The following is a 70,983-nucleotide window of genomic DNA, read 5'->3' on the forward strand; positions in this document are numbered from 1 at the left end:
CGGGCACATCCCCAGTAGGGGGTGTGCAAGAGGCATCTGATCGATGATTTTCTTTCATCGATGTTTCTAACTCTCTATCCCTCTCTTCCTCTCTGTAAAAAAATCAATAAAAATATATATATTTTAAAAAGAATAAAAGCATCCTAACTGGAATTTTAAACAGTATTTGATTCACCAAGAAAAGGAACTAGAAAAAAAAAGTCTTTAAATATCTATTACAATAGCAGCAAGTACCATTTATGACAGATTAGGCACTGGGCATAGTAATAGGTGCTTGGTGTACATTATGTCGGATGTGCCCGCAACCAACGTACATGCCCTTGACCAGAATCGAACCTGGGACCTTTCAGTCCACAAACCGATGCTCTATCCACTGAGCCAAACCGGTTTCGGCGTGTTTTTTTTTTGTTTGTTTGTTTTTAAATGATAAAGCTATCTTGGGTAGATTGCTTTATTTTGTGGAGTCGTATTTTAAAAAATAAAGAAAACCTCTGATTTTACTTTTTTAACTTTTATTATGCATTACATAACACACTGCATAACCTTCTAGCAGGGGTAGATGAGCAAAACTGAGTTATTTTTCATTAATCAGGAAGTGCTTCCTTAATCAATATTCTCCAAACCCTGAAAAATAAATTAAAAAGGAAAATGTGAGAATTCTGTTCCCATCAAAGATGTACCATGTACTCTTATTTCTAGTGTCACCAAATGGCATTCTCTGTTAGTAAAGTACTTTTACACCCCACATTTCTTTCACTGCGACAATAACTTAGACTGAATTTTATAGTCACTAAAGTAAGAAAGAATAACTTATAATGACTTCTACCTTTCATTTTCTTTAAAATGTTTTTATTGATTTTTTTAGAGAGAGGAAAGGAGAAGGAGAAAGAGGGAGGGCGGGAGAGGGAGAGGGAGGGGGAGGGGGAGGGGGAGGGGGAGGGGGAGGGGGGGAGGGGGAGGGGGGAGGGGGAGGGGGAGAGAGAGAATCATCCATGAGAGAAACATCAACATCTATAGGCTGCCTTCTGCACAACCCCTACTGGGTATTGAACCCAAAACCCAGGCATGTGCCCTGTCCAGGAATCAAACCCAAGATCTCCTGGTGGATAGGTCCACGCTCAGCCACTGAGCCACACAAGCTGGGCTAGTTTTCATTTTCTGACAGCAGCAAACATATCATTTTATATGAAAAGACCCCCCCCCCCCCAACAATCAGAACTAAAGTCAAACAACTATTTAGAGAAGGATCCAGATAGTAATATCTGGATCCTTCTCTAAATCATTCTCAGAGAGTCAGAGAATACTAAGGTATAAAATAATATATAAAATTTTAAAATTTTATAAAATAATTTTATATAAAATAATAGTCAACGTATTTTTGTATAAAATAGTTAACGTGAAGAAAATATTATTAGCCTCATTTCACTTATTTTTACAGATGAAAAAAGGAGTGGAGAGGTTAAAAGTCGTTTAAGTCAGTAAGGAAGTAGCAGAGCCAGATTAAAGTTCAAGGCCCACCAACTCCAGAACTCTTGCCCTATGTAAGCATAACATGACACTAGTTATTCAGAAGACCCACTCTATCTAAATCAGTTCACAACCAAATACTAGTACTTCAGAAATGATAGAGTAAAAGATTAGTGATTAGCATTTGTGGATTATAATGAACAACATAAACTGATGAACAAAAACAGATCCAGAGACAGAGAAGCATAGATCAGACCATCAAACCTCTGAGGGAAGGTAGGGGAGGGTGGGGGTAAGGAGGAGAGATCAACCAAAGGACTTGTATGCATGCATATAAGCATAACCCATGGACACAGACAACAGGGGGGTGAGGGCATGAACTGGAGTGGGAGGGGTGGGGTGGGGTAATGGGAGGATAAGGACACATATGTAATACCTTAATCAATAAAGAAAAAAATAAGATTAGTGATTAGTGATGACATTTCGTTTAGGTATTAAAATAACACAGTCCAGGTATTTTGATAACTACTGCAGGAAGAATCACCTTAAGGTAAGTTAAATTTACGTAGTCCTAGAAGCCACGTTATAGAAATACTAATTTGTCTGGTCAGGCCAGAAGTCTAGGAGTCTGCATTGTATCTTGTATGCCAAATTATGATGGTTATTCTTGGACCACACTGAGAAATACTGTTCTATGTGAGAAGATAGCTTTTATCGTGTTTAGACTAGATTCTCAAATAGCACTACTCTGAGAGACAGATCATTTAATTTGAGTCCTCATAGTGTTATTTAACCAGTGACCCTGTGTTCTCTCATCTATGAAATGGGATTAATATTTAATATTTAATTAAGTTTGCTGTGAGGAATAAATGAGCAAAGGGAAAATATAAAAATGTAACTAAATTTTTTAAAAGAGTAATGAATATGAACTCCTACAACATATTAGAACATACTATTAGGTTGAACCATATAAAGATGCTACTACTTGGTTATTGTTTTTGTATTTCTGCTTTATTTTTTAATTTAAAAAAATTTCAACTACAGTTTACATTCAATATTACTTTGTACTAGTTTCACAGTTATGTACTTTACAAAGTATTCCCTCCTCATATTTCCAGGACCTACATTGCACCAAAGATAGTTATTACATTATTGACTATATCCCCTGTGCTTCTACTTGGTCATTTTTGAACCACAAAAATAGCAATTTCATATTACTTATTCAAAGAGAAAATAATAGTGAATCTTTACATTTGTATGATATTAGTGCAGGAATTTGCAAACCAATGGTGTATAGAAGAGCACATTTGTGAAACAGGCCCAAGTGTATATGGAAATTTAGTTTACCAGAGTGGTATTTCAAATAAAAAATGAATTGATCTATAAATAGATCATTGTGATAACTGCCTATCTCTTGGAAAAAAAGGAGAGTTAAATCCTGCCTCCACATTATACCCCAAAATTACCAGTATATGGGTCAAAGCTCTAAATGTAAAAAAAAAAAAAAAAAAAAAAGGAAACTGTAACAGTATTTGGAGAAATTGGAGGAATATATTCTTATAATCTTAAATAGGAAGCTCATTTGTAAATAAGACTTAAAATCCAACATTAAAAATAATAAAATACAAACTGAACATCAAAATTTTAAAAATTACTATCAGCCCCAGCCAGTTTGGCTCAATGGATAGAGTGTCAGCCCTCAGAATGAAGGGTCCCAAGTTGTATTCTAGACAAGGGCACATACCTTGGCTGCAGGCTCCATCCCGGCCCAGGTCAGTGAGCATGCAAGAGGCAACCAATCGATGTTTCTCTCTGTCTCTCTCTTTCCCTTCCACTCTCTCTAAAAATCAATGAAAAAATATCCTAGGGTATGCCCCGCTGACGTGGCTCAGTAGTTGAAAATCGACCTATGAACTAGGGCAGTGGTCAGGAAACTCATTAGTCAACAGAGCCAAATACCAACAGTACAACGATTGAAATTTCTTTTGAGAGCCAAATTTTTTAAACTTAAACTTCTTCTAACGCCACTTCTTCAAAATAGACTCACCCAGGCCGTGGTATTTTGTGGAAGAGCCACACTCAAGGGGCCAAAGAGCCACATGTGGCTTGCGAGCCACAGTTTGCAGACCACGGAACTAGGGGGTCACAGTTCAATTCCCAGTCAGAGCACATGCCAGGGTTGCAGGCTCCATCCCCAGTGTGGGGTGTGTAGGAGGGAGCCGATCAATGATTCTCTCTCATCATTGATGTTTCTATCTCTCTCTCCTTCTCCTTTCCTTTCTGAAATAAAAAATTTTTTTTTTCAATAAATAAAAATATACTTAAAAAAGAAATATATTCTTGGGTGAGGATTAACAACAAAAAACTATTATAAAGACAAGCAGGAGACTGGCAAAAATATTTGTATATATAAAAAAAGACAAGCTTAACATCCATAACACATAAAGCAACCCAATAAATAAAAAAAAGAGAGAACAGAGCAAGTAAAGTATATAAGCAAATAATTCATAGAACAAGAAATACAATCATTAAATGTGTGAAAGGCTGCTCAATCTTACTAGCAGGCAAGAAAATGCAAATTCAATTAGAACTGTAAGACCTTTGGCAAAACATTACTAGAGCCCACCTCCACCCTGGCAGATGCCTAGTAGCATCAGAGCCATCTTACCTTTGACTTATAGTAACGATTAACTCCAGAGACACGCTTATCTCTTTCCATCAAAGACCAGTGATATGAATAATAGGCAACCCTTTTTTCCTGTAATTCAAAGAAATAATTATTACAACTTTAAGATGAGTGACCCAATAGAGGAATATTAGAACTTTGGTGACATTCTAGAATAATGGAATCATTACTGAAACAAAAAACAAGTTAACAGTATAAGACTAAAATCTTAAATAAAATCGGACCACTGTCCTGGTCAGTGGAGGTAAGAAGTTCCAGTGTGGGCCAGAGCTCCAAAAAGTCCCATCCATGTTCAATTCCCCGGCAAGGGCACAGTCAAGGGCATGTACCTGGGTTGCAGGTTCCATTCCCCACCCAATCTGGGCGCAAGTGGGAGGCAACCAATGGATGTGTCTCAGTTGAATTGATATCTCTCTCTCTCTCTCTCTCTCTCTCTCTCTCTCTCTCTCTCTCCCTCCCTCCCTCCCTCCCTCCCTCCCTCCCTCTTTCCCCCCTCCTTCTCTATCTACTCCTCCGTTTTTAAAAAAAATTGGACCACCCAACTTTAGAATTAACATGGTAATTTACACTTTCTATTTTAACCAGGATCGTATTTTTTTCTTTCCTCCCCGCCCCCACGCCCTCTTAACGACAAGCTACTTGTTTCTTTTGGGGACCTAATGGAAAGAAAACAGCGGTTTTGTGAAAGACAAAACCAAAAAGCAAATACATTTATACTCTGTACTCTAGAGATTATCTAAAGGACTACGAAGAGGGGGTAATTACAATATGAAAGAAAACCAGGATCTTGAGGTGCATTCTTAAAGGCTTGCAAGAGAAAATGGGGGATAAAAAAAATGTCAAGGTAAAAAACCTAATTAAGGTTGGGGAAGCAGAAAGAGACGTTACTAAGATGTGACTCCGAGGAATTAAAATCAAAATGATGAAAGATTAGGCATGGGAAGGAGTGGAGGCAAACCTAAGTGACACCTCCCTCCTCTGGGGAGGAGTTTGGACCTAACATCCACGCGCCGGTCTCCATTCAGCCCTCTGGCCCGCTCTTCTCCACCCAACAACTGGCTGGGTTTTGCTAGAGCAGAATGTTGTTTACGTCGGGCTCCGTTCCGCAAACCTCCGCTTTTAGGCAAAACGGAAAAAAGGGGGGTGTGGAGCGACCTTGGTATCCCCCACCCCACCTTCCCCGACAGAGGTTCCGGATGCTAACAAGCTCCCTAACCCCCATTACGTAACGCGGGCGGCGGGGTCTCACCTTGCCGCCGTTGCTGAAGCGGTGGATGTGCGCGGTGGCGATGCCGGGGATGAGCAGGCACACGCCCATGACCGCGAGCCCGGGCAGAATCTCGAACCACATCGCGGCAAGGTTGGCAAGGCCAGAAAAATGCCTCCAGGACCTTAAAAGTGACCCACTCCGATCCTTTCCCACTGCGCCCCGCGGCTGGGCGGAGTCACGTACGCGGAGGGAACGACGGTGGCCCGCAGGGTTCTAAAGGGGCGGATTCGCGTACCCGAGCCCTCCAGCTGCCCGCGCGCACTTCGCTCCGGGTGCTCGCGAAGCATCTATTTCGGAGCTCGGGGGCTGCACGATGGCAGATCAAATCTCCCCTGAGAAGGCGAAGGGCAAGGTGTGCACCTTCCTGTTCAAAAAGCCTGCACGAAAGGGGCCTGTAGGCCGCAGGAAGCGCCCGATCGGCGAGCCAGAGCCCGGAGACAGCAGCAGCAGCAGCAGCGACGAAGGCAGCACCGTGGTTCGCCGCGAAAAGAAGCGGGCGACCCACAATCCAATGATACAGAAGACCCGCGGCAGTGGCAAGCAGAAGGTGGTTTACTGTGAATTGAGTAGCGAGGAGGAGGGAGATGGGAAGGGGAATGAGGCTGAGACTCTCCGTGTGGTCTACAAGTCCACCCGCTCGGCGAAACCCGTGGGGCCAGAGGATATGGGGGCGACTGCTGTCTACGAGCTGGACACAGAAAAGGAGCGTGACGCACAAGCCATCTTTGAGCGCAGCCAGAAGATCCAGGAGGAGCTGAGGGGCAAGGAAGATGACAAGATCTATCGGGGAATCAATAACTATCAGAAATTCATGAAACCCAAGGATACGTCCATGGGCAATGCTTCCTCCGGAATGGTGCGGAAGGGCCCCATCCGAGCTCCCGAGCATCTACGTGCCACCGTGCGCTGGGATTACCAGCCCGACATCTGTAAGGACTATAAGGAGACTGGCTTTTGCGGCTTCGGAGACAGCTGCAAATTCCTCCATGACCGATCAGATTACAAGCACGGGTGGCAGATCGAACGTGAGCTTGATGAGGGTCGCTATGGTGTCTATGAAGATGAAAATTATGAAGTGGGAAGCGATGGTGAGGAAATACCATTCAAATGTTTCATCTGTCGCCAGTCCTTCAAAAACCCAGTCGTCACCAAGTGCAGGCATTATTTCTGCGAGAGCTGTGCACTGCAGCATTTCCGCACGACCCCGCGCTGCTACGTCTGTGACCAGCAGACCAATGGCGTCTTCAATCCAGCGAAAGAATTAATTGCTAAACTGGAAAAGCATCAGGATGCAGAAGAGGATGGTACTTATGACTTTCCAGAAAACCCCGATTCGGGTCCAATTCCCATTGCTTAGTTTTCCCCTTATTTTCCAATTTAAAAATAAATATGTTGGAAATATTAATTCGTGTCCTTTCTTTGTAGGGAAAATGACAGAGGAAAAGGCAGGTGATGAAGAAGATTCCTGGACAGATGGCTTGTGAAAGCATCAAGGTAGGTATAATGTGTATTTTTACCTAGTATAAACGCTGCCTGTGTGTAACTTTTCAAAACTCTTTGGCATAAATTACAAGGATGGGAGAAATTCGAGGAAAGAGCTAGAATTTGCTTGAAATGACCCAAACTGTGGTGAAAGGAAGAACTGAATCTATTTATTATATCACATTTCTGTATCACTTAATGGTTTGCAAAAGTACTTTCATGCATTATTTCTATTGGGAGCCTGTGCCATACGTAATACTCCCCAGCCAGGGTATGGGGGTGGGGGAGGTGAGTGGGAGAATTGGGTTGAGGGACTGACAAGTGGCTAGCACCACAGAATGCATGTATGGGAAATGGCCCTTGCTCTCTTTGAAGCATCTACACCAACCACCCCTTCCATGGATAATTGAAATGATCTATACTGTGCTGTCCAATATAGCTGCTGGCTTCTGAGGCTGTTAAGCACTTAAAATGTGGCTGGTGGCCACCATAGTGGACATTGCAGTTGTAGACTGAACTTGGGCACCTGCAGAGGACAAAAATCTAGTATTTTATAATGTATTGTCTGAAACTGTATAGTCACAGACCCTGTAATATCACCCCTATTAAAGTTAATCTAGATGCCTGTCTTCCCAACTAATTTGTGAACTCCTGTAACTAGCCCAGTGCTTGACATATAATAAGCCCTTAATAAGGAAACCCAGAGAGGTTTCAAGAGGGAAATTGGGGCCAAATCCTTGAATCCAAGTTGAGAAGCTTGACTATATATTCTGTTGGTAATGGGGAGATAGAGTTTTGGGGAAGGGAACAAAATCAGACTTTTAAAAAAAAAATTGTTACAGACTATCAGATAGATGGCAGGGAGATGGATGACAAGAGGTAGGGAAGCCAGTTAGGCCAAATGATTAGTAAATTTTTATTGATCTGGCTAGAATTTGAGCTGATCCCAGGAAAGAAATGCAAGAATAAATTGTGGTTAGGATTTTTAAATTCACATCATTAATCCATTTAAAGATATTCTTTGAGCAGTTATTCTGTGTCAGGGTAAGGGATCTTAGCAAATAATGGACAGAGCCCCAGTATTCACAGAGCCAGACATCAGTGGCAGGTGTGATGAGTACAAGAAAAAAAGTGCACTGGGTTACTCTCTCAGGATAAACCCAATCCCAGCTTTGGAGGAGTTCAGAAACATAAACTCACAATGTGAAACTTTATTTTTGTTTATTTTCATTCCTGTAAAAAAAATTAAATTCATCATGTCAACTACTGCAAAAACATGCTGGAATTTTTATTGGGATTGCATTGAAATAAAAAGTTGGAGTAAACAGATCTCTTGTACACACATAACTGCATTCTGTTAGTAAAATTGCAGCATTGACATTGGTACAATGCTGTTAAGTAATTTACAGACCTTATTCAAATTTCATCAATTGCTTTACTAATGTCCTCGTTCTGGACCACAATGCCATCCAGGGTCACACATTGCAGTTCCTTGTGATGTCTCTCTTATTCTGGAAGAACTCTCAGTCTTTCTTTTGTCATTCATGACCTTGACACATCTGAAGAGTACTGGCCAGTTATTTTGTAGCTACCTCCAAATTTTGGTTTGTCTGCTGTTTCCTTAGAAAAACCATAGGAGAGATGCTATACGCTTCTCAGTGTATTAATGTGAAACATTGTATAACAGTATATAAAATATAGTGAAGATGCCTTAGATCAGGGGTCCTCAAACTTTTTAAAGTGGGGGCCAGATCACGGTCCCTCAGAGAGCTGGAGGGCCGGACTATATGAACTACTAATTCCTACTGTAACACCTCGGCTGCGCTCACTGCCCAAAAAACCTGGCGGGCCGGATCAGACTCCTCTGCGGGCCGCATGTGGCCCGTGGGCCGTAGTTTGAAGACCCCTGCCTTAGATACTTGAGAAGCCTACTAGGAAAAGGGCTTAAGAAAGCATCACACACTGCTGGGACTGGTTTGGCTCAGTGGATAGAGCGTCGGCCTGCAGACTGAAAGGTCCCGGGTTTGATTCCGGTCAAGGGCATGTACCTTGGTTGCGAGCACATCCCCAGTAGGGGGTGTGCAAGAGGCAGCTGATCGATGATTCTCTCTCATCGATGTTTATAACTCTCTATCCCTCTCTCTTCCTCTCTGTGAAAAATCAATAAAATATATTTTTTTTTTTAAAAGAAAGAAACAAAGCATCACACAGGCCCTAGCTTGTTTTGCTCAGTGGATAGAACGTAAGCCTGCGGACTGAAGGGTCTGGATTTGATTCTGGTCAAGGGTACATGTCCGGGTTTTGGGCTCGATCCCCAGTAGGGGGCGTGCAGTAGGCAGCCGATCACTGATTCTCATCATTGATCTCTCTCTGTCTCTCTCTCTCTCTCTCTGTCTCTCTCTCTCTGTCTCTCTCTCTGTCTCTCTCTCTGTCTCTCTCTCTCTCTCTCTCTCTCTCTCTCTCTCTCTCTCTCCCCCTCTCTTTCTCTCTCTCTCACTTCCTCTCTGAAGTCAATGATTTTTTTTTAAATAAAGAAAGCTTCACACAGAAATAGCATTTAAGGGATGAGAGAAAGAGACTGAGCCAAATAGGAAACAGGAAAGAAGACCTTTTAGAGGCAAATGGAGAAACAGAGTGTTTTTAAACGGCCTGGCCGGTTTGGCTTACTGCAGCGTTTCCCAAACTTTTGACATATGTGTACTCCTTCTATAATTTTCGTAGCGCTGAGTACCCCTCGTACTCATGAGAACGTAGAATTAGGCGCAGCTAAGCACAGTGCAGTGCATATCCCCACCAAACTCCGGTGCAACGCGTACCCCCACCAAACTCTTCCTGTACCCCTGGGGGTACCCGTACCACACTTTGGGAAACACTGGTAGTGGATACAGCATTGGCCTGTGGACTGAAGGATCCCGGGTTAGAATCTGATCGAGGACACATACCTTGATTGCAGGCTCCATCCCTGGCCCTGGTCAGTGGGCGTACAGGAGAAAACCAATTGATGTGTCTCTCTCACATGATGTTTCTCTCTCAAAATCAATGGAAAACTATCCTTGGGTAAGGATTAACAAAAGTATCGTGGAGGGGTGGGAGAGGTAGAAGAGGGTAAAGGGGATAAATGGTGATGGAAGTAGACTTGACTTGGGGTGATAAACACACAATACAATCTACAGAAGATGTATTATAGAATTGTATAACCGAAAGCTGCGGGGGCCTGATGTGGCGGGGATCTCCCTTTTCCATGTCCCACACAGAAAGAGAGATGAACGAACCGGTACTAAATGGAGGTGGCCAGGGATTGAGAAAGACACAGAGATAGATTTTAAGCTGGGAGCTGGGAGGGCCGCAGATCCCCCTGAGCCACGCAGCACACTTATTCTCCAATCCACAAAGGGGTTTCACAGGAAAACAAGGAGCCTGGGATGGCCCAGGTCCCACCCACTCCTTCCTCCTGGACAAACAAGCCAGGAACTAAGAACATCTCTGCACTCTCAGGGAGGGAGTGCAACTGACATGACTCCGCCAATATCCCGGGCCCAGTCAGCAACAATCTAAAGAATGTCCAGGTGTCTTCCCAGGTGGCCCTCTACAGAAAGCTATATAATTTTATTAACCAATGTCACCCCAATAAATTCTATTAAAAAAAAGGTATCATGGTAAAAAATACGGTAATGATTAACAAAATAATCCTTAAAATGGTTAATTTTAAATAAATATTCCTGAGAATTTATGCTAAAAAAGTTATTCAAGAGTAGAATAAAGCTTATAGAAAAAGATATACAGTGACTTAAAAAAAATGTATAAAGTAATAGTCATCAAATGGGAACATTGCTTAATTTTAGTGGTGAGAGTCTAGGGATTTGGTTACTCACCTCTTTGGACTTTTCTGAAATTCTTAAAATTTTTTTAGATTTTTACACTATGGTTAAATAGTAAAGTTATGTTTCTGAGGGGAAAAATAAAAGGATATACATTAGCCGAAACTGGTTTGGCTCAGTGCATAGAGCGTCAGTCTGCGGACTGAAGGGTCCAGAGTTCGATTCCGGTCAAAGGCATGTACCTTGGTTGCAGGCACATCCCCGGTAGGGGGCGTGCAAGAGACAGCTGATCAATAACTCTCTCTCTCATCGATGTTTCTAACTATCTCTCTCCCTTCCTCTCTGTAAAAAATCAATAAAATATATATTTTTAAAAGATATACATTAAATTGTTATATGTTACATAAGCTGAGAGAAAGAGTCCAGGAGAAAACAAGAAGAAAGGGAAAGAATGCTGCTGCTGACTTAAGTTCTAGGAGGTAGCTAGAACTGAGAAGGGATGGAATTAAAAGCACATATTGAAAATTGGTCTTTTTCTTTCAAATTATGAGAACATTTAACTAGAAAGTTATAAAGATAATAAAAGTAAACTATAGAAACAAAAGAAGGGCTCTTGAATAATGCTCTCCAGGTCTCTCCATACTGTCTCAAAGGATAAGAGATCCTTTTTTACAGCTGTATAGTATTCCATTGTATAGATCAGTGTTTCCCAAACTTTTGACATATGTGTACCCTTCTATAATTTTCGTAGCGCTGAGTACCCCTCGTACTCATGAGAACATAGAATTAGGCGCAGCTAAGCACAGTGCAGTGCATATCCCCACCAAACTCTTCCCGTACTCCTGGGGGTACGTGTACCACACTTTGGGAAACACTGGTGTAGATGTATCACCGTTTTTTAATCCACTCATCTGTTGATGGGCACTTAGGCTGTTTCTAGATCTTAGCTATTGTAAATTGTGCTGCTATGAACATAGGGGTGCATATAATCTTTCTGATTGGAGTTTCAGGTTTCTTAGGATATGTTCCTAGAAGTGGGACCACTGGGTCAAATAGCAGTTCCATTTTTATTTTTATTTTTTTAAAATATATTTTATTGATATTTTACAGAGAGGAAGGGAGAGAGATAGAGAGCTAGGAACGTCGATGAGAGAAGCATCGACCAGCTGCCTCTTGCACACCCCCTACTGGGGATATGCCCGCAACCAAGGTACATGCCCTTGACCGGAATCGAACCCGGGACCTTTCAGTCCCCAAGCCGACGCTCTATCCATTGAGCCAAACCAGTTTCGGCAGCAGTTCCATTTTTAATTTTTTGAGGAAACTCCATACTGTTTTTCCATCATGGCTGCACCCTTTTAGACAGCATGGAGGGACCTGGAGAACGTTATGCTAAGCAAAATAAGCAGTCAGAGAAAGGCAGGTATCATGTGATCTCACTCACATGTGGAATCTAATGAACCAAAATAACTGATGAACAAAATAGAGCTAGAGACATAAGCATAGAACAGACTGATGGATCTCAGAGGGAAGGTAGGGATAGAGGGTGGGTGGAAAGAGCTTACCCAGGCAACTTATATGCATATATGCACAGCCCAGGGACACAGACAATAGTGTGAGGAAGGCCTGAGCAGGGCAGGGAGAGCCTGGAGGGGGCCAATGGGAGCAAAAGGGGGACATTGGTAATACTTTCAACAATAAAGATAAATTAAAAAAATAAAAAGAAGGGCCTGACTGGTGTGGCTCAGTGGTTGAACATCAACCTATGAACCAGAAGGTCGTGGTTTCATTTCCAGGTCAGGGCACATGCCTAGATTGCAGGCTCAATTTCCAGTGGGGAGCGTGCAGGAAGCAGCTAATCAGTGATTCCCTCTCATCATTGATGTTTCTATCTCTAGCTCCCTCTCCCTTCCTCTGTGAAATCAATAAAAATATTTTTTAAATAATAATAATAAAAAGAAAGGCCCTTGGCACTTAGGAGAGGGAAAGGCAAAGGTAAACTAATTGCCTGGGGGGAGGGGGGGTGGAGAAAAGGGGAACAGAAAAGGTCCTGCTCCCCAGAGCAAGAGCATACAAGAAGTTAAAGAGATGAGAGAAGCCAAAACCGGTTTGGCTCAGTGGATAGAGCGTCAGCCTGCAGACTGAAAGGTCCCGGGTTCGATTCCGGTCAAGGGCATGTACCTTGGTTGCGGGCACATCCCCAGTAAGGAGTGTGCAAGAGGCAGCTGATCAATGATTCTCTCTCATCGATGTTTCTAACTCTCTATCTCTCTCTCTTCCTCTATGTAAAAAATCATTATATTTTTTTAAAAAGAGCTGAGAGAAGAGGAGAAAGATAACATTTGTCTACTATTTCACATGTTTTTTTTAATACCTGTCTGTGAATCTTAAGAGAATATTCAAAATATATGCAAATAAACATTATTCTTAGAATCCATAGCATTCATCAGACTTTTTTTTAAAAGTATAGTTTTTTATAAAAAAATATTTTAACCTTAGCTGGTTTGGCTCAGCCGATAGACCGTCAGCCTGTAGAATAAAGGGTCCCAGGTTGCAGGCTTGATCCCCAGTAGGGGTCATACAGGAGGCAGCAAATCAATCATTCTCTCTCATCATTGATGTTTCTATCTCTTCCCTCTCCCTTCCTCTCTGAAATCAATAAAATTGTATTTAAAAATAATTGATCAGCTGCCTCCTGCATGCCCACAGGGTATCAAGCATGTGCCCTGAAGTGGAATCAAACCATGACCTCCTGGTTCATAAATCAGCAGTGAACCACTGAGCCACACTGGCCAGGCAGCAGATCCTTAAAGGGATAATAACACTACGAAAGTACATAAATCAATGGTGTACTCAAGATATTTTTCATGCTTACAAAAAAAAAAGGTGTGCCAGCAGAGATGAGATTGCAGCTGGGCTCTGAAAGAGCTAACCTAGTCTGAAGTCAGAGGAGTCTGCCATAGGAAATGACTCGGTGGGAAAGAGAATATCCCAGGCAGAGAGTTAAGTATATCCCAGCAACCTGAAGTACGAGACTGGTTTCAGCTCATAACTCAAAACAATCCAGGGTGGTTAAAGGAAAAAGGCAAAGTGGCCAGGTAGTCAGGGCCAAAGAACAGACACCTTGCAAGTCATGTTAAGGACTAAGGGCAAAAGGGTGCCTTCAAAGGGTTTTAAGAAAGAAAGTGGAATTGATCAGATTTGAATTGTATAAAGATAATTTTTTGGTGTGGGAAATGAATTGAAGGAACCAGACGTGAAACAGGGAGATGGGTTAGGTTGGTGCACTAGTCCAGGTGACATGATGATAAACAAACTAGAATCTGTGGATACTAATTTAATAGTTTTGAGCAACCACTGTATGGGCAGGTACTAATTGATTTAAACACTGGAGATAGAGCCATAACAAAAGCCCTCAAGTTCCTCCTCTCATAGAAGTTACATGAGAGACAATAACAGATTTATACATACACATACATAATATTAAATTGACATAAATACTATGAAAAATAATAAAGCAATGAAGGGAGATAAGAGTGCAGTGGTGTGGAGAATGTTATTTTATTTAGAACTAGAGGCCCGGTGCATGAAATTTATGCAGGGGGGGGGTGTCCCTCATCCCAGCCTGCACCCTCTCCAATCTGGAATCCCTCTCACAATCCAGGACTGCTGGCTCCCAACTGCTCGCCTGTCTGCCAGCCTGATTGATGTCTAACTGCTCCCGTGCCAGCCTGTTTGCCCTCAACTTCCCTCCTCTGCCGACCTGGTCACCCCTAACTGCCCTCCCCTACTGGGTTTATTGCCCCCAGCTGCCCTCCCTTGCAAGTCTGGTCTCTCTCCACTGCCCTCCCTTGCAGGCCTGGTGACTCACAACTGCCCTCCCCTGCTTGCTTGATTGCACACAACTGCCCTCACTTGCAGGTCTGGTCCCTCCCAGCTGCCCTCCCCTACTGGCCATCTTGTGGTGGCCATCTTGTGTCCACATGGGGCAGGATCTTTGACCACATGGGGGCAGCCATCTTGTGTATTGGAGTGATGGTCAATCTGCATATTACTCTTTTTTAGCTATGATAGAGGCCTGGTGGATGGGTGGGGGCCAGCTGGTTTGCCTGGAATGATGTCCCAGATCAGGGTGGGGATTCCCTTGGGGTGTGGAGTGGCCTGGGTAAAGAACCTGTGGTGGTTTACAGGCTAGCCATGCCCCCCAGTGACCCAAGCGGAGGCCCTGGTATCTGAGGTTTATTTATCTTCTACAATTGAAACTTTATAGCCTGGAGTGGAGCCAAGCCTTCTGCTTGCTCTGTGGCGGCAGCCATTTCTGTTGGAATTTATGTATCTTCTATAATTGAAACTTTGTAGCCTGGAGTGAAGGCCTGAGCCGGCCAGGGTGTGTGGAAAGCTTGGCTTCCTCCATTGCCGAGGACAACCCTAGCCTCCTGGTCTTCCAGCTCAGTGGCTGCTGCCATTTCTGTTGGAATTTATTTACCTTCTATAATTGAAACTTTGTACCCTTGAGTGGAGGCCTGGGCCCACCAGGGCCAGGGTGTGTGAAAAGCTTGGCTTCCTCCATTGCCAAGGAAACCCAAGCCTCCCTCCTGCTCTCTGTTGCCACAACCATCTTGGTTGGGGTTAATTTGCATACTCACTCTTGTTGGCTGGTGGGCGTGGCTTGTGGGTATAGAGGAGTGGTGGTTAATTTGCATATTACTATTTTATTAGATAGGATTGTGGGGGAGGGCCTCTTCTGATAGGTAACATTTGAGCAGAGACCTAAACAGAGCAGGTATATAGCAGAAGAGCATTCCAGAAAAGAGCCGTAAAATCATGTGCAAAGGCCCTGAGGCAGGAATGTACCAGATATATGTTCTAAGAACAGTGAGGAAGCAATATAATTGTAGTGGACTCAAGGAAGAGGAAAGGAACTCAAGATTAGATAACAAATAATGGGGGAGGGGCAGCGCAGACTGTTTACAGCCTTATCTCAGTAAGATGGAGAGCCAGCTGGGAGCTTTTGTGCAGAGGAATGACATGATCTGATACTTGCTTTGAAAAGGATCCTTCTGGGGGCCCCAGGCCTCCCAACCGGGAACTCTGCTGCTGTGCCAGCCTGGCCACTGCCTGCTCTCCCAGCACAGCTGTGGTCCCAGCTATGGCACACTGTCTGGGTGTCTGGGCGATCCATGGGCAGCAGTGAGGGCAACAATGACAAAGGAACTGGAGGCTCTGGAGTTCATCTACCCCGACTCCTTTATAGTATTATCAGAAAATCCTTCTAGCTTCACCATTACTGTGATATCTGAGGCTAGAGAAAATGATGAAACTGTCCAGACTACCCTCAAGTTTACATATGGTGAGAAATATCCAGATGAAGTCCCCCTTTATGAAATACTAGAGACCCTGTGCATGAAAATTCGTGCACGGGGGTTGGGAGGGTCCCTCAGCCTAGCCTGCACCCTCTCCAATCCAGGACCCCTCAGGGGCAATTAGACATCCCTCTCGCAATCCGGGACTGCTGGCTGTAACCACTCACCTGCCTGCTTGCCTGATGGCCCCTAACCGCCTCTGCCTGCCTGCCTGATGGCCCCTAACCACCTCTACCTGCCTGCCTGATCCCCCTAACTGCTCTCCCCTGTCAGTCTGTTGCCCCTACTGCTCTCCCCTGCCAGCCTGGTCCCCCTAACTGCTCTCCCCTGCTAGCCTGATTGCCCCTAACTGCTTCTGCCTTGGCCCCCGCCACCATGACTTTGTCCAGAAGGACATCCAGATGGGTGTCCGGTCTAATTAGCATACTACCCTTTTATTAGTATAGATTCTCCCAGAAAAATAAATCGATGATTCTCTCCCATCGATGTTTCTAACTCTCCCTCTCTCTTCCTCTCCGTAAAAAATCAATAAAATATATTTAAAAAAAGAAAAAGAAAAGAAACACCAACTGGGTGGCTAGAATATTCACTATTAAAATAAATAAATAAATAAAATAAAGAGGACACTCCCATTAGGCATTTGGACTCTGAAGAAATGCTAAGAGGAGTATATGAGTTGGAAAGGCTTAGAGAAGAAATAAGAAGAGTAAAAAGTTTGTGATGATGCATTGAAAGCAAAGACATTCTCACAGATGACCTTATCCTGTGTACTTTATGCCTTGAATTATTTTCTTTTTATCTGATTGTAAAATCTGGCCCCTGCTTTCTGTTAGCATATTCTAATGTATCTTTTTTCTTCATCTTGCTTTTTTTTTTTTTTTAAGTCTGAATGTTTTTTTGTGTTTGTTTGTTTTTTTTAAATATATTTTATTGATTTTTTACAAAGAGGAAGGGAGAGGGGCAGAGTTAGAAACACTGATGAGAGAAGAATCATCGATCAGCTGCCTCCTGCACACCCCCCACTGGGGATGTACCTGCAACCAAGGTACATGCCCTTGACCAGTATCGAACCTGGGACCTTTCAGTCCGAAGGACGACGTTCTATCCACTGAACCAAACCGGTTTTGGCTCTTCATTTTATTTTTAATCATCTGGTGGAATTTTGTTTTAGATAGTTTCCTTGTTAACCAGCATCTTACTGGATTTTGTATTTTGACCCATTCTCCAGTCTATTTTTCAACTAGGAAGTTTTACACAAATGCATGAAAATATGTTCATTCCATATTGTAAACATAAGTTACAAAGTATGTTTAGTGTCAGCTCACATATGTACATTAAAAACCCCAAATTGTGTGTTTGCGTGCATGTGTGTATACATATATACATAAAAAACTCAACTGCTTTTATTTCTGTGTGGTGTGAGTTTTCTTTTTGCTTATATGTATTTTTTTTTTAAAAAAATTTTTACTGATTTTTTACAGAGAGGAAGGAAGAGGGATAGAGAGTTAGAAACATCGATCAGCTGCCTGTTGCACGTCTCCCACTTGGGGATCAAGCCCACAACCAAGGCACATGCCCTTGACTGGAATCAAACCCGGGGCCTTTCAGTCCATAGCCCGACACTCTATCCATTAAGCCAAACCGGTCAGAGCACTTATATGTATTTTTAATGAACTTGTGTCACAGGACAGAATTAAAATTCTTTAATAAGTAAGAATCAAATAATTGCCCTAACCAGCTTGGCTCAGTGGATAGAGCATCATCCTGTGGATTCAAAGGTCCCATGTTCGATTCTGGTCAAGGGCATGTGCCTTGGTTGCAGGTATATGCCCAGTGGGGAGTGTGCTGGAGGCAGCTGGACGACAATGTTTCTCTTTAATCGACGTTTCTCTCTATCCCTCTCTCTTCCTCTCTGTAAAAAATCAATAAAATATATATTTTTAAAAAGAATCAAATAATTTGCAACGTTTATAAGGGCAATGGGGGCCCCTAAACTCTTGGTGAAATAACTATTAAAATATAACTCTGGCTGGTTTGGCTCAGTAGATAGAACATCGATCGGCCTTTGGACTGAAGGGTCCCAGGTTCGATTCTGGTCAAGGGCACATACCTGGGTCGTGGGCTCGATCCACAGTAGGGAGTGTGCAGGAGGCAGCCGATCAATGATTCTCTCTCATCATTGATGTTTCTATCTCTCTCCCTCTCCCTTCCACTCTTAAACCAATAAAAAAATATTTTTTAAAAAATGTAAGCCTCATATCACCTCTGGATCTCTTAGTCAGATAAATAAAAGTGGCAATTATTACAGAAAAAAGTTGGAGTAACAATATTTATGTCAGACAAAATAGACTATAAAACAAAGTCTATAACAAGAGACAAAAATATGAAAGCAACCTAAGTGTCCATTGATAGATGGTCAACTATGCAATGAAATGTTACTGTTCATAAAAAAGAATAAAGTCATACAATTTGCAATAAGATAAATAGACCTAAAACATATTATGCTAAGTGAAATAATTCAGAGAAAGACAAATACCATATGGTTTCACTTATATGTGGATCTGAAAAGCAATGAATAATCAAAACAGAAACAAACTCATAGATGCAGGAAAAAATATATATATATTATTGATTTCAGGGAGAGAGAGAGAAAAAAACATCAATGATGAGCAGAGAATATTTTGATGATTGCCAGATGAGAGGGGCTTTAAGGAACCAGGTGAAAAGATAAAGGAATTAAGAAATACAAATTAGCATTTACAAAATAGTCACGGGGATATAAGTGTAGCATCGGGAGTGTAGTCAATAATATTGTAATAACTATGTATGGTGTGGGAGTGGGTACTAGATTTACCAGGGTGATCACTTTGTAAGTTTAATAAATGTCTAACCACTATGCTGCATACGGGAAACTAATATAATATTGACTATCAACTATTAAAGACAAAAAACAAACACATAGTACTGAGGTAAGGACCAAAAGCTATATATCAAACCCTGGTCCTATTTTGCTTTTTAGCATAGTATAAAAAAAAAAATCACAAACAGGGCCCATTACATGTTAACCTACTAAAATTCTTCTTTCCCAATTAGACTAAGAGTTTATGAATTTTGAATTAAAGTTCCAATACAAATTAGGTATGACTATTGGGAAGGAAGCAGAGAAAGAGGATTATTTATGGATTTGCTTAGAGATACAAAGTTGTACTTAAACTTGATAAAACAGCCTTAAAAGTCTTTATTGGGTAGTATTTATTTATTTTTTCTGATTACAATTATGCAGTATGATTCCATTTGAGATTTCAAGTGAAACTGAAGTGCTGTATTCCCTAAAGACCAAATGGTGTTTAAAGAGGATAAAGGGAATGTGTTAATTCTTTTTTCTTCTTTTTTTATTGTTTAAAGTATTACAAATAGTAGTACCTATATCTCCTTTTTCCCCCATTAACCTTTTTCCAACCTCCCCTACCCCCGGCACATGCCCTCACCCCACCCACCCAGGGTCTTGCGTCCATTGGTTATGCTTATATGCATGCATACAAGTCCTTCGGTTGATTTCTTACCTCCCCTCCTCCCTAGCCTAGCTGCTGTAATTTGACAGTCCGTTTGATGCTTTACTGCATCTGTATCTATCTTTTTGTTCATCAGGTTATAATGTTCTTTATTATCCATAAATGAGAGAGATCATGTGGTATTTTTCTTTCGTTGCCTGGCTTATTTCACTTAGCATAACGCTCTCCAGTTCCATCCATGCTGCTGCAAATGGTAAGAATTCCTTCTTTTGTATAGCAGCGTAGTATTCCATTGTGCAGATGTACCACAGTTTTCTAATCCACTCATCTGCTGATGGGTACTTAGGGTGTTTCCAAATCTTAGCTAGGGTGAATTGTGCTGCTATGAACATAGGGGTGCATATATCCTTTCTGATTGGTGTTTCTATTTTCTTAGGATATATTCCTAGAAGTGGGATCACTGGGTCAAATGGGAGTTCCATTTTCTAAATTTTGAGAAAACGCCATACTGTTCTCCACAGTGGTTGCACCAGTCTGCATTCCCACCAGGAGTGCACAAGGGTTCCTTTTTTCTGCATCCTCGCCAACACTTATCGTTTGTTGATTTGTTAATGATAACCAAGGAATGTGATAATTCTGATCAAAAGTTCTCTTTCTAGAATTCATGATAAATGAAAATAATTTTGGCAGTTCCTATGTCATTATGCATCTCCCAAGCAACGTGCAATTTCTCCTGTCACTACAACTTAGTCACTGAAGCACTGATCTTGTTACAAAACAAGTAAAACAAACAAAGTCTCCTTCAGTTACTCCCTTGATTCATTATTAGCATTCACATTTCCTTTCATCTTGCCCACAATCCCCGATGTTGAATGCCAAATGGTGATCTCGCTGAAGGACAGGACATTCAACAGTTTAAACCAGCAAAATTGAATTTGGCTATCCTTAGTTACTGACTGATGACTCTATTCCTATTTTTACATATTTAAAGTAATGCTATGTCCTTCCTGGAAGTTCTTTTTGTATTCCAAATTACAACAGGGACTGAAGTACAGCAAAGGAAAAATGCAAAAAGTTAAGTGTCAGGACAAGTTAGAAGCATACACATATATGTGGGTAAGTCTGGTTCAAATTCCTTTTCAGCAAGATAGTAATTTTTATGAAAATTTTAAAGAAATATTACTTAATTTAGCTTAAAGAAACTTAATTCTGCCTTAGTATCTAATTTAAAATGTGATCAGAAAGTATACTTTCTAACAAATATTTATTTATTTATTTATTTATTTTAAATATATTTTATTGATTTTGTACAGAGAGGAAGGGAGAGAGATAGAGAGTTAGAAACATCGATGAGAGAGAGTCATCGATCAGTTGCCTCTTGCACACCCCCTACTGGGGATATGCCCGCAACCAAGGTACATGCCCTTGACCGGAATCGAACCCGGGTCCCTTCAGTCCCCAAGCCGACGCTCTATCCATTGAGCTAAACCGGTCCTGGCTACTTTCTAACAAATATAAGGGAAAGTATTTACAAAGCATTTTACAACTCTAATAAATAATAAGTAATTTTTGATTATACCATTAAAAAATACAAAACTGACAACACTCAGAAGCCCTTTATGTATTATCTTCCAGGTCCCACCCCTCCTCCTCACATGCACACAAGTAACCACTATACTGACTTTTATGATAATCACTCCCTTGCTTTTTTCCCCATTGACTCAGCCTTCCTCTTTAGCTATTTATTTCTCCTTCCCTCCCAACAAACCAAGGATAATGTCTGCCTAATATCTTGCCCTTCTCATCTCCCTTTTATTCTCTTTTGTAACAGCTTTATCGCCATAATTCACGTATCATATCATGATGCGATATTTATATGAGTGGCTTTTAGTATATTTACAAGGTTATGCAAGCATCACTTTAAACACCCCCAAAAGTAACCCATCCCTGTTAGCAGTTACTCTCCATCATTCCCCCTTGACCCCTACCCTCACAGAGAACTACTGATCTCCTTTCTGTCTATATATTTGCCTCTTCTGGATATTTCTTATCAGTGGAATTGTATAATATGTGGCCTTTTGTGACTGCCTACTTTTACTTAGAATGTTTTCAAGATTCATCCATGTTGTAGCATGTGTCAGTTCATTCCTGAATATTGCTAAATAATATTCCATTATATGGATACTAGTGGCCCGGTGCACGAAATTTGTGCACATTAAAAGGGAATTAATTAGATGAAATATTTTAATATTGCTATTTGCCCTTCCTCTATAATAGAAGTGTCAGAGATGAAAGAAAATTAGTAAAATGTATATAAAAACCTTCCTCCTGTCAGAGTCTGGGCACGCCCACCCGCAAACCTTGAAATGGCGCAAGACTCAGACCCAGCTGGCCCCACCCCCGTCAAGGCCTGAAGGGTGAGGGGCACAGCCTCAGGTCCCCCTGCCCGGCACCGAGTTGGGGGCACAGCCTCAGGTTCCTTGGCCCTGGCGCAAGGGCATGATGACCATTTGTATATTAGCTCTTTATTATATAGGATACTACATTTTGTTTATCCATTCATTATTTGATGGACATTTGGGTTGTTTCCACATTCACATAACATAAAATTGACCAGTTTAAAGTGAACAATTCAGTGGTAATTAGTACAATAACAGTGTTGTGAAGCTACCGCCTTTATATTGTTCTAAGATATTTTCATCACCTCAGAAGAAAACCCCATACTCCTTAAGCAAATGTTTCTCATTCTCTCCTTCCTGCAACCCCTAAAATATATAGACTAGCTAAGTCCACAGAAACAATGCAGTGTGGACTTAGCTAGTCTATATATTTTATATAAATAGAATCATATGATAAACAATCTTGCTCCTTTCACTTAACGCAATGCTTTCTAGGTTCAATCAAGTTGTAGTATGTATCAGTACTTCTTTTGGGGAACTGAATAACATTCCATTGTATGTATATACAATTAATCCATTCATCTGTTGATGGACACTGTGCATTTTCTACCTTTTTTCTATTATGAATAGTGCTGCTCTGAAAATAGATGTACATAGAATAGGTATGAGTAACTATTTTTCAATTCTTTTGAGTATTCTCACCTAGGAGTAGAATTGCTGAATCATATGGTAAAACTATTCTTAACTCTTTGAAGAACTGGCAAATTTTTCCATAGCAGCTACACCATTTACATTCCCACCAGCAACGTAAGCGGGTTCCAATTTTTCTTTTTCTTTTTTTTCTTTTTTAATAAGTTTTTATTGTTCATATTATTACAAATGTTCCTTTCCCCCCCACCCCACCATTGCTCTCCTCCACCAAGTTCCCACCCCACCCTCTGCCCTTTCCCCACTTCCCATTGTCCTCATCCATAGGTGCACAGTTTATGTTCAGTCTCTTCCAATTTTTCCACATCCTCACCAACATCTGTTTCTTTTTTTAAATGTAGGTGTAAAGTGCTATCTCGCATTGTGGTTTGGATTTGTACCTCCCTAATAACTAATGTCCTTGAGCATCTTTTCATGTGCTTGTTGGCTATTTGTATTATCATCTCTGGAAAAATGTCTATTCCAGTCCTTTACCCATTTTTAAATTGTGTTGTTTGTTTTTTGATTTTTCAGTTGTAAGTTCCTTATATATTCTAGATACTAGACCCTTATCAGATATATGGTTTGCAAATATTTTTTCCCATTTTATGTGTTGTCTTTTTACTTTTCTTGTTGGTATTCTTTGAAGCACAAAAGGTTTTAATTTAAATGAAGTACAATTTATTTCCTTTTGTTATTCATATTTTTGGTATCATGTCTAAGAATACATTGCTAAATGTATCCAAGAGATTTATAGTTTTTGCTCTTACATTTAAGTCTTTTATCAATTTTGAGTTGATTTTTATATATGGCATGAGATAAGGCTTTGCTTCCATTCCTTTGTCTGTAGCTATCCAGTGACCCAGCACCATTTCTTGAAAAGACAATTGAATGTTCTTGGCACTCATAAAAAATCATTTGACCAGCCCTAGCTGGTTTGGCTCAGTGGATAGAGCGTCGGCCTGTGGACTGAAAGGTCCCGGGTTCGATTCCAGGCAAGGGCATGTACCTTGGTTGCGGGCACATCCCCAGTGGGGGGTGTGCAGGAGGCAGCTGATCGATGATTCTCTCTCATCGATGTTTCTAGCTCTCTATCCCTCTCTCTTCCTCTCTGTGAAAAATCAATAAAATTTAGCATTTAGTTGAAATTATTAAATTAGTTCTTTTAAGAGTCTTGGTTGCACTAAAATGTAGTCATGTCCTTGGGCCTGGCTGGCCTGCATGTAAGGTAAGTTTCAGAAAGAATATAAAAGTATACTTTGCTTAAGATAATAGAAGAATGTAACTGTTAAGCATAGGATGTATAGCTCTGTTTTTTTTCTGCTCTTAAGATAACATTACTGACTCACACTCCCAAGATGTCTTGCAGAAATCATTAAGCAGAAAGGACCACCTGGCGTGATGAAGACCCTGGACAGGATGCCACCAAGAACTAAAATGAGATTATGAAGCTTGCACAAGAACTGACCAATCAACAACGCAGCCCACAACCCTGAACCTCTTACTCGTGTTTAATCATGTTATTTTGCCTTTAAAAGCCCCCAATTGTAATCTATCAGTGATCTGGGTTTTTAAGTGATAGCTTCCAGTTTTTCTTGTGTAGTGCCCTGCAATAAAGCTACCCTAATTCCTCCACTGTAATTCTTAGTATTCAGTGTTTGACTCTGCTGTGTGCTGGGTAAATGAACTATCTTATCTATAGCTTCCATTAAGATTTGCCCTAACTGGTTTGGCTCAGTGGATAGAGCATCGGCCTGTGGACTCAAGGGTCCCAGGTTCGATTCCGGTCAAGGGCATGTACCTTGGTTGTGGGCACATCCCCAGTAGGAGGTGTGCAGGAGGCAGCTGATCGATGATTCTCTCTCATCGATGTTTCTTACTCTCTATCCCTCTCCCTTCCTCTCTGTAAAAAATCAATAAAGTATATTTTTAAAAAAAAGATTTAATCAACAAGTTTTGGTTTTACAATACTGGGTAGGGGAAATGTTCCACAGCCAGACATAATATCCATTCCTATTTAAATATTCAGGTAAAGTTGGCATAACTTCTTTACATAAATCTACTTAAAACAACCCAACTTTCATAATCTTATTAACTATATTTTTTTACAATCTCTCAATCTAATTATAGTCTGAGTCAGGGATTCACCAATGGGTTTTGGTATCCAGGCCCTTCCATCAGTCTTTATTTTAATATTTTTCAATGATCATTACCAGCTCCCATAGGCTACTGATATGAACTTTCTTTGAGACTTTTTAAAAATATATTTTTATTGATTTCAGAAAGGAAGGGAGAGGGAATGAGAAATAGAAACATCGATGACAGAGAGTCATTGATCGGCTATCTGCTGCATACCCCATACTGGGCATCAAGCCTACAACCAAGGCATGCACCCTTGATTGGAATCAAACCCAGAACCCTTAAGTCCACAGACCAATGCTCTATCAGGGGTCTTCAAACTACTGCCCGCGGGCCACATGCGGCCCGCAGAGGAGTCTGATCCGGCCCGCCAGGTTTTTTGGGCAGTGAGCGCAGCCGAGGTGTTACAGTAGGAATTAGTAGTTCATATAGTCCGGCCCTCCAGCTCTCTGAGGGACCGTGATCTGGCCCCCACTTTAAAAAGTTTGAGGACCCCTGCGTCTATCTACTGAGCCAAACCACTAGAGCCCCTCTGTCAATCTTTAACTTGATAAATTAGTCTAAACAGCTGCTCCAAGAAATTGTTGGTCAGGTTTTTCATTGCAATTTTTGCCATTCTGCTTTTCAAATTTCTATAAATGCAGTAGATTGGACATGTTTGGGCCCTTTAATGTTGAGGGACTAAAATTCCCCCAACATTAAAGGGCCCAAACATGTCCAATTGTAAAAAAGTATAGTTAATAAGCTTATGAAAGTTGGGTGTTTTAAGTAGATTTATGTAAAGAAGTTATGCCAACTTTACCTGAATATTTAAATAGGAATGGATATTTAGGGGCTCTTTGGCCTGCCTAACCTTAGGTTTTAATCCCAGTAATGTCCACTTATCCCATTTCTTAACCATCTAAAGTAGGGGTGTCGAACTCAATCAGAGAAGGGGCCAAAATCTAAAATCCAGCCTAAATTGCGGGCCGAATGGTTTACTGAACAGTCATAAACTGACAATGTCATAAACTGACAGCGGAGTGCAGTGATGACAGCGCGGTGTGGGCCACATTGCAAGGCCTGGCGGGCTGGATTTGGCCAGCGGGCCTTGTGTTTGACACATGTGATCTAAAGAGTCCCAAAATGCTAGGACAAGTGCTATGAACCTTCCCTTTCTGTTTCTTGTTTTTGTTTGTTTAATTTTTTAAATTGGTTTTAGAGAGAAACATCAATTTGAAAGAGAAGCATTGATCAGGAGGAATCAGAAATTGAACCTCTTTGGGCCATGAGATGACACTCCAACCAACTGAGCCACAATAGGCTGTTTCCTATTTCTTTTGCTCCTATCAATATCTGCACTATTCACCCTATTTTTAAATAACCTGTTGTAAAAAAAAAAAAATTTCAAGAGTCTTTTGACTCCTCAGCCTCTTTCCATTCTCTTATTAAACTGATGCTTTTATTAACATCTATAAGACCCACGAGGGAAGCTAAGAGAAAATTCAGTAGATTTCTCAACCTGATTTTTGTTTGTAAGGCTAGTCATTATAATGCTTTGCACTCTCTTTTGAAATTTGGTCTTTCTATAGGTACCAGTGAAATAGCTATTATGATGCGAGCTCTCTAAAAGTTTTCCAATTTAGAAGCTTTTCCAATTTAAAAGATACATTATCTTATTATCAGTAGGGGATTGCTCCTTTTCCCACATGTTGCTGGTGGGAGTGGGCTTCTTGCCATGCCTTGAGTAAAGGAATTTTCTGAGACTCTACAGAAGGATGTGATATTGTAGAAAGCTTTATTTCTGTGGAATTACTGTTTTCTAAGGTACTGTTTCCCTTCATTCCACAAAGAAAGAAGTCCTGCTGTGCCTTCAGCAGGGCTATCATTAAAATTGTTGCCCAAGCCTGGCCAGCATGGCTCAGTGGTTAAGCATCGACCTTTGAATCAGGAGGTCACAGTTCAATTGCCGGTCAGGGCACATGCCCGGGTTGAGGGCTCGATCCCCAGTGTGGGGTGGGCAGGAAGGAAGCAGCCTGTCGATTCTTTATCATCATTGATGTTTCTCTCTCTCCCTCTCCCTTCCTCTCTGAAATCAATAAAAAATATATATATTTTAAAAGAAACTGTTGTCCAGAGTTTCTGTTTCATGTCTGCACAGTCCAATCCAGAATGGGGCTAGCTTAGCTTGTGTTCCCCACTGCCGTTCATCAGTCCATTGTGTGTGGGGTCTGCAGGGCCACATGGCTATGGAGGAGACATGAGCAGGAGTAAAGCCAAGAGAGCCTAGAGCCCCCAGCCCAGCAAGAGAGAGAGTGAAATTTGGGAATTATATATCCCCAAATTTTCATGGACTTGTGTAGGCCCCACTCATTCTAGCCAATGATTTCTGTTCCCAGATTTTTGGGTTTGTTTTAGTTTTTTTAAATTTATTGATTTTTTAGAGGGGGGGGGTGGAGAGAAAGAGAGAGAAATGTCTGTTCTACTTATTTATGCATTCATTGGTTGCTTTTTGTATGTACCTTGATAAGATCAAACCCCCAACCTTGGTGTAATGTAAGAACACTAACCAACTGAGCTGCCTGGCCAGGCCTGTTCCAAGGTTTGAGTGACAGGCAGGTACCTTCCCTATGTCAGCTGGATTCACTGCGCATGCACTCATCTTCCCCTTTGTCCAAGTCCTTCCTCCAATAATCTGCAGGGAATGGAACAGTAGTTCCCTGGAGAGTGGAAATCTGCAGCTTCCTGGTGGAGCTGCCCAGATGGTCATGCTTATAATGTCTGGCCTCCCTTTTTCTCCTTTCCTATTACTAATAATTAGCTAATTACAATGACATCAGTCTGAACACCTGACAAGTAGAATTGATTAATCTCAATAGCGGCTGAAACCACTCTGTTTTGTTTTTTGTTGTGTTTTGTTTTGTTTTGTTTTGTTTTGTTTTGGCTTAATAAAGGAAGCAAGAGTGGTTTGCAAGAGAATACAAAGGATGCAGCCTTCATGACATCCAAAAGCTCACTCCCAGATTAGTCTAAGACAGTGAAAACCTTTCATTATTTTTTAAAATATATTTTATTGATTTTTTTTTTTCAGAGAGGAAGAGAGATAGAGAGTTAGAAACATCGATCTGCACACCCGCAACCAAGGTACATGCCCTTGACCGGAATCAAACCTGGGACCTTTCAGTCCGCAAGCCGACACTCTATCCACTGAGCCAAACCAGTTTCGGCAAAGCCTTTCATTATTACAGGTGGTAAAGATTGAGAAGACAAAGGCCCTTTATGAACTGGCATCCCTGGTGACAAATTCCCCTAAGAGGCCGGTCAGACAAAAAGGCAAGATACCAGTCAAAAGGTTACAGCTGCCCAGTCGCAAGCCCCAGATATTCCTGTGCTTCGATCCTACTGGATGCCGCCACCCGGAACCCCCAGTCTATATGACTGGGTGCCAAATGCATGCCAATCTGTTCACCATCGGGATAGCAGAGACAAACGAGGAGGTCAGATCCAAGCTCTTAAAACAGAACAAGACAAAGAAACACTGACCGTCAATGGATAAAAACCTGAGTCACGCCAAAACCGGTTTGGCTCACTGCATAGAGTGTCAGCCTGCGGACTGAAAGGTCCCAGGTTCGATTCTGGTCAAGGGCATGTAACTTGGTTGTGGGCACATCCCCAGTGGGAAGTGTGCAGGAGGCGGCTGATTGATGTTAATCTCTCATTGATGTTTCTAACTCTCTATTTCTCTCCCTTCCTCTCTGTAAAAACTCAATAAAATATATATATATTTTTTAAACTGAGTCACTAGGCCCAATAAGCTAGCTTCACAAATTTCTCCTGCCAATCTAAGGAAAGAAAGGACTCTCAACACTTCTAACTTCCACCAAAACCCACAGAGATCAGGGAGATTGACAAGGTAAGAATGCCTACCTCTTGGCCACATTTTGTCAGACATCAAAGAAGTTTCTGCTGCAGCAGCTCCCAGTAGTCAGCATGTCCCAGCCAATGAATTCTCCTGGCTTACTTGCCTAAACTTGGGAAAGAAAAATTTTACTCTGCCTTTCAAGGTTTTTCTGGCTGGTCTAAACAAATTGGCATGAGACATTAGCAAGAGAAAAACAAAGTTTAGTAGCATGGGAGAGACCCAGGGAAACTGAGTAATTCTCACCAAAATGACAAAGCCATCACCATAAATGCCACCTTCACCTAAAGACAAAAGAAGACTTTGGGAATGAAGACAGTTATCAAAGATTTCCAGAAAAAGCACAGTAAATAAGAGTAAGATTGTTGCCGAGACTGGTTTGGCTCAGTGGATGGAGTGTAGGCCTGCGGACTGAGGAGTCCAGGGTTTGATTCTGGTCAGGGGCATGTACCTTGGATGCGGGCACATCCCCAGTGGGGGTGGTGCAGGAGGCGACTGATCGATGATTCTCTCTCATTGATGTTTCTAGCTCTCTGTTCCTCTCTGTAAAAAATCAATAAAATATATATTTAAAAAAAATGGTAAGATTGTTATGAAGATTTAAGTCCATGTCTTTTCAACTGATAGTGAAGGACGGCCTGGTCCAGTGAGGGAAACACCCTTACAGATGGAGATTTTTGTTAAAAATATAAAAGTCTTCTCTGGCCAGGTGGTTCAGTTGGTGGAGCACTATTCAGTACACCAAAAGATTGTGGGTTCAATCCCCAGTCGAGGCGCCTACCGACAGCAACTGATTAATGTTTCTCTTTCCCTCTGTCACTTTCTTCCCTCTCTTTTCTCTCTCTCTCCCTTTCTAAAATAAATGAAATACTTAAAAAAAAAAAAAAAAAAAAAGGAAATTAACAGTGTTTAGCACCTAGGATGTAGGATCGTGGGTAGGTTTCCTCTGAACTCGCCTGCAAAGTAGCTTCTAAATATCTTCTAGTAGACTGAACATAAACTGTGCACCTATGGATGAGGACAATGGGGGGTGGGGAGCGGGCGAAGGGTGGGGTGGGAACCTGGTGGAGGGGGGAAGAAACGAGGAACCTTTGTAATAATATGAACAATAAAGATTGGTTTCTAAATAAATAAATAAATAAATATCCTCTAGTAAATATGTATCTGATTCTTGGTCACATTCACCCTAACAGAAACCTGAGCCGCCACAGGGCCTAGATATGATGGATTTCAAAAATTCAGTCTTGTTACCTCTAAAACACATGATAAAACTAGTCAGATCTTGGTTACTGATTTTGAAGTTTGGAAACTAAGGTCATTGTGGCTGAGAGGTTAGCACCTGTTTCTAGAAAGTGTGGATGAAGGGGCGAGGGGTTGATAACAGGGGAGCTTCCCTAGCGAGGGGGACCCTGAGGACATCTACAGGGAGAGAGGTGGTCCCTCTTTCCCTCCTTTCTACTTCCTTCCCTCAGATGTCGGCCCATTTTCTCAGTCAGTCAGCAATCCTTTGCCAAATACTGAAGGCTGTGCAGGCACCGGACTAGACCCTAGGGAAAAGGGGTGAGAAGACAGGGTGCCTGTCCTCGGGAAGATCACACAGTTTACTGGAGAAGACAGACAGGAAAATCACATGAGAGCCCAGCATTAATTGAGGCACCTACAGGATGCTGCAGGGTCACTGAGGGACCGTTGGCTAACTCCACCTGGGGGCACAGGGGCTTCCCAAAGATGGTGACAGTGGGTCAGGTCCTGAAGGATGAGTAAGAGTTCTATGGGCAGACTAGGAGGAGGAAGGGCCTTCCAGGCAGAGGGAATAGCATGTGCGAAGGCACGGAGATGTGAGGCAGCACTGTAGGATTCATAGCTGGGAGAGCAACATGATTATACTGATTCACTCTGACTCAACACATGTGTGCCATGCACTAGGCTAGGTGGTGAGGATGACAGCATTAAAAAGCAAATCCCTTAACTCACAGAACTTACATTCTAGTTGGAGAGACAGCAAAGGATGAAAATAAAGCAGGGGATGATAACCGAGAGGGAGCACAGGATGGTGTTAAACAAGGGTGGCCAGGCAAGGCATTCCTGACCCAGTGACTTGGAGCAGGACTGAATGACGTGAGGGAGCAGGCGTTGGTGATGGACGGGGGAAAGGTAACACCAGGCAGAGGGAACTGCAGGTGCAAAGGCCCTGGGGTGGGGAACGTGTTTGGTGTGAGCAAGGAACAAGCAGGTAGAAAGGCTTGTCTGGCAGCCAAAGAGCCTGGCGCTGTCCTGATTGGGAGGGCTCTGTGTGGAAGAGATGAATCGGACAAAGGTTGATGAGGAGGAATATTGGAATAGCTTCAAGTTCAAGGCTTTCACCTTTGATGACGAAGATGATGAGCTCTCTCAATTAAAGGAATTCAAGTGGGCAGTGAATAGCCTTCGAGACTTCTTGGATGATGATGACGATGACCTGGAGAAAGTCAGCTGAACTGGGAAACCCATGGGAAGTATCTCATGGTCCCTCAAAGAGACTGCTGGTAACAGTGGATCAAACCATGAGGGGCGTGAACAGCGAAAGAGCCGAAGCAGCTTCTCCTCCTATGCACAGCTACCCAAACCTACTTCTATCTATTCCCTGAGCAGCTTTTTTTAGAGGGAGAACTAGACTTGGAAGTTTCCAGTCCCTTTCTGATGCTCTTTTGGACACACCTGCCAAAAGTTATGCTCCAGAGTTGGGGAGACCCAAGGGGGAGTTTAGGGACCACAGCAATGACTGGAGCCCCAGCGACATGGTGCGACGCCTTCGGAAGGGCAAGGTCTGCTCACTAGAAAGATTCCACTCCTTACGGGACAAGCTACAACTCTTAGAGGAAGCAGTTAGCATGCATGATGGAAACGTCATTACTGCCCTTCTGATTTTCCTGAAGAGGACACTAGCAAAGAGGTCCTCTTCCAAGAGCTAGAGGTGCAACAGGTCGCCCTGAGACATCTCATTCACTTCTTTAAGGAAATAGGGGATCAAAAGCTGCTTTTATGTCTCTTCAGATTCCTAGATAGAATGGAAGAGCTGTGCTGTCCCATTATCAAGAGCACTTGAGCATTCAGGACCCTGAGAAACAGAAAGAATTTCTTAAGACCTGCATCAGCTTGCCATTTTTAAAAAATATATATTTTATTGATTTTTTTTTAACAGAGAGGAAGGGAGAGAGATAGAGAGTTAGAAACATCGATGAGAGAGAATCATCGATCAGCTGCCTCCTGCACACCTCCCAATGGGGATGTGCCCACAACCAAGGTACATACCCTTGACCAGAATTGAACCTGGGACCCTTCAGTCTGCAGGCCGATGCTCTATCCACTGAGCCAAACCGGTTTCGGCCGGCTTGCCATTTTTAGTGGAAGATTCTGCACACATACAAGACCATTACATGCTCCTGGAACGTCAGATCATTATTGAGGCAAATGACCACCATCTAGAATCAGCAGGACAGACTGAGATCTTCCAGAAGCACCCTCACAAAGCTTCCATCCTCAATATGCCACTAGTGACAACACTCTTCTACTCCTGCTTCTATCTCTACACAGAGCCCGAGGGGACATTCAGCAGTCCAGTCAACCTAAAGAAGACAGTTAAGATCCCAGATAAACAGTATGTGCTGACTGCCTTGGCCGCCTGCAGCAAGCTCAGTGCCTGACATGATGAAGATGCTCCCTTTACCACAAAGAACTGACTGGGCTACACCAAGAAGAGAGCACCCATTGGCTTCCATTGGGTTGTGGAAATTCTGCACAAAAACAGTGCCCCTGTCCAGATATTACAGGAATATGTCAATCTACTGGAAGATGTGGACACAAAGTTGAACTTAGCTACCAAGTTCAAGTGCCACGATGTCGTCATTGATACTTGCCGGGACCTGAAGGACTGTCAGCAGTTGCTAGCGTACAGGAGTAAGGTGGACAAAGGATCTGCAGAGGAGAAGATCAATGCCATTCTCAGTAGCATGCAAATTCGGTGGAAGAATTAAGTGGCATCAAATACCCTGAGACCTGCCTCATTTCTTCCTTTCTTGCCTTTGAAAAGAGTGTACTCTCTTTTTTTGTTGTTGTTGCTTTGTTTTGTTCATCCTCACCTGAGGATATTTTTTATTGATTTTTAGAGAGAGTGGAAGGAGGGGGAGAGACAGAGAGAAACATTGATGTGAGAGACACACATTGATTGGTTGCCTCCTGCACTCATACAACCAGGGCTGGGAATCTGGCCTGCAACCAAAGTATGTGTCCTTGACTGGAATCGAACCCAGGACTCTTCAGTCCGAGGCTGAGAGAGTGCGTGCTCTCCTTTGGGAAAATTACAGCAGCACATCGGTTGGGCCTGCTATCAACAGGTGACACCTGCTACTCTTGGAACAGAAACTGATGCCTGAGCACTGATCTTCTGTCCAAGGGCTAGCATCTGAGGGCCAAGATCTAAAGCTTCAACTCATGGGAAAGATTCCCTCCACCTGGTGCTCATGTGAAAGTGGAGTCATTTCTAGACTGGGCTCATTTGTGGCAAGATCTCTCTTGGTCTGAGAAAAGTGACTATTCTGCTAAAGTCGTCTCCTAGACCAGTGATCGGCAAACTCATTAGTCAACAGAGCCAAATATCAACAGTACAACGATTGAAATTTCTTTTGAGAACCAAATTTTTTAAACTTAAACTTCTTCTAACGCCACTTCAAAATGGACTCGCACAGGCCATGGTATTTTGTGGAAGAGCCACACTCAAGGGGCCAAAGAGCCCCATGTGGATGGAGAGCGGCAGTTTGCCGACCACGTTCCTAGACTAAGAGGTGTAGTTATAGTGACCACTCAGTTCCTCTCAGTGACTATGACCCTGGACTTGGTGCTGGGCATGGCCAGTTCTTCTGTGAATGGAGTCAGAACAGAACCCAAATGGCTCTCTCCCAGGCTCCTCCAGAAGGGAGCTAGTGTTGCAGGACCTGCTAGAGGTGCCCTCACTCCAGACTGCACGGAGCACTCCGAGTCATGACAGATGGCCCAGACGTTGTGTCTTCAGCCAGAGTCCCACTGCTGCCCCGGTCTAGCCTCTGTTCAAGGACCTGTGGTTCCTCTCTCACCTGCAGACTGAGATGACCTTGTGTGGGTGACGAGGATATCCCCATTGCCTTTCCCTCTAACTCTCCTGCCCCAGACTGCCCACCTGTGTGGAGCTTAGCCTCGGCAGTACTGAGCTCTCCCGTATGCACAGAGCTCGCTGTTTCACTAGGAGCCTCCAGAAGTTCCAGTAGGGCTGACCTCAGCAGCATTTCTGACTGTTAGGATACTGAGATGGAGACTTTAGTATCATACTTGGTTTTTAAAAGAATGTTCTGTAATGCTAGATGCCTGCCCTGTACAATGTTAACCTCTCTTCTCTGTGAATGGACTGGGTTTCCCCAGACATGCGTAGTCTCCTAATAAAGCTGTTTCTTCCTTGGGGGGAAAAAAAGGAACAAGCAGGTGGGACTGGGGAGTAGTGGAGCAGCATGAAGGAGGATGGTGGGGGATGAAGTTGGTAGGAGATGGAATTGGTGAGATAGAGAAGGACCCAATCATGTAGGGCCATGTGGGCCACAGCAGGGGGGTGGGGGATAGAACTCATTGTAAATGAGATGGGAAGTGTTTGCTGAGACCGCATGTTATGGAATGAGAGGAAAGTGAGGTGTTAGAACAATGTAAGGGTTTTCACCCAAACTGGAAGGATAGAGGTGCCAAGGACACTGGTAGGAAGCTCAGGAGGATTTCAGTTTGAACAGGCTATGTTTGAGAGGCCCATTAGATCTCCAAAAGCTGTCAAAGAGACGTCTGGATGAGTCAGTATGGAACCTGAGCGGGGGTCAGGGCAGCAGGTGTCCATGCTGAGAGGCATTTAAAGACCTGAAATGAGATTTCTTTTTCTTTTTTAATATATTTTATTGATTTTTTACAGAGAGGAAGAGAGTCGGAAACGTCGATGAGAGAGAGACATCGACTAGCTGCCTCTTGCACACCCTCCCACCGGGGATGCACCCGCAACCAAGGTACATGCCCCTGACCGGAATCGAACCCAGGACCTTTCAGTCCACAGGCCGACGCTCTACCACTGAGCCAAACCGGCTTCGGCCTGAAATGAGATTTCAAGCTCTGCCGGCCAAAGTCCAAGGCCAAGACTCAAAACAAGCCCCAGGCTGCCACTCGGGCTCAGGCTCCCAAAGGTGCCCCCAGGAAAGCTCCTCTATCTACCAATGTGAGGATGGAAGGACTGGTGTGACCCTTGGGCTGCTGTCTGCATGGAGTTAGTGTCCTCCTCTGCTATCATCACTGAAGCATAGTAATGATCCCTCCTTTGGAAAAACTGCCCCTTGTTCCATAAGTCAACTCTGTTATTCTTAGACAGTCTCTTATTCTGTAAAAATAACTTTGTTTTTTAGCTTGAATAATAGGAAAGATAAACTTAACTGTCTGACTTTGCAAGCTAGCCACCTAAAGGGGCTGATACGCTGATACTGATAATAATTCCCATATTCTCATGCCAAGTGTTTGTTAATTATGTATCCAAGGTTACAGGTGTCTGTATAGATATGATATGTACTCAGGGTTACAAGTTGTCTGCAAAAATAACTTACACAAAGACCGAGAAGGATATAAAAATGGAATACTCTTTCCTGTGTTTGTTCAGAATTTGACAGAGGTATTCTGCTCTGAACCTGCTCGAAATAAAGATGATTTCTAACTAATTGGCTCATTAAGGCATCTTGTCTAGCTCGCTGATTGACAATACAACAGCACAAATAAACTTGAGGCAGGATCTGTCAGTCAAAAGAAGAAGAAAAATTTAAAGATGTGAATGCCAACAAGAGAACGCAGCTTCCAGATAACATGCCATTTCCTCTGCCAGAGAATAAAGTTGCTTTTCTTGTTGTATCGCAAATCAGCAAGCTGGACAAGATGCTTAATGTTTGCTAAATAACTGTTTGCTTGGCTATCTTTAACAATGGAACACGGAGAGGAATTTGCTAGGTTTCCCCCTGTCTCACACTAGTTCATAATAACTATGATGATAACTTCCTACTTGGATAAGGTGAGCAGACGTCCCGCTTTTGGCGAGACAGTCCCGATTTTTAACAATTTGTCCCGCGTCCCGGGAAAAATGGGGACTTTTTAAAAAACGCCGGGGGCTGCGGGACAAATTGTTAAAAATCGGGACGGTCCCGCCAAAAGCGGGACGTCTGATCACCTTATACTTGAAGCAAGTCAGCTTTCTAAATTCTTTTAGGCAATTAGGGGTGTGGTGAAAGGTTCTTCCTCTTTTTTAAAATATACATTTTATTGAGTTCAGAGAGGAAGGGAGAGGGAGAGAGAAACATCAATAATGAAAGAGAATCATTTATTGGCTGCCTGCTGCATGCCCCCTACTGGGCATGGAGCCGGCACTTGTGCCGATGACCAGAATCAAGCCCGGGACCCTTCAGTCTGCAGGCCGACTCTCTATCCAGAGAAAAACCAGCTAGAGCATCTTCCTCTTTTCTTAATAATAACCAGCTTAAAATAATCAACATCACAGAAGATGCATTTTGGGTGGCAACCTCTATTTCTCCTCAGAATCAATAGAAAATACAAGTTCCCCGGTAAGGTAAACTCTGGATAACATCAGTTTTATCTGAGGAACAGGTAGTCAAGTACAGCCCACAGAACCTATGTTTTGATCTGCAAAACACTAAACTTTCAAAACTAGAATATCGCCCAGCCGGTGTGCTCAATGGTTGAGCTCCAACGTATGAACCAGTAGCTCACGGTTGGATTCCCTGTCAGGGCACAAGCATGGGTTGGGGGCTCGATCCCCAGTTTGGGGTGTGCCTGAAGCAATTCCCATCACTGATGTTCCTATTTCTCTCTTTTTTCCTCTCTAAAATCAGTAAAGATATATTAAAAACAGAAACACAAAAAAAATTAGAGGATTACTTTTAAAAACAGGGCTAGAACTCCCAGCCAGAAGCGTGGAACTGCTTTGCATGCTGGGATTTGTAGTCCTCGGAAGAGTCTTTGTAGTCAAGATGGCGGATTTGCTAAAAGGTGTGGAGAGATGCCCTAGGGGAGTCTGGACCTAGAAGGTGTTGGGTGACACGGTGATTCGGCGGGCGGGAACGTAAGACTAGGTGTTAAAACCTATTCACCGGAAGAAGCGAAACGCCTTGAAGTCTCGCGAGATCCTGAGGAGGCCCAATGGAACGGCGAGCTGCCTTATCGCTAGGGGAGCTTGTTGGGGGCGGGACTGTGACGCGAGTGGGCGGAGCTGTGACGGGAGTGGAACGGGAGTCGTAGGTGCCGGTAGTCGGGCCCCGAGCTTCGACTGTGAGGAGCCCAGCCGTAGCCATGAAGGAAGAGAAGGATTATAGGCCTAAGGAGAAGCGAGTAACCCTCTTGACTCCCCCGGGGGCCACAGGCAGTAGTAGTGGGGCTTCGGGGGACAGCATCAAAGGGGAAGATAAGCAGGATCGGAACAAGGAGAAGAAAGAGGCGCTGAGCAAGGTGCCTGGCTGGCCGTTGGCCCGTGAGAGGGCGGGACGCGTCTGCCACCCATGGAGGATGGTTGGGAATGGGGTCGCCTTCTTCTCCCAGTCTCCCTTTCTGTTTCCTCACCTGAGTGAAAATCGCATCACCCTGTCTCATCCATTGGACCGAAAGGGAGGGGGGCTGCTCTCGGCCAAACCCCGGGGTGGGAGTGAAGGGGACGGGGACGGGGATGGGGGGGAATTCCTAGACGAGAAGGTTTTAGATCAGAGTTGTGAAATGATAATGGGAAGGGTGTGATAATAAAGAAAATGAGGAATTTAAACGTCAATTGAGGGGATTATTAAATAGTGAAGGGGTTATCAAAGGTGGGCGTAGTTTGTGATGGAATATGTATTAATGGAGGCGAGTTGAGGGAGTATTGGGATTAACGGTCTGGGGGCCACATCGGGTTCATCCTGTTTGGAATGAGGGAATTTTCGGTATTCCTCAGTTTTGAATTCTTAATGCTGAATGAGAAAGGGTTTTGTTTTAGGATGTGTTAGGGAAATATTGGTAAATCAAGTGTTTGTGGCACCCACAAAAGACCAGCATTGGCCTGCACATTTCTTACCACTGCATCTATTGAAAAATGGGTGATGGAAAATAATACGAGAACCTAGTAAACTGCGGGGCTTCGGATTAACCGAAGCTGATATTTTCCTTGATCCAGACAGTTCTCATTTATAAGAAAAAATTTAAAACCGCTTTGCTATTATGTTTGATTCTGAGCATTGGAGGACTATTTTCCCCTGGATTTTTATAAGTGGTCTCTTTCCAAGCGCAGCTTTCTTCAGGGATAGTGATTCTTATAGATATGACAGAAAATTGATTTGTACTAATTTTATTTTACTTATTCATTTCTGAAGGTGGTAATTCGGAGATTACCTCCCACTTTGACCAAGGAGCAGCTTCAGGAACATCTGCAGCCTATGCCCGAGCATGATTATTTTGAGTTTTTTTCTAATGATACTAGGTAAAATAAATCTAAGAGGGAGGGGGTAAATGAAAAAGGTTTCTTCCATCCCATTTTATTGTACTAATGTTGTCTATGTGATTTTTGAGCCTGTCTCTTTAATATATGCATTCTTATAGTTCAGCCAGATACCTGCAAGCACATTTACATAATTGTTTTCCTCTCTGCAGTCTGTATCCTCATATGTATGCCAGAGCATACATCAACTTTAAGAACCAAGAAGACATTATTTTGTTCAGGGATCGCTTTGATGGTTATGTATTCCTTGACAATAAAGGTGAGTTCTGGTAACAAGAGGTTCCTTTGTCATTTGTCTAAGACAATGTGTGTGTCACCGTATTTTCTCAATGCCTTGATAGTTTTTCTAAAATCCTGATTGATAAAATGTGCAACATTTAAAGAGTTTCACACATTTGATAAGGCTATTATAAATATAGATATGTGACTTTTCTTACCCCTCAGGTGTTTTTATTAACCTGTTATTTCGTACTTTAAATAACTGGATGAAATTGCCTATTTTCTCCTCCTGTGACAATTTTTTTTTGCCCTGAAATTAGAATATCTGTTGTCTTGATTATTTACTAGTTTCAGCAGTAATATGGATAAGTGACTCTTTTAAACTTGTATGACAAGTTTTAAACATTTACTTCTCATCTTGCTTCAAGGACCAACATTTATTTACCCAAAGCCTTTAAGCCAATAGTTACTTGTGGGGAGTTTTTGGTTTGTTTTCCTTTTTTATTAAATTTATTGCAGTGACATTGGTTAACATGATCACATAGGTTTCAGGTGGTACAAGTTCAGATGTGGTATATTGCACTGTGTGCCCACTACCCAAAGTCAAATCTCCTGCCAATAATTACTTGTTGGAATAATGCCACTGTCTAATTTTATTAATCCCCACAAACTAGCTACTTCTCTACTTCAACTCTATTCCAGTAAATAGGAATGATTTCCTAGTGTCTTGTACTGGGAATTTGAGTTGTATTTAATCTTTTCCTCTCTTTTTTATACCTTATATATAAACAAGTGATGAAACTTTTAAAATTTTTATTTATTGATTGATTTTAGAGAGGAACATCAAGTGATGAATCTTTTGAATTTGTTTTTTAACATCTTGTCCATCTATTCTTTTTTTTTTTAATAAATTTTTATTGTTCATATTATTACAAATGTTCCCTTTTTCCCCCCCTCCATTGCTCTCCTCCACCAGGTTCCCACCCCACCCTCTGCCCTTTCCCCACCCCCCATTGTCCTCATCCATAGGTGCACAGTTTATGTTCAGTCTCTTCCCACATCCCCTTCTCCCCTTTTCCCCCAAGAATCGTCAGTTCACTCCCCTTCCATACCTCTGATTCTATTATATTCAACAGTTAATATTGTTCATCAGATTTTTAAAAAAAATTTCCTTGGTTTTTAGATTCACTTGTTGATAGTTACGTATTTGTTGTTCATAATTTTTATCTTTATTTACTTTCTCTTCTGAAAGAACCCCCTTCAGCAATTCATATAATTCTGGTTTGGTGTTGATGAACTCCTTTAGCTTTTTTTTATTAGTGAAGCTCTTTATCTGACCTTCGATTCTGAGTGATAGCTTTGCTGGATAGATTATCTTTGGCTGTAGGTTCTTACTATTCATCACCTTGAATATTTCTTGCCATTCCCGTCTGGCCTGCATGGTTTCTGTTGAGAAATCAGTTGACAATCGTATAGGTGCTCCTTTATAGGTAACTACCTTCTTTGCTCTTGCTGCTTTTAATATTCTCTCTTTGTCTTTTGCTCTTGGAATTTTAATTATGATTTGTCTTGGTGTGGTCCTCTTTGGATTCCTTTTGTTTGGAGTTCTGTGCGCTTCCTGGACTTGTAAGTCTAATTCTTTCACCAGGTGGGGGAAGTTTTGTCACTATTTCTTTCAGTATGTTTTCGATATCTTGCTCTCTCTCATCTTCTGAGACCCCCATAATTCTGATGTTGGTTCGCTTGAAGTTGTCCCAGAGGTTTCTTACATTATCTTCAATTTTCTGGATTCTCTTGCCTTCTAGCTTCTGCGGAGGAGTGTCTTCTGGCTCTTTATGTTCCAAATCTTTGACTTGATTCTTTCGATCTTCCATTCTGTTTTTAGGACTCTGTATAATATTTTTTATTTCAGACAATGTATTCTTTATTTCTTGTTGATCCCTTATCATTTCTTGTTGATTCCTTATTAATTCTAGTTGATCTCTTTTCATATCCTCATAGATCTTATCGATCTTTTCTAGGAAATTCTTGAAAAACCTTATAAGCGTAGATTTGAACTCTATATCCATTCGCTTTTTGTCCTCCATTTCTTTTGTTTGTGATCTATTTCATTGTCGCATTTTCCCAGCTTCCCTGATCTTGTCCATCTATTCTTACTAATGCTTTCATACTTTATGTCTTTGTCATCTAATGCTTAGACAACCACTGTCTAAACTTGTAGGATTTTCTGAATTATATTTCTGTATAATTCAGTCTGTTATATTGCTATGAAATTAATATTTCTGAAAATAGTGATTTAAGAACAACTATGAAAAAGCTAACTCTTTAGTCTCATAGTTAAGGCCCTTCATAGTGTGGATTCACTTCTGTTTGTTTTGTGTGGGGTTTTTTTCAGCCTATCTTTCACAATTTCCTTCTGCTTCAGTCTGGTTTATCTATTCCTTTTCATATGTGTCAGTTATTAAGCTAATCTGATTCTGCATTCACCAAGATTTCCAAAATCATGTTTCTTCCATGACTGCTTTGTGATACCTTCTGGTCAATTCTAGTTATTTTATTCTGGTTTATGTCTACATGATCTTTATACCTTGTGTGACATTGACATTATTCTATAGCAGGGCCCTGGTATATTTTTTTCCAGTAGTTACTTTTAAAAAAAAATGTTTTATTTATTTTACACAGAGGAAGGTAGAGGGAGAGAGAAAGAAAATCAGTTGCCTCCTGTATGCACCCTGACCAGTGACCTTTTGTTGCATAGGACCACACTCAACCAACTAAGCCACACCTGCCAGGGAAATTGTTTTTTAATATATTTTTATTGATTTCAGAGAGGAAGGAAGGAAAAGGGAGAGATAGAAACATCAATGATGAGAATCATTTATCAGCTGCCTCCTGCACGTTCCCCCTACTGGGGATCAAGCCTGAAACCTGGGCATGTGCCCGTAACTCGAATTGAACTCGGACTCTTCAGTCCACAGAGCCAAACTGGCTAGGGCAACACTTGTTTTTTTTTTAATTGAGATATAACTCACATACCATAAAATTCAGTGTTTCAGTATATTCACAACGTTGTGCAATCATCACCTCTGTGTAAATGCAGGATGTTTTTATCACTTCAAAAAGTATCCTATACTCATTAGCATTCATCTTCCATTTTTCCCTCCCGCCCCTGGCAATCACTATTCTACCTATGGTTTTCCCTATTTTAGACATTTCACATATATCAGTTATTAAGCTAATCTGATTCTGCATTCACCAGGATTTGTGACTGGCTTCTTTTACTTAGCATGTTTTCAAGGTTTATCCTTATAGCATGTATCATTAGGTCATTCCTTTATTTTTGTTTGCATTCTTAAAAATTATGGTAAAATACACAATACTAAAATTTGTAGCCCTAGCTGGTTTTGCTCAGTGATAGTGTCAACCTATGGAACAAAGGGTCCCAGATTCGATTCTGGTCAAATGTATATGCCTGGGTTATGGGCTTGATCCCCAGTAGGAGGACAGCAGGAGGCAGCTGATCAATGATTCTTTCTCATCATTGATGTTTCTATTTCTCTCTCCCTTCCTCTCTGAAATCAATGAAAATATTTTTTTAAATAAATGATATTTTAAAACCTTGCAGTCTTAACCGTTTTTTAAGTGTACAGTTCAGTTGTGTTGACATTTACATTGTGCACCCAATCTTTAGAACTTTTTCATTTTTCAAGACTGAAACTTTATGCTGATTAAAAAACTACTCCCCATGTCCCTCACCCCCCAATCTGTGGCAAATACCATTCTATATGAAGTTGACCGTTCTAGATACCTCATACAAGTGGAATCATATAGTATTTGACTTCTTGTGGTTTATCCATGTTGTAGCATATGTCAGAATTTCCTTTTTAAGGCTGAATAATATTTCATTGTATTTATACAGTGTATAAATACAATGAAATATTATATATCCATCGTATATGGTGGTCAGTGTGCTCCCACAGAGGGAGCGCCACTCAGCCAGAAGCCAGGCTCATGGCTGGTGAGGGCTCCTGGACTGCGAGAGGGCACAGGCCGGGCTGAGGGATCCCATCAAGTGCATGAATTTTGTGCACTGGGCCTCTAGTGTGTTTGTGTGTATATGTGTGTGTGTGTGTGTGTGTGTGTGTGTGTAACATTTTTTTTTATCCATTCGTCAAATGTCCCTTGAAAGATGAATGGATAAACAAAATGTAGTAATATACATAGAATGGAATATTATTCAGTCTTAAAAATATATAACATGGATGCTTCCCTGAACTCTTGGCTATTGTGAATGTGGGTGTACAGATAATCTGTTCAAGTCTCTGCTTTTAATTTCTTTTGAATATATACCCAAAGTGGAATTGTTAGGTCATATGGTAATTCTATTTAAAAAAATTTTTTTGAGGAGCCACCATATTGTTTTCCATAGAAATTACATTCCCACCAGTAAAGCACAAGAATTCTAATGTTTTCACATCTTCACCAACACTATTTTCTGTGTTTTTTTTTTTCTTTCAATAGTAACCATTCTAATGGATGTGAGGTGATAGCTTATTGTGGTTTTGATTTGCATTTCCCTAATGATTAGTGAGTTAATAGTTTAACATTTTCACATGCTTGCGCATATGAGCATCTTTTCATGTTTTTTGGCCTTTTGTATATCATCTTCGGACAAATGTCTGTTCAAGGCCTTTGAACTTTTAAAAATTGTATTGGGGTTTTTTTGCTTTGTTTTTTAAATATTTTTTTATTGATTTCAGAGAGGAAGGGAGGAGAAACATCAATGATGAGAGAGAATCATTGATTGGCTCTCTCCTGCATGCCCCCTACTGGGGATCAAGACTGCAACCTGGGCATGGGCCCCTGACTGGAATCAAACCAGGAACCCTTTTGTCAGCAGGCTGATGCTCTATCCAGAGCCAAATGGGCTAGCGGATTGTGGGTTTTTTGTTGTTGAGTTGTATGAGTTCTTTGTATGTTCTGTATATTGACTCCTTATCAGATGAATGATTTGCAAATACTGTCTGTTTTATAGGTTGCTTTTCTACTATGTTGACCATGTTCTTAAATGCACAGTTAATTTTGATATCCAACTTACCGATTTTTTCTTTTGTTGCCCTGGTGTATTTTTTAAATAACATACCACAAAAATTCACCCTTTAAAAATGTTTTTTAGCCTGGCCAGTGTGATTCAGTGGTTGAGTATCCACCTATGAATCAGGAGGTCACGATTCAATTCCTGTTCACAGCACATGTCCGGGTTACTGGCTCAATCCCCTATGTGGGGTATGCAGGAGGCAGCCTATCAATGATTCTCTCTCATCATTTGTGTTTCTATCTCTCTTCCTTTCCCTTCCTCTCTGAAATCAATAAAAATAAATATTTTTTTAAAATGTTTTTAGTGCCAGTTGGTTAGAGCATTGTCCCAATATGCCAAGGTATTGGATTTGATCCCTGATGAGGGTACATACAAGAATCAACCAATGCCTGGCTGGTGTGGCTCAGTGGTTGAGCATTGACCTATGAACTAGGAGGTCCCCATTCAATTCCCTGTCAGGGCACATGTTCAGCTTGTGGGCTCGATCCCCAGTAGGGGGGCATGCAGGAGGCAGCCGATCAATGATTCTCTCATCATTGATGTTTCTATTTCTTTATCCCTCCCATCCTCTCTCTGAAATCAATAAAAACGTATTTTTTAAAAAAGGATCAACCAAGGAATGTACAAATAAGTGGAACAACAAATCGATGTTTCTCAAATCAATAAAAAAAAAAACAATTTTCTTTTTAAAAATGTTTTTATTCACAAAGTTGTACATCTATCACTGTAATCTAATTTTGGAACACCCATACCCATTAGCTGATACTCCCTGTTCTCCCCACCACTCTCCCCTGCTCTAGGCAACCCTAATGTTATTTTTCTCTATAGATTTGCTTATTCTAGAGATTTCTGATGTGTTTTTAAATGAAAATCATTTTATTTCTCCCACATATCAAAATATCACACTTTAGAAGTAGAATTTAAATGAATGTGTTATTCATTTCATTTTTTCCATTAGGGGCTCCTTAGGTAGAGCTGACTTTAGTTGGGCCAGCGTGATTGATGCCCATTTGGAGTCACTTCTCAGATGACTGCCATCAAAGGAAGCCTAGGCAAAGGGGAAATAGGGGGAAACCTACAATAATGTCAACATTAAAATATTTTAATAAAAAATACAGACAAAGCCCCTCTCTCCAAAAAAAAGAAGAAAAGCCTTTTAGCCATTTGACACTTTGTTATAAGAAGTGTGATATTTTTTTTTCTGAACAGGTCAGGAATATCCTGCAATAGTAGAATTTGCTCCTTTTCAAAAAGCTGCAAAAAAGAAGACTAAGAAAAGAGATACTAAAGTTGGGACTATCGATGATGGTACAGTATGGCTCTAGTTTTGTAATGCTAATGCCATATGCTTTTAAAAATATTACCTTTGTGAGAATTAACTGTACTCCAAGCTTTAAATAAGAGAACATATGGGATAAAGTTAATATGAAATACAATTCATTGATGAAAGCTTTGCTTAATCATTAAAATGGAGGTAGGTTTCCTATAGAGTTTTCACTCTCTGGCTAGTGGCATTCAATTCCTCCACCATTAAATAATACATTGTTGACTAGTGAGTAGTGCAACAACTACTTGAGGCTTTTTACCACTATTGTGATTACTTATTTTTTGGGTTTTCATTTTTATCAAGAGGAAGATTTATTATTGAGAGCTCTACAGGAAAACTTTATTCAAGTAACTTAATATGAAGTAACCAAAGTGGTCAGTCCTATTTTCTCAGCTTTGAACATGAAGTTAACTACACATGGTAATTACACTGAGCCAACAGAGAGGAACTAAAAAACTGGAATAATTGCCATATAAGGTAAACTGGACCCAGATTTTGAGATCTCTGTAACTTATATTGGATAATGGCTTAGCTGCGATATTTTCTATCAGATTGACATTTTAGAACCATCTAGTTTGATTTCCATTATTTACTACTATAATAGGTATTTTATAAAGAACACAGAGAAGACTCAACATGCAGCTGCTTGTTGATTATATGATAGATTCAGACCTGGAAGACTAGATCAAGTGATATGGTCCACACTGCATAGAAACTCCAAATACAAGAAGTATAATAACTCAGATGTGTTACCCTGTCTGATGTCAGAGGCATCTAGGAAAGAACTCCAGGAATTATCATCACCTCCATGCCATCCAGGACATCCCCCTTTTGTGTCTTTTTGGAACATCTGACTTTCATATGTTGAGTTTATTTAAAGTGAGGTGTACCCATACAGGAATTGCTTACATTCTATATGCATAATAAATATATACTATAACTGTATACACATAGAATTTCTTTCACGAGTATGACTCTGGATTAGTAGGATCAGTGACTTTCAAAAGCAAACCATCATCCCTGAAGTTTCTATTATAATCTGTGCTGTCTCATTTTCCCTGACCCCAAGTTACACCATCCTCCCTTTGTGGGAGTCTCTAATAGGAGTTCTGAGAGTAACCAATAAAGCTGTAAATAGTTTGTCTTGTGAGTATAGGTTTATTTTCAATCTCCCATGAAGTAGAAAATTAATCTTCTTTGATAAAATCCTATAAAATCATTTCCTGCTTGTTTAAACTCTACTATATTTTCTGTTTCCTTAAACAATTATTTAGATCCAGAATACAGAAAATTTTTGGAAAGTTATGCTGCTGATAATGAGAAAATGACATCTACTCCAGAGACTCTGTTGGAAGAAATAGAAGCTAAAAATAGAGAACTAATAGGTAAGTGGACAAAAGGAATTAAGGTCAACAGCTTTTTCATCAGAAGACCAGTCTGACTTCCACTTCTGTCACTTGATAGCTGTATGGTCAAGGGGAAAGCACTACCTTCTCTGAGACTTTTACTGCACTGAGCAGAAGACAATACCTGTGTCACAGGGTTATGCAATTGCTCTGATTAGATGGGGAAAACTGTCTGGGACCTATTTAGTGCCACACAAATATAAGTATAAAATGCTTGAAGACTCATGCATGGTACCTTTAGATGTTGGTAAGCATTTGTAAATCAGCTGATGTTTTCTAGTAATAGGCTAATATTCATAAAAAGAAATATAAAAAATGTAGTTTCTACAAAACTGAAAATCTCTTGAGAAATTCTAGCTTGGATGTTGGTCCGATCAGTAAGCTGTCACTACTGTATCAACACTAAACATAGCCACTGACTCAGAATGTCCACTCTGAAGAATTTATCCAAAGGAAGTATGTTTTCAAAAGCTAGCTACAAGATTAGATAGCTTTGTTCAGAATACTGAAAAATGAATTACATATTCTTCTAAAAGTTGGTTTTTATTAATGGATGCATATATATTCCCAATTGGACAAATTTGTACTCCCATCTATAGAACAGTTATTTTATTTTGTACTTTAATTTTTAAAAGGTATTTTAAATTTGCAGAATTGGAATACTGTAAAAATTTCTTTCCAATAATATAGTTGTGAACTCTTTGTTTAAGGGGCATAGTTTTTCCCACCTTGGGTGGTTGGCAGGGAATGTCAGAAAATGGAATCCTTTCTAGGGGTTGATAAGTATTATTAATAATCTCTTTACATTTATGTAGCTAAAAAGACAACCCCACTATTGAGCTTCCTGAAAAACAAGCAGGTAAACCTTTGTTTTTATAGTTTTCTCAATACATTTATTTCATTGGTTCACATTTTGTTAAACATTTTAAGAGCATTGGGATCCCCTAGGACCATGGTCAGCAAACTGTGGCTCTCGAGCCACGTGCAGCTCTTTGGCCCCTTGAGTGTGGCTCTTCCACAAAATACCACGGCCTGGGCAAGTCTATTTTGAAGAAGTGGCATTAGAAGAAGTTTAAGTTTAAAAATTTGGCTTTCAAAAGAAATTTCAATTGTACTGTTGATATTTGGCTCTGTTGACTAATGAGTTTGCAGATCACTGCCCTAGGAGAAACAGCTGCTGCTTCTTACCATCGTTCTTTAAAGATTTGGCTTATTGGCCCCCTCCTTCTCTTTGGTTGCTGGACCAAGGAATCATTCCGCAAACCCAGAGAGTCCTTAGCTTGTTCAGGAGACTCTCTCTTGATTTTTTTAAAGCCTCTGGAAATACAGCAAGGCAGCAGTGGGAGACTGATACTAGCAAGTCTTGGACTTCATTCTCATTCTGAATGGGGTGGAGAGGGGGTTAAGGAGGTAGAAAGTAGGAAGGAAAGATGATCCAGTCTAGTGGGTTCCCACCATGCCTTTGGGATTGATTTAAGTTTCCGTGATGATTATCTTGTTTGAAGTGTGTGTGTTGATCTTTCTTTCTAGAGAATGAGAGAAGAGAAAAGAGAAGAAAGAAGGCGGAGAGAAATAGAAAGAAAAAGACAAAGAGAAGAAGAGAGGAGAAAGTGGAAAGAAGAAGAGAAACGAAAAAGGAAAGATATAGAAAAGCTAAAGAAAATAGAAAGAGTTCCAGAAAGGGACAAATTAAAGGAAGAACCAAAGATTAAGGTATGAAAATAACTTAAACTGACTGCATGTTGCTGAAAATTGCATGTATCTACTTCTTTATAAATATGCATGTATCTTGTGTGGTGGAAATACAGTTGTTCAATTTTGTTTTTGTCCTTTTTGGTTGGGGGGAGGGGCAAGTGAACCAATTAAAATCTTTATATAATACTAATAGTATGCTTTTTAAATGTTAAGATAATTTAAAAGGACTAAGTAGTTTACATGCTATTTCTTCAGGGCAGATCTGTATTGTTTTTAGCATTTAGAATGTTCCATTTTTGGATGATTATTCTGTTAATTCTTCATAAAGTAGGGCTGGCTGGCATGAATTATGGTTTTTGTTCAGCTTTTCCTTCATATTTGATACATGAAGTTGCCTCATCTGTTTGTTTTCCACTGTCTTCAGGTACACAGGTTTCTGTTACAAGCTGTGAATCAGAAAAATGTAAGGACTAAGTACATGATACAGAACACCTAGTATCATGTCACACACACACAGGTCTTAGTTAATAAATCCTTTTGGTGGTGGTGGTAGTGATACCTGTAGAAAACCCCTTCAGACTGACTAGTCTTCTTGAAAGCAAGCTATTTTAAATTCCTACTTTAAAAGGGAGCCCATATGACTTCCTGATGCTCTGCTCTGTCCCCAGAAGCTTCAATAATACATAGCCAGAGGACAACCATGCCTAAATAGCTCTTTCTCTTTTTTAGCTGCCTCTCATAACTGCCTTGTGCAAGTACTACAGATAATATCCCGCATTACATGCTTCCCCCTCTCACATGATTCCCATGTTAACTTCTTGCATCTCCCTGGGAATCTATGAGCAGCTGATTCTGATTAACACATTGCATAAAGGAAGAGGAAAACCTGTAGAAAGATCCTGGCCTTGCAGCTTCCCTTCTCAGGGCATGGTTTGGACAGCCCTTGCTCCAATGACCTTCTTGGGGAAGTACTAGTACTTCAGAGAAAGTCAGGAAAAAATCTCACAGTCTGTGGAGGTGGCAGAGTCTCCTTTGACCTCCTTAGCAGTTTATGTGGTTCCCTGAGGCTCTCCAGGGCTCATTGTTGTTGATAAGGGGCTTGGCCACGGCGTGGGAAAGTTCCCATCTTAATTCTCTGTAGCAATGTCTGCCATACCACAAGTGACTTGACTTGCTATTACTATCAGCAAGGCAGAATGTAGAGCCATCCATGCTAGGGACACCCATTAATGTTCTTATTAGAGTAATGAACATCTTGGCTTCCTAACAAAGATGTTCATTAGAGAAATAAGAACACCTCCAATGAAACCTGTACATGGTATCCTCACTTTACACTAATGCCTTCTTAGTGTCCAGTTTGAACTCACCATTTGCTGTGGCTGACTGTGTGCTGAAATACTTCATGCTTAAATTTTTGGTGCTTGGCCTTTTGCTTGGTAACCTGTATGATGCCTTTACCCTGAGACTTGAAAGTCTTCTATTTTGCCTAAGAGTCTCTCTGAATATCCAACACTTTGAGGGTATTCTAGAGATTTGTAGCAACGGTATGAAAAAGAAAACTTTTATTAGAAATTTGGTCTGTATGAACCACTTTTATTTTAGAACTACATCCTCTCATACACATATGACATTGTACAGAGTTCCTGCTTAGTAGAGATGGAACTTCACAGTGCTGTTGTATGAGGTATTTGGATTTTTAAATCCAATGCTAAACAATTCTCACTATTCATCTCTAATGATAATATGACTGTAAGTCATCATGTAAGTAAGTTACTCTCAGGCTCAAGGCAAAATTATTCTCACAATAGATCGCTCCTTTGGTGACCAAGATATTTGTCATTCCAAATAATACATAAAAATACTCCCAATAGTAATGATCTACCTAGCATTTTGAATTTGTGGCATATTTTCCCATCAAGTTGTATTGACATGCTGCTTTGCTACAAAAGGCATACTTGGAAGTGTGCATTGGTTCACTTAAACTTAAAGCTTGACCCATTTAAAGCCAAAGGAGTCTTGATCCTATTGCCACAAGTGATTAAACCGCTTCATTTGAGTGAATAACACTTTCATATTAATAGCAACCTTTTAGTACATCACTGCTCTTATACACTATTGTTCACCTAAAAGTTTAAGTACCTGCAGAAAAGGGGGCCTTTTGTAGTCAAAATTTAAAATATTTAGTATATTGTTTTCCTTGATAGGCTTAGAAGACAGTGCCCCACCCTTCAAAATAAATTTGTTCTTTTTTAAAGTTGCTCAAGAAGCCAGAAAAGGGAGATGAAAAAGAATTGGACAAAAGAGAGAAAGCCAAGAAATTGGACAAAGAGAATCTGAGTGATGAAAGAGCCAGTGGGCAAAGTTGTACATTGCCCAAACGTTGTGATGCCGAATTTAAAGATGAAAAGCCTAAGAGGTCAGTAGATGAGGGCTCTTTAGTACACTTGTTTTCAACGTATTTCTAGACGCTAGTTTTACTGGTATATCCTTGATTTATACCTGAATTAAATAAGCTGTTTTAACAGGGACAGAGGGTTTTTTAAATATTCTAGTATCTTGATCTGGGTGGATGACTTTTGTTTTTTGTTACTGTTTTTCTTTTTTTGTTAATCCTCACCCAAGGGTATTTTTCCATTGATTTTTAGAAAGAGTGGAAGGGAGGGAGAGGGAAACATCGATGTGAGAGAAATACATTGATTGGTTGCCTCGTGCAAGTGCGTGTGCCCCAACAAGACCCTGGATGGAGCCTGCAACCTAGATACATGCCCTTGACCGGAATTGAACCCTGGACCCTTCAGTCCATGGGTGGATGCTCTATCCACTGAGCCAAACCAGCTAGGGCTATTATTGTTTTTTTTTAAATGCTCGTATTTTTTTTTACTCTGCTCCAAAAGTGCAGCCTCATTGCAGTGGCCAAGTTAGAATCAGAGTATTCCTGCATTTGTGATCAGAAGATCTTTGTGGGTACATTCTCAGATTTGTCTTTTCATGCAGACCTGAAGATGAGAGTGGCAGAGACTATCGGGAGAGGGAACGGGATTATGAACGCGATCAAGAGCGCATCCTTCGGGAAAGAGAGAGGCTAAAGCGTCAAGAAGAAGAGCGCCGGAAGCAGAGGGAGCGCTATGAGAAAGAGAAGGCTTTTAAAAGAAAGGAAGAAGAAATTAAAAAAGAGAAAGAAGCACTTCGGGATAAAGGAAAGAAGACTGAAAGTACAGAATCACTAGCCAGCTTAGAAAAAACAGAAAAGAAAGAGGAAGTGGTTAAGAGAGATCGCATTAGAAACAAGGTGCTGCTTTTTGTTACACTTATTTTTTCTTTTCCTAAAAGGGCTAGCTCATTGTTTATTATAGAACTTTTATTTTTTTATTTTATTTTTTTTAAATATATATTTTATTGATTTTTTACAGAGAGGAGGAGAGAGGGATAAAGAACTAGAAACATCAATGAGAGAGAAACATCGACCTGCTGCCTCCTGCACACCCCCTACTGGGGATGTGTCCGCAACCAATGCACATGCCCCTGACCGGAATCGAACCTGGGACCCTTCAGTCCGCAGACCGACGCGCTACCACTGAGCCAAACCGGTTTCGGCTATTATAGAACTTTTAAAGGAAATTCTATTATAAACAATTTTATTACAGGAACTTTAACTCTGCAGCTTTTTCAGTATTGATTGGGTCCTGTTATTTATTTTATTTTATTTATTTATTTTTAAAATATATTTTATTGATTTTCTTACAGAGAGGAAGGGAGAGAGATAGAGAGCTAGAAACATCGATGAGAGAGAAACATTGACCAGCTGCCTCTTGCACACCCCCTACCGGGGATGTGCCTGCAACCAAGGTACATGCCCCTGACCGCAATCGAACCTGGGACCTTTCAGTCCACAGACCGACGCTCTACTGCTGAGCTAAACCGGTTTCGGCGTTTGGGTCCTTTTATTAACTTACTGTAGAAATTTCAAACATACACAAAAGTAGAACAGAATAATACAACGTACCCATCACTCAGCTTCAATAATTATCAACTAGAGGCCAACCTCCTTTCCCCTTCACCCCATCCCTACCCATTCTACTGGATTATTTTCAAGCAAACCCAAGATGTATAATTTCTTCTTTACATTCATCAATATTAGAGATCAAGTCTTTTTCTTAATAACTATAATCCAAATAGCCTTTTCACATTAAAAAAAACTAATAATAATTCCTTAACATCATACCTGCTCAGTTTTCAGATTTTCCCAATTGTCTCATTTATATCTTTTTTATAGGCTCCACACAAGGTCCACAAATTGTATTTGCTCCATATCTCCCCTTAAATCTCTTCCAATCTAAACAATCCCCTCCTTTTATTTTTCATTTATTTGTTGCAGAAACCAGTTTGTTCTGTAGAGCTTCTAACGGTCCAGATGGGCTAATTACATTCCTGTGGTATCACTTAACATGTTCCTTAATGTTTGTTTCCTTGAAAGTTGATGGTCATATCTAGGGCAGGGGTCAGCAAATGTTTTCTGTAAAGGGCCAGATTATAAATATTTTTAGATTTATGGGCCATATGGTCTCTGTCACAACCAGTAAGCTCTTACGCATAGACATATGTAAAAGAATGAGTGTGGCTATGTGCCAACCACATTTTATTCACAAAAACAAGCATGCCCTCACTTAGAAGCCTGAATATATGAGACTGCAATTTTTGGCAGAACACTTCATAAACAGTGTTGTGTACTTCCTATGCATCATATCAGGAAGCATATAATGTCTGGGTGTCCTTTTAGTGTGATGCTTTGATTGATCAATAGCAGTTGTATTGTGTAAAAGGATATCCTTACTCAATGTGTATATAGTTCACATACTAGAGACAGAAAAAGCACATGTGACAAAATGTTAAAATTGTAAATCTAGAAGAAAGATATTAGTATTCATTGTTTAAGTTTTACAACATTTCTATAGATTTAACATTTTTCAAGATAAAAAGTTGGAAAAACAACTAATCAATAGTGTAAGGCTCAGTGGTTGATCATCGACCTATGAACTAGGAGGTTCGATTCCCAGTCAGGGCACATGCCCGAATTGTGGACTTGATCCCCAGTGTGGGGTGTGTAAGGGGCAGCCAATCAATAATTCTCTCTCATCACTGATGTTTCTATCTCTCCCTCTCTGAAATTAATAAAATTATTTTAAAAATAAAAGTCAGCCGAAATCGGTTTGGCTCAATGGATAGAGCGTCGGCTTGGGGACTGAAAGGTCCCGGGTTCGATTCTGGTCAAGGGCATGTACCTTGGTTGTGGGCATATCCCCAGTAGGGAGTGTGCAAGAGGCAGCTAATTGATGACTCTCTCTCATCGATGTTTCTAACTCTCTATCTCTCTCCTTTCCTCTCTGTACAAAATCAATAAAATATATTTTTTTTAAAAAGTCAATTTACTGATAGGGAATAGGTAGGCAATGGCTGTGGTTTATCTAAATAAAAATAAAAAAATCTAGCTAATTCAGTTCCTCTTGAAATCGTTAAGAAAATTAGATAATAGCGCCCAAACCGGTTTGACTCAGTGGATAGAGCATCGGCCTGTGGACTGAAGGGTCCCAGGTTCGATTCTGGCCAAGGGCATGTACATTGGTTGCGGGCACATCCCCAGTGGGGGGCGTGCAGGAGGCAGCTGATCGATGTTTCTAGCTCTCTATCCCTCTCCCTTCCTCTCTGTAAGAAATCAATAAAATATATTTAAAAAAGAAGAAGAAAATTTGATAATAGCTTTATAAAAAATTTACCCTAGGCATATAAATAATACTTATAAAGTGGTTCCTTTTCTTTGGAGATAGGGGAAAGAAAGCAGGCTGTTAGAAGCAAATTAACCACCAATACTTACTGTCATGTATAGTGCCCTCACATTTTTGTCTTGTATGAGTTGGTATTGGTATATATCAATACATAACCTATTATTGAAAATCCCCTGTAAACACTGAGTAGCAATGTTTTAACATTTTATTTTACTTTAGGATCGTCCAGCAATGCAGCTTTACCAACCAGGTGCTCGAAGCCGAAATCGACTCTGTCCCCCTGATGACAGCATCAAGTCTGGAGATTCAGCAATAGAAAAAAAGCAGGAAAGTGGTATTAGCCATAGAAAAGAAGGAGGAGAGGAGTGATAAGTCCAATGGCCATACATGTCCTCCTGACTGTGTAGGCAGCCAGAGAGCATGTATTAAGCAATCCAGAAGTGCCTCCGGGCAAAGGAGTAGAGAGAGAAAGGGGGTCGCTGTGCTGGTGGGATACACTGCAGAGAAGTGTATTTTGCGTCAAAGCAGGAACCTGATTGTGGGTACAGACTGGAAGTACGATTCCATTTTTTTTTTTTTTTTTTGCAATTCCTACAAATTAAAGTGTCAGACAAAGATCAGAGAGAGGACATGAATTGCAATTTGCAGGTGGGAAATGTCAAGTGAGGTCTTAATTAGGTATGACATAAGAAGAAGAGAGCCAGCTTTAAAAATCAAAAGATTTTGTTAATCCTGAGTTGAATTTTCTTAATTTAATGGAGCAGAGTCTTTTTGAAGTCTTGTGCAGATCTAGTTACATTCATTGTTGGTGATAAGTGTTGACTTTGTGCATCGTAGAAGCAACAAGTATGTAATTGTACTACAAGTACAGTGACGTTTATAACAAGTGTTTGCTTATGCAAAATTTAGATAGTCATGTCATGTCTATGTCCTGTGTCCTAAAATTTACGATTAGTTTTAGATTTTTGTTTGCTTATGTGATATTAGTGGAAAGAATATTTTTAAACATATCCTTTGGCCTCTAGCAATTTTTATATTAATAAGTAAAATTTAACCCTTGTTTGGTTCTTGACAATCCAGTCTTTGTTTTATCTTAGGTCTCATGATCTGAGTGCATGACCTGTCCAGGAAGGAAACTGCACCAATATTTGTTCCTGTTTAAATAACAACGTTCAGTCTTAGCTTGTTTTGCATTGGTGTCAATAAATATCAACATCACTCAAGTATGAAGCTAAGTGTGTTTATTCACTTTACTAAATAGCTATTAGTTTTTAAAAAATTAAATTTGATACTGGATTAACCTTTTGCAAATTCTGAAAGGGGAGGAATGATATTCATTTCTACCTTAACTAACCTCTGCCTTTATTTTACCCAATAAGATCAAATCATGGTTCCCTCTTGTTCCATAAGAACCAAAATGTTTGGACAACATCCTTGAACTGTTGCTTAATTTTCATCCTGCTAGTTCCTCCTAACATGATGTCAGTTTATCTTTACTCAATAAGTCACTGCTTTGTGTTTTCCTCAGCTTTTAGAAATCAGTATCCCAAAAGGTAGGTAAAGAAGAGCCATCAACCCCTAGCCGGTTTGGCTTAGTGGATAGAGCATTGGCCTGTAGACTGAATGGTCCCAGGTTTGATTCTGATCAAGGGCACATACCACGGTTGTGGGCTCAATCCCCAGTAGGGGTGTGCAGGAGGCAACCAACAAATGATTCTCGTCACTGATGTTTCTCTCTCTCTCTCTGTTCCTCTTTGAAATTAATAAAAATATATTTTAAAAAAGCAATAAAAAGAAGAAGAGCAATCAAGCCCTAGCCAGTTTGGCTCAGTGGATAGAGCATTGGCCCACAGACTGAAGGGTCCCAGGTTTGATTCTGGTCAAGGGCACAACTTTGGTTGCAGGCTCAATTCCCGGCCCAGACCAAGTAGATATGGGAGGCAACCAATCAATGTGTCTCTCTCACATCGATGTTTCTCTCTCTCTGTCTCTAACCCCTCCCTCCCTCTCTCTAAAAATCAATGGGAAAATTAATAAAAGTGAGATTAATAAAAAGAAAGAGCCATCAAAGATAACAAAGAGAATGGTCCTCACCTGGAGGAGAGCGTACTAAAAGAAGGGAAGGGAACATTTTAAGGAGAACGGCTGGCAATGTCTCATGCCACAGAGAGGCTAAGGAAGATAAGAAATCTGGTGTCCATTGCATTTGGAAGTATGAGGTCATTAGTGAAATGCAGACCCTCTTGGCAGCTGAAGTTAGAGGAGCTGGTCCTAGGAGAAGCGATGCTCTGAAACCCATCATTCGTAAGTTGGCACCACTTGTCTGCTAACCCAGCCTAGGGCCTGTTGCCAGCCCCCTTAAGGCTGTTTTCATGTCAGCACCTCCCTCTTTTGTTCCACTTGCCTTGCCAGTCCAACTCAGTAAACCACACTCCCCACCCCCTGTAAATTTTTCTCATTTATTTACTCACTTAGCAAATATTTACTAATCACTGACAGTGCCAGCCCCTGGGGGGTCAAGGACTCAATTCCTTATCCTTGAACCATGGCCCAGTGGTGGCAAGAGACAGCTAGAAATAAGCAGAGCACAGTGCACCATGTGAGAAAGGCAGTGGTGTGGGAGTTCCTGCCCCTAAATTGCCACGTGTTGCTGAGAAAAATCTCTAAACCAGAACAACTGGTAAAACTACAGGAAGGCCCTCCCTCCTGCTAAATAGTTTTTTAAAGTCCATCTTGCCTTCCTTTTCCACACTGCCACCTTCCTCTTGCTTGCTTCCTTTTTCTCTTTTTTGTATCAGGAGGGAAGACGGTGAAGACCACTTCCTCATAACTCACAGTTTCATGTTCTTAATAAACTATGGTGTAAACAACAGAAAAGTTAGCATTCAGTTCCTTTTTTGCTCACTTCAGACACAGGCTTTGATTTCTCTGGAAATAAAGACAGAATGGAGACAGCTTAGACCTGGATGTCTAAACATTCATTGAGATGGCACTAAGACTGGTAGCGAACACAGCCCCTACCCCCATGATTCTTAAAGCCATGGGGAGCCTGCTGTGCTGGTGAAAGAAGTGATGCTAAGGGATGTAGGCAGGAAAAATTCAAGAGGCAAACTAAGATCCAACTTTCTATGGTAGTCATAAATGTTATCTTGAAACTAATTCCATAGGAGAAAAATTAGAGACATTTTATAGCCTTTAGTATATAGTAGCTCTATATGGGGGCTGCACAGAAATTTACTGTCTCTGGGGCAGTCCTATACACCATAAAAATTTATTATGATCATTTATATCTTTAAAGAAGGCATGGTAGCAAGGTTAGGTTCATACTTGGTGAATTCTTAGAAAATATATATTGACAACTACATACATAGTACTAACCATCCTTAGAAGTATCCCAGAGCTCATTTATGCTTTCACAAATACTAAGCTCCTACTACAAAGGGAAAAATATGTGAAAAGGCCCTGGGATTAGGAGTGTGCCTGGCCTGTTCAGAAATGGCAGAAGCCATTATGCCTGGAGTAGAGTGAGCAAGGGGGAAGAGTAGACTAAAGGGATAGAATAAAGTCACAGAGCTAATGGGCAAAATCCAGCAAGTCATAGTTAAGACGTGGGCTTTTATTCCAAACTAGTGACCCAGTGCATGGGCTTGTGCACATTGAAAGGAAATTAATTAGAAGGTGACCTGTGGGACTGGGTGAGATGAGGTCAGACATATCCTGGAGCCAACCTCCTGCGGTCCCTCCCCAGTGTCTGAGGAGTAAGCAGAGTCTCTCTGGCAGGTGGGTTCCCTCTGCCAGGCCAAAACCAGCTCTCGGACACCCCCCGAGTGGTCCTGGAGTACAAGAGGGTACTCGGCAAAGGTGCTGTCATACATACAGATTGTGGAATGCAAATGCAATTGTGCAGTAAACCAGATTCAGGGCCAATAGTGCCCCAGCAACAATATAATCCATGGCAGAAGGTGGAATGGTGTGGCCCCAGGAGAAATCAGGCTCCCTGCTGTCTAGTTTCGGGGTGCGTCACCCAAGAACTGCTGCCAAGTCACTGCGGCTTAGCAGCTCCTATGTTGAGTGCCCCCTGGTGGTCAGTGCACGTCATAGTGACTGGTCAGATGGGCGGAGGGAAACTTAGCACACACACACACACACACACACACACACACACACACACACTAGAGGCTTGGTACATGAAATTCGTGCACGGGGGAGGGGGGGTCCTCAACCCAGCCTGCACCCTCTCCAACCTGGAACCCCTCAGGCAATGTCTGACTGCTGGTTTAGGACTGATCCCACAGGCAGTCGGACATCCCTCTCACAATCCGGGACTGGTGGCTCACGACCCCTCGTCTGTCTGCCTGCCTGAATGCCCCTAACTGTTTGTGCCTGCCAGGCTGGTTGCCCCTAACTGCCCTCCCCTGCCAGCCTGATCACCCCTAACTGTACTCTCCTGCAGGCCTGTTTGCCCCCAATTGCCCTCCCTTGCAAGCCTAGTTGCCCCCAACTGGCCTCTCCTATTAGCCTGGTCACCCCTAACTTCCCTCCCTTGCCAGCCTGGTTGCCCCTAACTACCCTCCCCTGCTGGCTCCATTACCCCTAACTGCCCTCCCCTGCCAGCCTGGTCACCCCTAACTGCCCTCCCCTACTGGCCTGGTCACCCCGAACTGCCCTCCCCTGCTGGATTGGTTCCCCCCCTGCCCTCTCTTGCAGGCCCGGTCACCTCCAAATGCCCTCCATTGCAGGCCTGGTTGTCCCCAACTGCCCTCCCCTGCATGCCCAGCTGCCCCCAACTCTCCTCCCCTGCAGGCTTGGTCCCTGCCCAACTGCCCTCCCATGCAGGCCTGGTCACTTCCAACTGCCCTCACCTGCAGGCCTGATCTCCCTATCTTCCCTCCCCTGCAGGCCATCTTGTGGCCATCTTTGACCACATGGGTCTGGCCATCTTGTGTGTTGGAGTGATGGTCAATTTGCATATTACCTCTTTATTATATAGGATATAGGATGATATACTAGTAGGAACCACTGCAATGTTTTGAGCAGAAGAGTGATATAACCTGACAATATTTTACAACAAAAGGATCCCTTTGGCTGCTGTATTGAAAACACCAAAGCAGGAAAGGACTGCAAGAATTTAAGCACACTGTATTTATAGTATTCACTACTTCCAAAAAGTATAAGCAACCTCAGCATCCATCAGCTGATAATGGACAAACAAAATATGCCCACATGGTGGAATATTTTTTAGCCATAAAAGGGAATGAAGTACTGGCACATGCTGCAACATGAAGAAACCCTGAAAAGATTATGCTATGTAAAAAAGCCAAAAACAAATGACATAAAGTATGATTCCATTTACATGAAATATGCAAACTCATAGAAAGAGAAATATTGGTTGCCTAAGGCTGAGGGAGAAGGAGATGGAAAGTCACTGCTAATGGATATAGTAAAAGTGTTCTCGAAATAGCAGTATTCTCACATTCTAAAAGCCACTGAATTGGTCTGGCCAGCATGGCTCAGCTATTGAGTGTCATCGACCTATGAATCAGAAGGTCCTGGTTCCATTCCCGGTCAGGGCACATGCCCTGGTTGAGGGCACGATCCCCAGTGTGGGGCATGGAGGAGGCAGCCAATTAGTGATTCTCGTCATTGATGTTTCTATACCTTTCCTTTCCTCTCTAAAACCTATAAAAATATATTTAAAAAATAAAAACAAAACCCACTGAATTGTATATTTTAAAATTATGGCTTTTGCCGGGACCGGTATGGCTCGATGGATAGAGCGTCGGCTTGGAGACTGGGGGGTCCCGGGTTCGATTCCGGTCAAGGGCATGTGCCTTGGTTGCGGGCATATCCCCGGTGGGGGGTGTGCAAGAGGGAGCTGATCGATGACTCTCTCTCATCGATGTTTCAAGCTCTCTATCTCTCTTCCTTCCTCTCTGTATAAAATCAATAAAATATATTTAAAAAAAATGAACTCATAAATAAAACTGGATTAAAAAAAAAATAAAATAAAATAAAAATTATGGCTTTTGCTGAAACCGGTTTGGCTCAGTGGATAGAGCGTCAGCCTGCAGACTGAAAGGTCCCAGGTTCCGGTCAAGGGCATGTACCTTGGTTGCGGACATATCCCCAGTGGGGGGCGTGCAAGAGGCAGCTGATCAATGTTTCTCTCTCATCAATGTTTCTAACTCTCTATCCCTCTCTCTTCCTCTCTGTAAAAAATCAATAAAAAAATATATATATATATATATATTTAAATTATGGCTTTTATGGTATGTGTATTACATATCAAAAAATAATGGGGGAGAGAAATTGGAAACAGTAAATATAAACAGAACTTTCAGAGTTTTGTTGTAAAGGGAAGGAGAGAAGTGAGCAGTAGTTGGAAAGGAAGCTGAAGTAAAGAGCAAGTTTTTAAGATGGGAGAGATGATCAACTATAATATTTATTTATGAAATATATTTTTATTGATTTAGAGAGGAAGGAAGAGGGAGAGAGGGATAGAAACATCAATGATGAGAGAGAATCAACGATTGGCCGCCTCCTGCATGTCCCCCACTGGGGATGGAGCCCGCAACCTGGGCATGTGCCCTTGACCAGAATCAAACCCGGGACCCTTCAGTCTGAAGGCCAACGCTCCATCCACTAAGCCAAACCGGCTAGGGCTCAACTATTTATTTGTTGGTGGGAATGATTCAGTGAAAAAAAGCAGGACAGAAAAGAAAGGCTGGCCAGAACATGGTTCCTGAATAGGTGACAGAGGTTAGGATCCAGGGCACACACAAGCAAAAAGGCTGGCCTTGGCACATGGACTTCATCTGCAGGAACAGGAGGAAGGCAGAGGATTTGAGTGCTGGGTGCTGGTTAGTTGGGTTGTGATAGCTGAATTATGTAAATTCTGTGATGGCTCAAATTTTCTCAGTAACTAGAAAGCAAGACCATCAACAGAGTGAGAATGGAAGAGGAAAGACTGCAAGTGTGAGGAGAGAGGAGAGGTTTGAAAACCGGGGCAAACCCAGCCACTTCCTATTTGAGTACAGCCAGCCAGCAACCTGAGGATAATGTCTATACATTTTTATTGATTTCAAAGAGAGGAAGGGAGAGGGAGAATCATTGAGCGGCTTCCTCCTGTACCCCATACTGGGTATCAAGCCCGAAACATGGGCATGTGCCCTGACCAGGAATCAAATATGAACCATTGGTTCATGGGTCAACACTCAACCAATGAGCCACACTGGCCAGGCAGAAATTGTTTAATCTTTCTTTAAAAATGTACTGAGCACCTACTATTGTGAGGCATTATTCCAGGCTTAAGGAATGCAGCAGTGAACAAAACACACAATCTAGGCCCTAATGGAGTTTACATTGTAGGGATGGAATCAGACAAAAAATAAAAAATATTATATCAGAAAGTTCTATGGAGAAAAATAAAGCATGATTGTGGTATGGAAATGCTGAGTGGAAAGCAGAAGTTTTTTAATTGATTTTTTTTTTTTTTTTTTTTACAGAGAGGAAGGGAGAGGGATAGAGAGAAAAATGGATGAGAGAAACATCAATCAGCTGCCTCCTGCATACCCCCTACTGGAGATGTGCCTGCAACCAAGGTACATGCCCTTGACTGGAATCGAACCCAGGACCTTTCAGTCCGCAGGCCTATCCTCTGTCCACTGAGCCACTGAGCCAAACCAGTTAGGGCTACCTTTTTTTAAATGGAAAAAGATTAAAATGGAACATTAACATCCAAAATGCTGCCACTGGAGAATCCAAGATGGCTGCTCGGGTAGGCACCTAGCCGCAGCCGCATGCAACAATTTCAATAAAATACAACTGAAATATAAAATGGACATTACCCAGAACTACAGGAAAGTCGACTGACTAGAAATTCTACAACGAGAAGCAAGGAGAAAACCAGAAGGAAGCGTGGAGGAGCTGTAAAAGCCTAAGGTACGGAGACACACGGCACGCGAGGAGAGGATGGAGCCGGAGAGGAGGGAGGCTGAGTGCCTGGCTGGCGTTCCCTAGCAGGAAGGAGATAAACACTCCGACTGTGCTGGGGCCCCAACTGCTCTGAACCCCCGTTCTAGGCCAGACCCCGGGGACTCAGGCTCATCCAGAGGGAGCTGGGCTGTAAGGCGGAACCCGGGGAAGCGGCGAAAGGAGGTCCCAGAGGCGCGCACACTGCGCGCAGAGAAGGGACTGCCGATTGCCCTGGCGGGAAGGAGACGGGGGCTCCAGACTGCTTTGAACGCCATCTCCAACTCCACTTCCAACTGAACTGAACCCCAATACCGGACTCATTGGGGGAGAGCATAGACAGTTTGGCAGCAGGCGAAAATCGAGGGCACCTTTCTCTCAGAGGCGCTTGCAACACGTACTGAAGGACCCTGAGTCTCAGGAGTCGCATAGGGCGGGGCTGACGGAAGCCAAGGCTGTAGGCTCCACCCTGAAACCCCGCCCCATCAGGAAAGCTGCCTGCGAAAATGCCTAAACCAAATAGATCACAAATGAAAGAAATGGAGGACAAAAAGCGACTGGATATAGAGTTCAAAACCACACTTACAAGGTTTTTCAAGAGTCTCCTAGAAAAGGCCGATAAAATAAATGAGACCTATGAGGATATGAAAAGGGATCAACAAGAAATGATAAGGGATCAACAAGAAATGAAGAATACATTGTCTGAAATAAAAAATATTATACAGGGTCCTAAAAACAGAATAGAAGATCGCAAGAATCAAGTCAAAGATTTGGAACATAAAGAGCCAGAAGACACTCCTCCACAGAAGCTAGAAGGCAAGAGAATCCAGAAAATTGAAGATAATGTAAGAAACCTCTGGGACAACTTCAAACGATCCAACATCAGAATCATGGGGGTCCCAGAAGATGAGAGAGAGCAAGATATCGAAAACATACTGAAAGAAATAGTGACAGAAAACTTCCCCCACCTGGGGAAAGAATTGGACTTACAAGTCCAGGAAGCACACAGAACTCCAAATAAGAAGAATCCAAAGAGGACCACACCAAGAAAAATCACAATTAAGATTCCAAGAGCAAAGGACAAAGAGAGAATATTAAAAGCAGCAAGAGCTAAGCAGGTGGTTACCTATAAAGGAGCACCTATACGATTGTCAGCTGATTTCTCAACAGAAACCATGCAGCCAGACGGGAATGGCAAGAAATATTCAAGGTGATGAATAGCAAGAACCTACAGCCAAAGATAATCTATCCAGCAAAGCTATCACTCAGAATCGAAGGTCAGATAAAGAGCTTCACTAATAAAAAAAAAGCTAAAGGAGTTCATCACCACCAAACCAGAATTATATGAATTGCTGAAGGGGGTTCTTTCAGAAGAGAAGTAAATAAAGATAAAAATTATGAACAACAAATACGTTCATATGAACAACAAATACTATCAACAAGTGAATCTAAAAACCAAGGAAATTAAAAAAAAAATCTGATGAAAAATATTAACTGTTGAATATAATAGAATCAGAGGTATGGAAGGGAAGTGAACTAATGATTCTTGGGGAAAAGGGGAGAGGGGAATGTGGAAAGAGACTGAACACAAACTGTGCACCTATGGATGAGGACAATGGGGGGTGGGGAAAGGGCAGAGGGTGGGGTGGGAAGTGGGGGGAAAGGAACACTTGTAATAATATGAACAATAAAAATTTATTTAAAAAAAAACAAACAAAAAAACAAAATGCTGCCACTAATTTCTGTACATTTTGCCAAAGGTGGATTACAAAGCCATCTGGGCTTCCTAATAGCCAAGAAAATGGTCTGTCCAGAACTTTCTCAGCTTAAAACCTTATTGACAACCTCTTGCTCAGACAGCTCTATGGCAGTCTGCAGGCTTATAAGGCACTCCTGGTCCAGCCCCTGCCCAGCTGTTCTGCTTTCTCCACCACCACCCAGCCAGGTGACCGCTATAATTGACCCTCAATAACAAGGGGGAGGGGAGGAGTGTTAGGCCAACCTGCACGCAGTCAAAAAAATCCACGCATTGCCGAAACCGGTTTGGCTCAATGGATAGAGTGTCGGCTTGGGGACTGAAGGGTCCCGGGTTCGATTCCGGTCAAGGGCATGTACTTTGGTTGCGGGCATATCCCCAGTAGGGGGTGTGCAAGAGGCAGCTGATCGATGACTCTCTCTCATCGATGTTTCTATCTCTTTCCCTTCCTCTCTGTAAAAAATCAATAAAATATATATTTTTTAAAAATCCACGCATAAATTTTTACTTATTTATTTTATTTAATATATTTTATTGATTTTTTACAGAGAGGACGGGAGAGGGATAGAAAGCTAGAAACATTGATGAGAGAGAAACATTGATCAGCTGCCTCATGCAAACCCCCTACTGGGGATGTGCGCAACCAAGGTACATGCCCTTGACCGGAATGGAACCTGGGACCTTTCAGTCCGCAGGTCGACGCTCTACCCACCGAGTGAAACCGGTTTCGGCCACGCATAAATTTTGACTCTCCAAAAGGCAGTTCCCTTTTTGGTACCCACCAGGGGATTGGTTCTAGGACCCCTGCCCCCATACCAAAACCCACAGATATAAGTCCCTTATATAAAATAACGTAGAACAATGCATAGTTCTCTAGAGACTAATGCATAAGGTTGGCCCTCCACAGCCGCACCATAGGCTTCCAAACCGCGGGTGGAAAACACTGTTTTGGTTGAGTCTGAGGATGGGAAACCCGGGATCCTGAGGGTCAGTGGACGCACACAGTTTCAAACCGTATAGTCCCAGGGTCCACTGCGCTTCAAACAATTCAGACAAGGCGTTCCCAGCGCTCGCGCAGGCGCAAACCCCTGGCGCTCAGACTGGCCGCCCCTCCTCCGCCCCTTGGAGTTGGGCGCGCCCACCCCGCTCCCGGCGCCCCCAGCGCTTCTGCTTAGGCGTTGATGATCGCTGCCATCCTCACCCACCAAACAGGTGCCCCGGCACACGGAAAGGCTCCGAGGAACGCACCGGCAGAAGACGCGCCATGAGAACTGCATTTCCCAGGGCCGCGCCCGCGTTCCCACAGCTCCCTGGGAGCGCGAGGGGCGGGCCTCCCGGAGCGGGTGGCGAACGCACCGCCTCAGTCCCCGTAGCCCCTCCCCGGCAGCGCCGCTAAATACGTCCTTCCGCTTCCTTCTCTCTCTTTCTCCGCCATCGAGGTGCGCGCTCGCCTCTCCCTCACCATGGTGAGTCCATCCTCTGCCATCCGCGTAGGGGAGGCTTCCCGAGTTCTCAGGTCCCGTGAGTTGGCCTGCGCCGCGGGCTGCGCCGAGATGCGGGGGTGTTTTGGAGGCTTTTTGCGGGGAAGGACGAGTTTGGTCCCCGCTCCGGTCGGCGGGCCGGGCCTGGCGGGAAACTAGTGAGCAGTGTAGCCCTTCGGGAGGGGCGGGCTGCGCCGGCGCCGGGAGGTCCGGCTGCGGAGCGCGTGCTCCCGGCCGCCGCCTAGAGCGGGTTCCGCTTCCCGCTGCCGGGCGAACTGTGATCCTGGGGCAGAGAGAGAAGCGGGCCGGGGAGGTGGGTAGGGGGGCGCGGCAGTCCAACTGCTGGCTGCCTACTGCCCGTACTTGGCATGGAGAATAGAATCGGGCTGCTGGTTTCGTAAAGTTTTTTTTTTTTTTTTTTAAGTTGGCGGCCAGGAGTTTTTTAGTCCTTCCAAGGACTTGAGCTTCACCCATGGAAGCTCCTGTAGCAGGGAGCGCTGTAATATGAACACCTACAACTACTGAGAACTTGGAGAAAGTCTTTGCCTTTAAAATGGCCCCTGTTGTGCAAGGGTGTGTGGGGCCACAAGAGCCCGACTTTAGACGAGCAGTCATAATCATGCTATTCCTCCAGATTGTCCTGCAAGCAGGGCGGCTCCGGGACGTCGGCTGGGGTTAGGTTGACCCGAGTTCTTCATGAAAGCCAAAAGATGCCAAGGGAAGTGGGGATGGTCATTCTTGGGAAAGTTTCATTTTTTAAGTAGAGTTAGAATGAAGATCAAAATGACCAGTGGGTTAGAGTAGATGCACTGAATGTGGGGAAAGTTGTGTAAATCGTCATGACTTTTGTAATGAGCCTTGAAAGAGGGGATACTCCTGTTTTACAAAGAAGGGTACTGAGACTTACAGACTTGGAAGTTATACATTATTTAGTTTACTAAAAGCTGTGTGCTTTCCTGAAAACCTAGTTCCCCGACTCTCACCATCCCTGATGTGGTCCTCCTCCAGAAGACTTGAGGGTGCCCTAGACCCAACAGAAAGGATGGGTTTAAATCCCATCTCTGTACAATAATATGCTTGCGGGGGGGGGGGGGGGGGGGGGCGGCGCAGGTTACATACCTGCTGACTTTTTTAACTATGGGAATTCTGGTACGGGCCTGCAGAGAAGTTGGGCGAAACAAAACAAAGGGCATGATGGCTTCTTGACTTTGAATATTTTGAGCAAGTTCTGATATTCCTAAATTGGTTGCATATCCTTATCCTTCCCAGTCTTCCCACAAGACTTTCAGGATCAAGAGGTTCCTGGCCAAGAAACAGAAGCAGAATCGGCCCATTCCCCAATGGATTCGGATGAAAACTGGTAATAAAATCAGGTAAGGACACTACCCTCCTGTGTTTTGTTTTTTAAATTTAAGATTGCTTTGGAGTCATAAATAATTAAAAGTTGTATGTAATCCAATTTATCCTGTGCCGCCACTCAGAAGTTTTTTTTAAAATTATGCTTCCACAGCTGGACTTAGACACTCCTCCAATATTTAATTTCCAAGTTTTCTTCATAGTGCGCCAGAACATAATATGGGAGGCTATCTCATTGCACAGCCCAGCAGGGAAGGCCATGGTGCTCACCTAATCCATCTTTGAAGTGTTTTAACTTTTTAAAGGTTGGAATATTGCCCTCCACTTCAGTAGTAGTTAAATTGATGGCTTTTGAAGTATAGACATTAGAATTATTACAAAGTATATTTACAGTCCCAGGTCATCTGAGCCAATTCCCGCAAAGCTGGGCCTTAAAAATCCTGCATGCCTTTCAACACCACTGTTTTTTTGGAGACCCGGTGGACCTTGAGATAGGTCTTGATGCGGAAGAAAAATTAGTATGAAAAAATCAGTGAGATTTACCCAAAGGCTCACAGCCAGTGACAGTGCGGTGTTTGGTGGCACCATGTGAAAATATCCACCCTCTGGAGCCTTCCATGCCACCACTTTGCTGCTTTTGGTACTAAACACTAGTCTTTATTATTTATGCATATTAATGTGGGGGATATCTCATTGTTACAGGTGCAACTAGAATTTAAAGCGTTGCCATCATACAGTACTGAGAAAAGAGCATTGAGGCACTTGGTGAAGTGGTTTGTTTGGCAGCTCAACCCTTCTACAAGTTTGATGGATTTCTATTGAGAACATCAGGCATCCGTAGTAAAGCCCTCCCCCCCTTTTTTTAATTTTGTTTTGTTTTAAACATAGCCACATGAACATCACTTTCTCTGTTGATGGTGGGACCTGCTTTTGCGTTGTTGTAAGGATTGAAAGAAATGTATGAGAAGCTTGGGTGCCTGCAGTTATCAATATTAGCGTCTTGCTCTGTGGACTCCTGAGCTGGGGAGGTATTTTATATTTAGCATTGCACACTTCAGTCACAGAGAATTGGCACAGCAGACTTATTTTTCTTATCAACTCAGCTGTCTTCAGACTTAAAATTATTGAAAGCAGGTTGCAATTACAGTGCTTCATTTTGTGGGGGTACTGCCATTATCCTGCTGAAAGAAAATCTTGTGTTGGTCATTTTGATTTTGCCTTTATGAGGGTAAAATCATGGCAGGCTGACATGGACAGTTCAGAGGTGGCTTTAACTCTTCAATTCACTTTTTTTTTGCTATTAAAGTGAGTGTTGATATATTGTAAAAATTATGCAGGAACTTTGTGTGGGTGTGACCCATTATGCAGGAATGATTTTTTGATGTGTTTCAAAATATATGTGTGTGTCTCTGTCTAGGTCTATCTACCTCAGGTTTGTTGAATCAAAGTTGGGTGAGCATACACTTGGGGGGGGGAGAGCTTACCCACCCGCTGCTTCAGTACCACATAAGAACCAGTGTCTTCCTACCCTGGGATCATTTTGAGAGGTAAAAATTTGATTTGACTAGTTCTTAAACATCTAGCAAATCATTTTTTACTCTCCAAAAAGAGCTCCAAACTTGTGAACGGAAAGAAAAGCCTGGACCCTTTGCCTTCCAAGGATATTGTGGTACACAGTGGCAAAGTCTGTGGTGAATGAGCAGCTCGATTGAGGTCAGATTTACTTTTGTAACTTGGAATTTCCTTCTGTGTAGGTACAACTCGAAGAGGAGACATTGGAGAAGAACCAAACTGGGCCTATGAGAACTCACTCATGACAGATGACTCACATATTTATGCTGTATCCAGGTTGCCTACACCTTTAAATGATTGAAAAGATGCTACCATCTGGACAGTTGGAGCATTTTAATTGGAGAATTAATGGACTTGTGATTTTGCTCTATTGATTTCTTTCCCCCTTCTGCAATAGTAGGATGGTTCAGTAATAAATGTGTGAGATCTTTTAAACTGCTGTTGTATTCTGGTTTGTATTGAATGATACAAGTGTTCTTGGCTACCAAGTACTTCAGTGTGGCTAATGTGAGTAAGAAATTAATTTTTGTTTTATCTTACTATTTTTAATCCTCACCCAGGAATATTTTTTATTGATTTTAGGAAGAAACATCAATCAGTTGCTTCCTGTACACGCCCTGAAGGAGAATTGAACCCACAACCTTTTGGTGCATGGGACTACACTCCAACCGAGAGCCTGTACACAGTTAAATTTTTATTTAATTGTAATTAAGTAGCTCCACGTGGCTAGTTGCTTTTATATTTTCTGTTATGAGAGCATTTTTTAAATTAAGGTATTACAAGTGTGTCCTTATCCCCCCATTGTCCCCTTATTCCCCCAGTCCTGCCCTCATATTTTTTATATCCTCATGCCTGAGTGTAGCACATTCTTTTTAAAATGAATAGCATCTTTATATGCTCTTACTCAATACAAGTAGGCATCATCTGAACCAGAGATAGACAAACTGGTCTACTGCCTGATTTTGTAAGGTCTATAAACTAGATTTCTGCAATTTTAAGTGGTTAAAAAATATGTTGACGCTAAAGAAATTAAAATTTACTGGATATTTATGTGCTGGGCACTATTCTAAGCACTTGGGATTAATTAGTTGGATTTGTCTAATATGCAAATGGGTAATAATAGGCCATTATGCAAGCCATGTCAAATGTCTGGAAAAGGTGGGAAGTAACAAGCATCATAACCAGTGAGGGATGGGGAGGGTTTCTTTGGGTCAGTCTCAGCTGGAAGAAGGACTCATTCACAATTCCCTCAGGTCCGGAGGTGGCGGCTAATGTCAACATACTATCCCATCATACCTTAGTGTTGTGTTGGTTTTTTTTTTTTTAATATATTTTCTTGATTTTTTAGAGGAGGACAGAGAGTTAGAAACATCGATGAGAGAGAATCATCGATCAGCTGCCTCTTGCACACCCCCCACTGGGGATGTGCCCACAACCAAGGTACATGCCCTTGACCGGAATCGAACCTGGGACCCTTAAGTCCACAGGCTGACGCTCTATCCACTGAGCAAAACCGGTTTTGGCTGTATCAGCAGTTTTAAGGCTACATGACATCACACTGCAAGATTAAGAGAACTTAGTTGTCTAATGTGATTTTTTGAAGGACATAATTTTGAAGCAATTCTTTACTCAAAATTATCCTATTAAATAGTTGAATTTTTTATTTTTCAGTTACAGTTTAAGGTTTGTTTTATTAGGAAAACAGATTTGTTCCACTTCATTTATTTATGCATTCATTGGTTGATTTTTGTATGTGCCCTGGCTAGCAAACAAACCCACAACCTTGGTGTATTGGGACATATATTGTTGATTTTTGACAGAGGAAGAGAGGGATAGAGAGTTAGAAACATCAATGAGAGAAACATCTATCAGCTCCCTCCTTCACACTCCTTAACTGGGTACGTGCCCACAACCAAGGTACATGCCCTTTATTGGAATTGAACCTGGGACCCTTGAGTCCACAGGCCAACACTATCCCGTGAACCAAATTGGTTAGGGCATGTTTTACCATTAATTTCACAGAGAGGAAGGGAGAGGGATAGAGTTAGAAACATGAGTGAGAATCGATCAGCTGACTCCGTACACCCCCTACTGGGGGTCAATCCCACAACCAAGGTTCATGCCCTTGACCAGAATCAACCCAAGACCCTTCAGTCTGAGGGCCAGTGCTCTATCCACTGAGCCAAACTGGTTAGGTTCCTCCCTCATTGCCCCCCCCCTCCCCACACACACCATGACTATTTTGTAACTACCAATTTACACTTAATTTCTTCACCCTTTTTTCACCCAACCCCATGGGGATCCTATCTGGCAACCATTAAAATGTTTTCTGGCCGAAGCCGGTTTGGCTTAGTGGGTAGAGCATCAGCCTACACACTGAAAGGTCCTAGTTTGTTTCTGGTCAAGGGCATGTACCTTGGTTGGGGGCACATCCCCAGTAGGAGGTGTGCAAGAGGCAGCTGATTGATGATTCTCTCATCGATGTTTTTCAACTATCCCTCTCTAAAAAAATGAATAAAATATATATATTTAAAAATAAAATTTTTCTGAGTTTATGCTTTGTTCATTTGTGTTTTAGATTCTACAGTTAAGTGAAATCATATGCTATTTGTCTTTCTCCGACTTATTCCTCTCAGCACAATACACTCTAGGTCCTCCATGTTGCAGATGGCAAGATTTCATTCTTTATGGCTGAGTCATTCCATTGTATGTAGGCACCATTTTATCCATTTGTCTATTGAAGAGCACTTAGGTTGCTTCCATGTCTTGGCTATTACAAAGGTAACAATGAACATGGATGTATATATCTTTTCAAATTACTGTTTTGGGTGTCTTCAGGTAAATACCCAGAAGTAGAATGCTGGTTCCTTCTTTGTCTTATTACAGCCTTATTTAAAGTCTTACTTTGTCTGGTACAAGTATTGCTATCCCAGCTTTTTCTTTTTTTCCATTTTTATGAGATAATCTTTTTTCATTCCTCTACTTTCACTGTCTTTGGATCTGATTTGTTTTGTAGACAGTGTTTAAGGGTCTTGTTTTCTTATACAT

The 70,983-nt window shown here is 41.9% G+C and overlaps 4 protein-coding genes and 1 pseudogene across 8 annotated transcripts; 4 read left to right on the top strand and 1 right to left on the bottom strand.

Moving 5' to 3' along the window:
• Nucleotides 1–490: 490 nt before the first annotated feature.
• Nucleotides 491–5,580, bottom strand: NDUFA1 (NADH:ubiquinone oxidoreductase subunit A1). Of its 2 annotated transcripts, none has more exons than XM_084870421.1 (3): nt 5,403–5,580; nt 4,136–4,225; nt 491–624 (listed from the first exon to the last, which is right to left on the bottom strand). In XM_084870421.1, exons 1-3 carry the CDS (start codon nt 5,502–5,504, stop codon nt 604–606), a joined length of 213 nt encoding a protein of 70 aa, XP_084726547.1. In that variant the 5' UTR covers nt 5,505–5,580; the 3' UTR covers nt 491–603. The 2 variants fall into 2 exon arrangements, with proteins under 2 accessions (XP_084726547.1, XP_084726546.1); XM_084870420.1 differs by lacking the exon at nt 491–624 and adding an exon at nt 3,520–3,747 and having other exon boundaries at nt 5,403–5,522.
• A 156-nt stretch (nt 5,581–5,736) lies between these two features.
• RNF113A (ring finger protein 113A) lies at nt 5,737–24,325 on the top strand (the record flags this gene model as incomplete). 2 transcript variants are annotated; one of them, XM_084870404.1, is made up of 3 exons in its annotated part: nt 5,737–6,727; nt 6,849–6,917; nt 24,043–24,325. In XM_084870404.1, 2 exons carry the CDS (start codon nt 5,737–5,739, stop codon nt 6,905–6,907), a joined length of 1,050 nt encoding a protein of 349 aa, XP_084726530.1. In that variant the 3' UTR covers nt 6,908–6,917; nt 24,043–24,325. The 2 variants fall into 2 exon arrangements, with proteins under 2 accessions (XP_084726530.1, XP_084726531.1); XM_084870405.1 differs by having other exon boundaries at nt 24,054–24,325.
• A 6,673-nt stretch (nt 24,326–30,998) lies between these two features.
• On the top strand, nt 30,999–32,801 carry LOC311615134 (spermatogenesis-defective protein 39 homolog; annotated as a pseudogene). Its single transcript has 3 exons — nt 30,999–31,869; nt 32,106–32,434; nt 32,522–32,801. The product of its transcript is annotated as a spermatogenesis-defective protein 39 homolog (transcript).
• Nucleotides 32,802–36,775: 3,974 nt separating this feature from the next.
• On the top strand, nt 36,776–55,022 carry UPF3B (UPF3B regulator of nonsense mediated mRNA decay). Of its 2 annotated transcripts, XM_084870378.1 has the most exons (11): nt 36,776–37,259; nt 38,150–38,256; nt 38,427–38,533; nt 44,801–44,899; nt 46,193–46,303; nt 47,140–47,183; nt 47,855–48,037; nt 48,444–48,482; nt 50,275–50,435; nt 51,014–51,308; nt 54,019–55,022. In XM_084870378.1, exons 1-11 carry the CDS (start codon nt 37,104–37,106, stop codon nt 54,166–54,168), a joined length of 1,452 nt encoding a protein of 483 aa, XP_084726504.1. In that variant the 5' UTR covers nt 36,776–37,103; the 3' UTR covers nt 54,169–55,022. The 2 variants fall into 2 exon arrangements, with proteins under 2 accessions (XP_084726504.1, XP_084726505.1); XM_084870379.1 differs by lacking the exon at nt 48,444–48,482.
• A 9,828-nt stretch (nt 55,023–64,850) lies between these two features.
• RPL39 (ribosomal protein L39) lies at nt 64,851–68,370 on the top strand. The gene is made up of 3 exons (XM_084870423.1): nt 64,851–64,992; nt 66,277–66,380; nt 68,118–68,370. The coding sequence occupies exons 1-3, from the start codon at nt 64,990–64,992 to the stop codon at nt 68,164–68,166; spliced, it is 156 nt and encodes a 51-aa protein (XP_084726549.1). The 5' UTR covers nt 64,851–64,989; the 3' UTR covers nt 68,167–68,370.
• Nucleotides 68,371–70,983: the final 2,613 nt, after the last annotated feature.

This window comes from Pipistrellus hanaki (genome assembly GCF_964339955.1).
Source record: "Pipistrellus hanaki genome assembly, chromosome: X".
Taxonomy (NCBI): domain Eukaryota; kingdom Metazoa; phylum Chordata; class Mammalia; order Chiroptera; family Vespertilionidae; genus Pipistrellus; species Pipistrellus hanaki.

Bases quoted from the DNA above. Each gene is read 5' to 3' on its own strand.
- NDUFA1 (XM_084870420.1), bottom strand. From the start codon at position 5,504: ATGTGGTTCGAGATTCTGCCCGGGCTCGCGGTCATGGGCGTGTGCCTG. The intron at 4,226-5,402 runs GTGAGACCCCGC...TTTGAATTACAG, and splicing joins GCTTCAGCAACGGCGGCAAG to GAAAAAAGGGTTGCCTATTA. The intron at 3,748-4,135 runs GTAAGATGGCTC...TTTTTATTTCAG, and splicing joins ATCGTTACTATAAGTCAAAG to AAAGGAAAGGAGAAGGAGAG.
- UPF3B (XM_084870378.1), top strand. From the start codon at position 37,104: ATGAAGGAAGAGAAGGATTATAGGCCTAAGGAGAAGCGAGTAACCCTC. The intron at 37,260-38,149 runs GTGCCTGGCTGG...TCATTTCTGAAG, and splicing joins AGAAAGAGGCGCTGAGCAAG to GTGGTAATTCGGAGATTACC. The intron at 48,038-48,443 runs GTATGAAAATAA...CACTGTCTTCAG, and splicing joins AGGAAGAACCAAAGATTAAG to GTACACAGGTTTCTGTTACA.
- RPL39 (XM_084870423.1), top strand. The intron at 66,381-68,117 runs GTAAGGACACTA...CCTTCTGTGTAG, and splicing joins AAAACTGGTAATAAAATCAG to GTACAACTCGAAGAGGAGAC.